Consider the following 72,089-nt stretch of genomic DNA (forward strand, 5'->3'; position numbering starts at 1 on the left):
GCTAGGTTTTGAAACAATTGGGGATTTTACTGTTTATGTTAAAATTATATTAAATTGATAATTCTATTGTTTATTATATTATTTTATGAATGTTATTATATTATTTAATAAGAATTGATGATTTAAATGTGAATTGCTTGAGGGATGTGTAAATCCTTATTTTGTTAGACTTATCTGTTGTGTATGTGATATGGAATTGTGTATGTGATATGGAATCGTGATATGAGATGAGATGTTGTATGGATATGATTAAGAATGTGATTGCGATGTGTTTCCTCACATTAATGACTAGGGATGGCACGACCCCTGGGTAAGTGGTGCTACAGGGAGGGCGTGACCCTAGCATGGTGTGGGATGAGTAAGACAGTTAACACACATCACTTATGTCGATTATGGCAGCCCTGACATAGGGTTAATTGCTAGAGACTGTATGGATTGTAATTTGATTGTGGTTCCTCACACTAAGGATTAAGGATGATACGAACCCTGGTAGTTGATGTTTCAGGAACGAGCGTACTCCCGGATGATCAGGGATGATACGAACCCTGGGTAGGTGATGCTTCAGGGACGAGTGTACTCCTTAATGACTAGGGATGGCACGGCCCCTGGGTAAGTGATGCTACAGGGAGGGCGTGACCCTGGTTTGGTGTGGGAGGCAATTAACCTGTATCACTTGTGTCAGATGTGGCGAGGTCTTGGCATAGTGTTAATTGTAAGATTGGTGTGAATTATGGATGTGAAAATGATATTGTTAATTGTAAGATTGACATGAATATGAAAATGATGTTGTAAATTGTATAATTGGTGTGGATTATGATGGATTGAGATATGTATGTGAAATGAGATATGTTAAATGTGAATTGAGATGTGAAGATGATGAATGATTGATATTTATACATATATATATATATATATATATATATATATATATATATATATATATATATTATTAAATAATGAATTATGATGAGATTATATTGTGATGTATTTGTATGTACTTTGCATATAGATATTCTCTTTTCTCACCGTATAAACTGTGGATATTTTAGGTGAAGAAGATCCGACTACGAGTAGCATCTAGAATGCCAACAGTTAAATTATGGGAATGCTCTGATAGTGTGACATCAGGGCAGAGGATTTCTAGGACAGAATATTTATATGGATTTGGTATTGTAATAAATGATTTTAAAATTGTAAACTCTTAAATTTTACCTTTCAAGTTTTATTTTTCAGTCATTTTCTTATATTGAAGAAAGAACAGTTTTGAAGTTTATGTGAACCCTTTTACGAACCCTTTGAAAGTTTATTCTTCTTTATTAAATTATATTATATATGTGTTGGGGTAGTAAGGGTGTCACATTTATGCTGAGAGGGTTCTTCCCCCAACTAAGATCCATTTTCATCTCATTCTACTCACAGAAACCCTAACAAATTCATCTTATATATATGTATATATTATAGAGATTATGATATCAATTTCATCTTTCACCTTTTTCTTTTCTTGACGTCTGTTATAAAAAAATTACCACTTAAAAGTTGAAATTCCAAGCATTTTTTTGTGTTATATAAAGGAACAAATTCAACTACATAGAATAAAATAAAGCAAGTCAATTAAAGAGAACGAACAGAAAAATAGAGCAAGTCAATGACACTATCATTTACATATCGGAGTTTCACAAAATAGGGAAATGGGATGAGAACATTATTACAATATTATATATGAGCAATGAACAATAGTGCAGTATTATTAGCAGAGAAAAAATGGAGATGACAAAAGAATATAAAAAATGAAAAACTCACTTGAAAATTCTTGAAAAGTCACTTCAAACAATCCTTCAAAATTCGATGGGTTTGGATGGGATTGTTTTATGAATTTGGTATTTATAGATAACACTAGAAAGTCCTTCAAAATCCCTCTCACACAACAATCCTTTAAAATCCTTATATTTTTGAATACCAATAAATTGTTTTTAAGTTGTAAAAAATCTCAAATGAATACCAATGAATTTTAATGGACTCTTTAAAAAATCTTGAAAATCCATATTGAATACCACTGGATTGTTTTTAAGTGACTTAAAATCCTGATTGAATACCAATTGACTTTTTTACTCAAAAAAAATCTTTTAAAATCCTACGAAATCCTAAACCAATACAACCCCACTATAGAGTCGATTCTAGCATCAATCTAGTTTCTCCAAAGGGTTTTCCACCAATTATTCTCCACTATAGGGTCGATTCTAGCATTTCATGGACCCTAGGTAAAACAATAAATATAAGCCCTTATATATAAGTATTTATAACATAAAATAGATACATTACTTATTTAAGATTTAATATATTATTTGGTATTTAAACTTTTTTTGAGAATTTTTAATTAGATCTATAAACTAAAAAACAATAAAATTAAATTATTTATTTTTTTATATTTATGTAATTTAGTCCCTAAAATTAGAAATTCATTTATAATCTGTGAAATTTGCCGGAATATTCTTTATACCTTCATACTCAAATAATCATATCATATTACTATTCAATGTTATCATCCACATGTATTAGATTTTAATTTCCATATGATAAAATCTCCTTTTATTTTAGAAATCTTATAATTAAGGACATTACATTTTACGAGTAAATTAAAATTTACAACGATAATAAATGAAATAATATTTTAATATCACAATGTAATATGAATTATTATCCGTGAACTATTGAGTAGATCCCTCTCATGATCATATATATGAATTAGAAAAAACTAGAATTCAGGTCCAAATTAATCATCTTAGTTTTTCTTTTTTCTCCCAAATCGATTGAAAGAGGAATTGTGCTTGGACCCATTGTGTGGAGGTTGTGCTAATAGGTGTCATCAATACTCATAATCTTCATTTGGGATAGATTCAGAGTGACCAAGCCGTTGAAGATGGGCTTGAATTTTAAAATTTTGTGGAATGCAAACATTGGAATTATTTAATTAATGATGATGTAGGGAAATAGTAATTCGCAGCGCGGATTACAAGCTAGAGTTTAGAGAATGAAATTTCAGCCATGAAAAGGAGAAAATTGAGGAGCATTGATGACGTTGTTAATTTGTTATAGGAACAAAGATCCAATGATGGATGTGGTTGATTGTCATGAAAACGGAGGAAATTGTATGGGCTTAGGGGAAGACAAGAATGGACCTTTATGAACCATAAGGCCCAATGATAGATCTTGACGTGGGCTTAGAAAAGAATCTGCAACGTACTATATCAGTCTCTCTCTCTTTTTAAATCAATTTACTTAAAATAATTCTTATATATTAAATATGAACTTTTATTTGTGTAAAAATATTTTTAGAAACTTTTTCATAATATTTTTTATAAAATAAATTTCAATTTTATACAATTTAATATTTATTTATCATATTTATCTGCAATTTAAATTTAATAATTTTAAATAAATTTGACAAATTTATTTATAAAAATTATTTTAAATTCTTACATAATTATATTTTTATTTATCATAATTATTTATAAATTAAATTTTAATAATTTTAAAATAAAATATCAATAATTAAAAAAAAATTTATGTCAAAATATAAGTTATTATAAATCTAAAATATAATTTATATTTTTTAAAAATTTATTTATACAAAATTTAAATATAATTTATATATTTAAATATAATATATATATATATATATATATATATATATATAATTTATTATTATAAATGTTTAGCATGTGCATTGTACATATTAAAGTATTAGTTTTCTTCTCTTTTCAAATATTATCTTATGCCTCACACACTTTTCCCTTTACAACACATTTCTTCATTCATCAAAATTGTCATTTTTATCCAGAATACTCCTAGACGATTAAATTTGGATTTATGATATATTAAAGTCCTAATCAATCAATTTTGATTGATTTGATTAGGATTGGATTTATTATAAAAAAATTATCCACATCAAACTAAACCAATCTGTAAAGCAGTTGGTAGATTAAAACGGAGCGTTCCAAACATAGTTATTGTAAGTTAAGTTCAACTCTAGAACGGGCCGTTCTGGTTTAAGAACGGATCGTTCTAGACGTGCTAGAACGAGCTGTTCTGGTTTCAGAACGGGGTCGTTCTACATATGAATTTTACACATGACGAAGGAGCCTAGAATGGGCCGTTCCGGATTTGAAACAGGTCGTTCTGGTCACTCCTGACCTCTATAAATAGGCATTGAGAAGGGGGAGAAAGGGGAGAGAGAAGTTTTAAAGAGAAGGACACTAGGCCAGAAAGCTTGCTTTTGGAAGATTAAGGTTCTCAGGTTGAGCTTTGGAAGGAAATTTCGCTTCTTCTTAGCTCTTGGCAATGCTGAGCCAATCTTCAGGTTAGGGAAGCTTCATACATTGTTTTCCTTGAAATGGTTGAGTTGTTGGGTGCGGATTGAGTTAAAAAGTTGGGGTTTGTTGTTTGAAAGAAAAATAGATGATTGATTTTAAATTAGTGGTTGCATATAGTTGTTCTTGTGTTTTAGAAGTTGTTTATAACGTGGTTAAGTTGCTAAGTTGCCTGATAAAGATGAGTTGAGTAGTTGCTGACTTACGTTGTTTATATGTTGTGTGTTGATTAGGGATGGCAAAGTGGGTCGTGGCCCGCGGGCCAGCCCGATTGCAGCCAAAAAGTTGTCTATTGTTGTAAAGTTGAAAAGTTGGGGATATATGGTGAAGATATATGTCCTATGTTGAGATACATAGTACTAAGGTGATAAGTTGAAAGTTGTTTTAAAGTTGAATCCCTTAGTACTGTGTGGACAACATGGAAGTAGTCGATCCATGTCATGGTTGAATGACCAAATTGAGTAAGGTATCTAGTTAGAGATGTAGTCTTTGACTAGGTACTGGAGGGTGTGTGGTACTTGGAGGGTAGTGGGTGGACTAACCCTATATGTGGATTGGTTATGCAGACCAAGGCTGTGGTAGGTTCATACCTAAACCCTTCTGCCCTGACAGTAGTACTGGACCTCCGAGTCTAAGTGGCACACTTGAGCAATCACCTATTGTTGTCTATACCTGGTTCTCTTAGGAGTTCCTAACAATGTCCTATACCTGACCTGGTTAAGATAGGTCAATCGCTGGATTTGGTAGGGTTTATGCCACCTAGACTGCTCAACCTCAGTTGTTGGAGATCTCCTAGTTGTATATGTGTGACGATGCATTAGTTGATGTTGCATGGGTTGTTGCATTCAAGTTGTATATAATGTTGTATGAATGAGTTGATAGTTGAGCTATTGTGATAAATACTATGTGATTGTGTTGTGATGAGTTGTTGATCACTAGGACTAGAGGAGAAGTTTTCAAAGTTGCTTATTCCATTGTGCGAATTGAGATAGTTGTGGTGCTCTAAGAGCCTAATTTGTTTAAAAACCCTCCTTGGAAAGTTGTCCCTTGGAGAGGATGATTTTTTGTTCTCTTCTAGGACTTGGTTGGTTCTGTGTGTGGGCAAGGCTGAGGCACACGTGTATGAAGCGACCACGGTATAGGGGTCAGGCCGAGCTATACCGATTACAAGCGGCCAATTTGAGTAAAGTGCGATGTGTTGAAAGTGTTGTTGATGTTGTATATCTATTGTTGTAGGTGTTGTGTTGCTTTAAGTTGCAAGTTGAAAGTAGAATTCTATTGCTGTTTATTACACGTTGATCCTATTTTTTTATGATTATTGTTGTGAGCTTACCCTAGCATGTTTTCCCTTGTAGTTGGGACTGCAATGACCATACCTTGGTATGCGAGCAGATCAGGATTAGGTGCACTACTGGACTGGGTGAGCTTCTTTTTGGTTGGGACTCAGGAGGAGGACTGACGTTGTATTTATTTGATTGGTAGCATTTGACTACCTAGTTGTTCTATAGGGTTTTATTCCCTATTTTCAGTTATATATATTATGGGACTTTTTAGTTGTGTATTTTCATTATATATATAATTGTTTAGTAGTGAGATTTTATTTTATACTTGTATCTGGACGCTATATACAGTGTGACACCTGGCGGGTCGTTACACAATCAACAATGATTTGATGTGGTTCAAATTAATTGATATTCTAAAAAATGATAAATATTATTTTTTTTAAATGTGAAAAATAAATTATCTTATTCCAACAGTTAAATAAAAATATATTATTAAAATAGTGTAAATAATATTTAAGTGTAAACAAAAAATAATATAAGAAATATAAAATTAAAGTAGTTAAGTATAGTCTAATATTTTAAATTAAATTATTCAAACATTTAAAACTAAGATAATCCGTAAAAGATAGCTAAATATTCTAACAGACAATCATTATTCAAGTAATTTTCGTGCACTCTAATAAAATCATTGTGTTACTAATAAAATCTCAATATTATAAAATAATATTAAAAAATTATAATAAAATAATAATAATAATAATAATAATAATAATAATAACAATAACGACAATAATAATAATAATAGTTGATTTGGTTCTCAGATCATTGAATTTGTAAAATGTAAATCTTTGATTTGAATTAATTAAGATTGAATTCAATTTGTTTAGATTATATTTTATCAAGAAAAAAAAATTAAACTAACTTAATTGGTTTGGTTAAAATCATCAATTTATAGGATTATCGAAACAATCAACACCCTTTTTTTCTTTCATCAAACTCCTCCCTCTTTTTCACCACACTCCCTCTATTCTTCTTTTACATCAAACTTTAAGGAATATTTAATAATTTTTTTTTTACTTTTTCAAAAATCTTGGAAAAGTTAGTTTCTTACACTTTATTTGCTAATTAAAAAAATAATATTATTGAAAAATATTATTTTGTGAGAATAGTTTTTCCCATATTTCCCACAAAATTATTCTAACATTTAGTTTCTACAAATATTTTCTATTTTTATTTTCTGTTTTCATTTTCAAATTCTTAAATTTAGAAAATATGTTTGTTGTAACTATTTTCAATAAATATGTTATAAATACTTTACATATAAAGGTTAAAATAAATTTTAAATTATAAAAATAAACCTATATATTTATTAATAAATAATTTTAAAATAAGTTTATTATATATATATATATATGTCCCGAAGCGGATCTAGGGGGAAAAAGGGGAAAGAAGGAAAGTGCAGACGAGCATGCAACAATAAACCAGATTTACACGGCGGTAGTCCGCACAATACTGGGTATCAAGGGCACACCTGACTAGTCAGGCTTACAAATCCCAGGTTTTCGCAAAAATTTTATGATGCAAAAAATAAGCGAAGAGCAAGTAATACAAAATTGTTGTATTGATTGAACAAGAAGATACAAAGGCAAGAGGGAAGGGGGAGGTTCTCACTCTAGACTCTCTTCACGCTTACCGGTGCCCCTCTATTGTGGGCAGGATACAAATTTATAGAAAACTTAAAGATACTATTACAACAGTGATTACTATTACAACAGTAAAATGAGTTTTCCGCTACAGTGAACAGTACACTTCCGCTTCCACTACAGTGAACAGTACACTTCCGCAAAATGAGCAGTAATTGTTGACTCTGGGTTGTTGACTTACTTCGTCAGGATGACATCAGGATGTCGTCAATATTCAGAACCGGAATAGTGCTTTAACAGCGATTGGAGGAACTCAGTCTTCTTCAGATGCTTCATCAAGGTTGATTCCAAAGCAATCATCTTCATTATGGAAATACGACCCGGATGAAGAGGATGGAGAAGAGACTTTCTTCTTGGCTTTTCCTTTCGACGAACTGGACTCTGAGTCTGTCTGTAGGAGCTCAAGAATTTGATGAAGATTTGTCGCTAAGGCTTCATCGTTTGTGGATGCTGCAAGGGCTGCTGCGATCTTAGCCTTTCGATTAAGAAACTGGCAAGTTTCTGGATCAGCGGCCTTGAGGCTCTTTGGATTCTTTTGGAACCAAAGCGCTACTCCCTGTGTATTGGCTCGGGATGCATCAAACTGATCCCACCATTTGACAGAGGCTTGCTTGCCTAAGATTGGAAGGAGCTTGGAGGTCTTCTTGAACTGGTGTTGCCAGGCAAAGATCCAAGCTAAAGAGAACTTTGAGAAGAAATGAAGAGATGTATGGAACTGGTTGGTCCCCTCTTCAAACCTTGATTTGAACTGATTATATCCTTCTTTGATGTCTGGGGGAAGGATACTCAGGATAGGTCCAAAATACTCCCACCACTCGGCGAACCATTGTGGAAAGAAATACCGAATATTTTGTTTAAAATAAATAAGCCAGGAGTGCCTGTGGTGTTTGTTTTGAAACCAAAAAACATTTGTCCAGGCATTAAGATAATCCCAGTAATTGTACCCAATTGGGTCAAATGGCTGAGAAAATTTTCTGACTTGATTGGGTTTATTGTCAAAATCTTTGAAAGTCAAAATTTTGAGGATTTGAATTGTTGAGTGCGTGATAAGCTGGTTATCATTTTTGTCAAAATTGTGTTTAATTGAAACAGATTTAGAATCCACCAGTATGAATTCGTAAAATCTCCTTGTCTTGATAAGACTAGGGGGTTTGAAAAGAAAACCTGGTGTAAAGATTTTTTCGCAAATCTTGTTTGGGTTTGGGTCCCAAAATTCGGGTTCCATTTGGATTGTAGGATAAAACCTTCCTTCTTTTGGTAAATAGGAAGATGGTTGTTTTTGGGCAACTGGCTGAGGCTGCTCAACCAATTCTTCTGATTTGGAAATTTTTGAAATAATTGATTTCAGATATGGGTCAGGTTCTTCTGCAAGAATCTGTTTCCAAGCTTTGGGAGGTTGTTTTTGGGTAATTGGTTGAGGCTGCTCGACCAATTCTTTTGGGTGTAAGGTTACCTTTGATTTGGAAATTTCTGAAATAATTGATTTCAGGTTTTGATCCCAGAAGAGGTCATTAGGTTCTTCTGAAAAAATTTGTTTCCATGATTTGGAAGGGAGGTCGGATAACCCACAATCCTGAAGGGCTAGAAGGGTTGGAAGTGCCATGGCATAGTCCGATGGCTTGGTTTGATGGGTAGATGACCCTGCTTTGGTTTGCTGAATAGATGACCCAGCGATTGGTTTGTTTTGCTGAGATGACCCAGCTTGGGTTAATGACCCTTTGTCTAAGGTTTCTAAGGAAACCTTGATTGATTTGTCATCCTCAATTGAGGATACTGATTTTGCTGGGCGATTTGGTTTACCCAGAACGATTCCCTTTCCCCTTCCCCTAGAAGAGGATGATCGCGGCCTTAATTTAGGCGTCATTGCATTCTGTTTTTCCCTGTAGAAATTCACGGGTAAGATAGTCAGGTAAAGTGTTTGAGGTGCCTTTGATATATTCAATGTCAAAATCAAAAACACTTAAAATTGCTTGCCAGCGGGCAAAGATTTGTTTTGATGCTAAATTTTTAACATCTTTTTGCAAAATATCTTTGGCTGATTTACAATCAACACGGACTAAAAATTTTTGATTCAACAAATCAGATTGAAATTTTGAAATACATAGTACAATGGCCAAAACTTCTTTTTTAACAGTAGAATAATTTTGTTGGGCCTTGTTCCAATGTTTTGATGTGAAAGCAATGCAATTTTCAGAATCATGCATGGCTTGTTTGAGAACACCTCCATAACCAATATCAGAGGCATCAGTTTCGACAATCTTTGGGAGATTGGGGTTGGGTAGGTATAGACAGGGTAAAACTTTAACCTGCTGTTTGATCTGTCTGACCACATTGGTATGGACAGTAGTCCACGGAGGGGGAGATTTCTTGAGCCTTTCATGAAGAGGTTTAATTATGTTACTGAGTTGAGGAAAGAAATAAGAAACATAGTTTAAACAACCAAGAAATCTTTGAAGTTGTGTCTTCTCAAGAATCTGATTGGGAAACTTATCAGCAAACTCTATGACTCTACATATTGGCCGGATAGTTCCCTGAAAGATTTCATGACCAAGAAACTTGATCTTTGTCTGAAAAAGACAGATTTTGGTTTTAGAAACAGCAAGGCCATTTCGTTTAATTACCTTGAAAAATATTTCAAGATGTTTGAAGTGTTGATCAATAGATGTGGAGAAGATAAGAACATCATCAATATAGACAATGCAGAAATTTGAGTATGGATTGAAAATGTCATTCATGATATTTTGGAACTCCGAAGGAGCATTCTTAAGACCAAAGGGCATCACGTTCCATTCGTATTGTCCAAACGGGACAGTGAAGGCTGTCTTGTAGCGATCACTAGGATTGATTTGGATTTGCCAAAATCCAGATTTCATGTCGAATTTAGAAAAGATCTTTGCCGAATGTAATCAGGAAAGAAGATCTTTCTTGTTGGGAATTGGATATCTAATCCATTGAAGGGCTTGATTAAGTGGTTTATAGTTGATGACCAACCTAGGAGCACCACGCTCGATTTCAGAACATAAAAGGCTGCACAAGACCAGGGACTCTTGCTCTTCCGGATTAAACCTTTGGAAATAAGATCGTTGATCTCCTTTTGACAGTGGATGACAAGTTCATGACTCATCTGGATTGGCCTAGCTTTGGTTGGGATTTGCCTATCAGTAAAATCCTTTTCATAAGGAAGGCTGACCATATGTTTCTTTCTATCCCAAAAAGCATTAGGAAGATCGGAGCAAACATGACATTGAAATCGATCATGAAGACTCATAATCTTTTGTTTGATATGGGATTGAGAAAGCTGACTTTCGATATGTTTGAAAGAGACTTCCTCCTTAAGGAAATTGATTTGATTAAGCTTTCTATCAATCTGATTGATGTTACGAAAGAGGGGTTTATTCAGAAATTTGAACATGATTGTTTTTCCTAGATATTGGGTAGATATACCTTCATCAGATATCTTAATAGGGAAAATGGATTTGATGAATGGTGTTCCAAGGATAACATCATTCTTAAGATTTTTTACCAGGAGAAATGGAGTTTCAACCTGGAGATTATCATTTTGAATGATTGCAGATGGGAGCTTATACTGGATTTCTAGTCGTGAACCACTAGCAGTCCTAAGCTTCTCGGAGGTTTTGTGGAAGTATTTGGTTGGAATGAGTCCTTCCATAATACAGTTAGAATCAGCTCCGGTGTCAAACAAAGCGATTGTTTTTAAGACAAAATCTTCGACTGAGATAGTAACATCAATATAGAATTTTTGAATGCTACAATGATTGATCAGAGCGTTGAAGAGGGTATCATCATCATCAGTGGAGACATGGTCAGATTCATGATCATCACTGGGATTGTCATGGTCATGCCGAACCATGTTATCGGAAAAAGCTTCAGTTATTTGAGATATGAAAGTCTCATGTAGCTGTTGCTTCTTTTTGAGGTCACGAACCTCAGATTTAAGAGAACTGATTTCAACCTGCAGGTCTTGAATTGTAACAGGCTTAGCTGCAGATTTTTCAAGGCGTTTGAGGGTTTGAGTAAGATCAAACTTATTGTTAACAAACCTATTATCAAGCTGTGACTTGTTAGGTTTATGGAGGATTGTCTTGAGCTTTTCAAGATATTCATTTCTTTCATGAGGATCTTGAATAGACTTTAAGGCATCAAGAAGAAGATTTTGCTCATCATTGTGGATAACATTGATGAGAGGAGAGTCAGAATTTTCATCACTAGAGGAGGAAAGGTCATCATCAGCTTGAATATCCTCGGAGGAGGACATTGGTGTATCAACATCTTCATTGCTACTATCAGAGGAATTGATTAGAAGGTTGTTAAGTTGATCCTGGATGGTAGAGTCAAGATTAAGTTCTCTAACTTTAGAGGAGATTCTGCAGAATTTTGCTAAGTGACCTTTACGGCCACATTTGAAACAAGTCCTAGTTTCCCTAGGGTTTGTGGTAGGATTGAAGCCCCGAGGGGTGGGTTTAACCGTAGGAGGCCTACTGGTTGTGTTAGTGATTTGTCTAGACTTAAATCTGGGGGTTCTTTTACCAGGCTTGTGAGAATTCCTCAACTGGAGCCTAGATGATTTTCTGTGTTTGGTGGGTTTACCAGAATCCTTAGAACAAGGAAGACCAAATTGCTGGCAAAAATTTCCCAAATCTTTGCGGTTCTAGGCCTTCTCTTTGGCTAATTGTTTCTAGATTTTGTCATCTTGGCAGATTTTGAGGGCTACCTTTTGGACGTAAGCTATGAGGTTACCATAACTTAACTGGCCATAAGGGATGTCACCATTAAACTGGGATCTGATCTTCTCCCTAACTTTATCTCCTAAAGATTTTGGGAGACCAGCTAAGAATTTTTCTTTCCAGAATGGTTGATTACTATCATCCCGGGTGTAGACTCTTGTGAGGAAGGTATCCTATACCACCTAAAGTCTCCTAAGGTTCTACACTTAAGATTGGACAGGAGTTCACCAGATCAGTCCTTCCAAATACTGGGATCTCCGATAAAATGTTTGATAATGGCCATGATAAGGGTATTTACAGCATCGGGGATAGATTCACCTTTAACTGTGGTAATGATGTTACCCTCGGCATCAGTTTTGACGGCAGTGAGAATTTCATGTTTTTCTTCTTCAGAAACATAGTTATCCCACCATCCTTTGAGTTGTCCAGAAAAACCAGACGTCAGGATTTCAACAATAGCATCATCAGTACTATCAAGAGCAGTTTGATATGCTGTAGAAACCATTGTCATATGTTGGAGAGTACTAAGGATATTATACTCGGTTAAACCATCTATATTCCATTCATAGATGTTTGTGGCACTGAACGATCGAAAACTTTGATCATTCTTTTCCTCAAGAAGGAGATCAGGGGCAGTGGCCCGATTATAGTAAAGTTTGGATTGCTGCTTCCAATTTACAGCCTTGGTGATTACAGGATTTACCTGGAGAATAGATTTATTACTGGGTTCAGTAACTTCAGAATCAGAACCTATAGAAGAGGTTCCTAGCTTGTTAATCCTAAGGGATTGGTCTTTTTGGGAGGTACTCCTAGTGACGGGTCCTGTCTTGACAGATCCGACCTGAGACGAACTAGGGGTATCAGGGATAATAATAGAGCTTTTTTTGGCTTCTTTAGATTCTTCTAAAGACTTAGTCCAGTTAAGATGGATGGCTCTAAATTTGTTTTTAGTCTGACTAGTAAGACTGAAAGGTTTGAACAAAGGTTTGATAACCGAATCATCATCCTTAGTCCAAGAGGATGAAGGTGTTGTTACAAGTTTTTCTCCTAGGACTTGGAGGTACTTGTTGGTGTAGTTGTTTTGTTCCATAAGGGCTTTAATATCCTGAGCACCTATGGTTTCATCAGATTTATACTTAAAGGGCGAAGCTAGGTATTTGTCCTCTAAGTTTGGGATAAAATAACTACTGTTAGGCGGAAGGTCAGATTTGACCAAATTACCGTCCTTACGGTGCCAAACAGTAAGTGTATTGACAGAATGGTCTTCTGTGATGGTAATAACCCAAGGTGGATGGATATTATTCCTTCGAAGGTAGACATTTAACCAATCGAAGAAACAAACATGGGTTTGGACATTATTGAGGAAGGTATAGAATGAATCTATGATATCTGACCTACGGTCACCCTTAAAATTACTAAGGAACCACTTCCTCTGAGTTGTCCAAACATCAGAGTAAAATTCCTTATGAAGGGATGGTTTATCTATGGTGTAACTATTCATAGATGACCATATTGCATTTCAGATTGAGTAGGGGAATGGATTTCAGTTGTGGTTTCTTCTTCGGCCCTACTATAGATTGATCTAGGGATAGACGAAGAATTGTCTAAACCCTGAAGGTTGGTTTCAGGAATGATGATTCTAGGATTCCTAAGAGATTGGGATGCTACCGAAAAAGATCTTCTAGCACTATTGTACTCAGATCTAGTAGCTTCAGATCTAGTGGAAAAAGAATTTCTCCGATCAAAAATGATCTCTACCTTACCAGCCTCAGATTGCCTAATCTCTTGGAATTCAGGGGTTTGTCTGGGCAAAGTTGGGGTTGCTCTATCGATTTGCCAGGATGTGGGTAATTCAACCTCATCCCATTTTATAAGTTTGGGAATAGCCACGTTGGCCTTTGCCATGTTAGTGACAAACAAAGTGAAACAGGATGATTTTCATAGATTATACGAAGACTTAAAGCCCAATAAGGATGATTTAGTCGCCTAGAACAGGTCGTTCCCAAACTGGAACAGGTCGTTCCAAACTACTAAAAATACCTATTTTTGGTAGCCCAAAACAGGTCGTTCCTAAACTAGAACGGGCTATTTCAAACTACTAAAAAGGCCTATAACCCTAGTTGGGAACGGGCCGTTTTGGTTTAAGAACGAGCATTTCTAAACATGGTCGTTATGTGTTAAAACGCAACCCTAGAATGGGCCGCTCTAGTTTAAGAACGGGTCGTTCTAGATGTGAATTTTACACATGACGAATGAGTCTAGAACGGGCTATTCCAGATCCGAAACGGGCCATTCCGGATTCGAAACAGGCCATTCTGGCCACTCTTGACATCTATAAATAGCAGACTCTAGCACTACTTCTAGACACACTCTCTGAAGGCCAAGGAGAACCAAGAGAAGGAGAAACCTCACTCTAGGTGTGAGAATGTATGTTGGGTAGTGGGATTGGCCCCCAATCCTATGTTTGTTGTATGCTCATGTATGAGGGGTTTTTCCCAATTGTATCTGTTTCATCTATGTTTCTTCTTAAATGTTCTAATTGATGTCATTAGTATGTATGTATGAGTAGTGTTTGTGTTAGATTATAATTGCAGACTTTGGTGTTCCTATGGGAGACCCTAAGGGAATGCATTGGTGATTGTAAGAGGAAATTGTTTAAAGAGGCAATTATATGAGTAAATTGTATAATTTGTATTGTTTTAAATGTTTAATGTATGAATTAGAGTACTCTGTGGGTTCTTGAGAGAACCCTATGAGAAATAGGCAAAATATGAATGTTTTTTGTTTTGTTTTCTGATTGTTCTGTTGCATTCCTTATTAGATGAGATGTACGAATATGTGTTTAATTTTGCAAACAGACATGTTTTGATATGAATTAAAGTGCTCTGTGGAGACTATGTGAATATGATGAGATAATGTGAAATGTGAATATGAGACATGAGATATGAGGATATGTGATAATGTTATAAGATAATGAGACATGATAATGTGATATGAGAATGCATAGAGTCTTGATTGACATGCATTATTTGCATAAATGTTTTTAAGGGTACAGTATGGAATACACCGCTAGGGAAGGCCCCCTTGTGTAAAATCTTGGGGATTAGTCCTTCGGGATAACTCAATTTGTAAGTCCCAGTCTCGCCCATTGTGTGCATGGGATGTATCTTGCGCGGCTTAGCTATCCCAACGAGACCCTAGTAGTATGTCCTTCTAGTAAGAGTGCGTAGAGGGTGTGACTCGGCATATACTCCTAGACTACTCTCGTGTATTGCTAGCGGCAATACATCATGTGATATGTGTTACTAGCGCCACATGCATGATAATATGTAGTCTGTGTCCATTACATGTGCATTTTAATGTTATATATACTAAAGTGATTTTTATGTCTTTGATGAGTGAAATGTGATATTGTTGTACATATACATGTCTTGCTTGTGTTTGGCTATCCAGTGTGTATTCCTACACCGTGAGTCAGAGTGAGATGTTTCTCAATCCCTTTTTTTTGTGTTGTTTTCCTTTGACTGTTATACAGGTGATTATCAGCATGAGGCTGAGAATGTTGGTGATGAAGCTTAGGCTTCTATGTTAGACTTTGCTATGATAAGACATGTGACATCGGGGCATAGATAGGATTAGATTAGGATGTTGTTCTTATTAAATTATTTTGGAAACCTTAGTATTATTTCTTTGTAATTTTCACTAATTAAGTTATTTGTTTAAGTCATGGATGTAGTACTCTCTCAATAAATTTTTTCTATTTTCATTTTCAACAAAAATAGAAAATAGGTAAACAAAACAACCCCCAAGAGTTTCAAATTACATAAAAAGTTTTATTATAATAAAATGTTATATTACTTTTATTTTTCTATTTAATATGAAAAATTTATTGATTCTCAAATTATATATATATATATATATATATATTTTCATAAACATTTATGACTGACTAAATACATTTTAATCATTTATAGAAATTATGATTCTTGAAATTAATAATTCCTAAGAATCATGTTTTCTGGACATGAAAAAAAAATTCCTTCTACCAAATATTGTTTAATATAAATGTATTTTTTTGCTTTGTCTTTTTATACTTAACTAATTTATTGAATATGCTATTTTATTTAACATAAAAATACGAATAAAACATAGCAATTTAGAGAAGAAAAAAAAAAGTTAGCTTAAACCACCTTACAATTTGAATTTGTTGGAAAGAAATTATACTCGATTATAGTTTTTTGATAAAAGTTCATAAGGAGAGTTTTCTCCAAGAGAGAGAACAAATATGAATTTTATTCTCAAATGCATCAAAAGTGGCATGTTATATGGAGGAGGAAGATATATATAGAGTTTGGTAACTTGTAGTATAAGGTATGGTTACACGTAATTTAGGTTAGGTTAAATTGTACTCAAGACTACTAACTCTAATTACAATTTCAAATTTGAATTTATCTCCTAAAAATGTTACTATCCTAGATCTAGAAGAGCCAATATAAGCTTGCTACATGTCAAGGTATCAAAAATGTGAGTAGGTGTGACACATGTGACTTGTTGGAGTTTGAATTAACCATGGAGCACCTTGTCCACTGAATTGAACATCCAAATGCTTGGACCTCACATCCAAGATGCTTCCATTCAAGCCCAATAAGTTCATATCTCATTTTTTAGTTATACCCCCCTAAAAAACTATATACGGCCCTAAAACTAAAAATTACAAAGAAATAAAGTCCTATATTATTTAACCCAAAAGTATAAGGAAAAATATACAAATAAGAGAAAGAAAATTACTGAAAGGGACTTAAAGCTCAATAAAAGCTTAGACCTTCTTCCTTTAAGCCTAACCCTCTCCTCTTAGCTCCTTTAGGACTTGGCCCTATAACATGATGTCATCATGAAGTAACCTTGTGAGAGATGCTTAAGGATTTGCGATAATCATCTTCATGAAGAACCTATATAAAGATGCTTAAAGACTTGGAAGAAGAAGAAAAAACTTATCGTATAAAAATAACATTCATTCTTTTTGTAAAAAAACATTGCACTTAATTTGGTTGTATCAGGTCGTGATAGTAAGACAAAATAACAACTGATTTTCATCTTTAACTTTATATTATTGCTTGAAGCCTGAAGAGTCTTTGCTGTAAAAAATACTTGATTGCTTAAAGCATAAAGAAACTTTGTTGTAAAGAATACTTGGTTGTTGAAGCCTAGAGAGACTTCATTGTTCAAAGAATACTTGGATAGTTGCTTGAAGATGGAAGTTAAAGAATACTTAAGTTGAGCCAAATGTAGCTTGTGAAAAAATACTTGTATCTATGTAAAAGATAGTGGAACTTGATCAGGTTGATTAAGAACTAGACGTAGTCTTCATGATTAAAACACACTAATATAAAAATAAATGTGTTTTTTGCTCTTAACTCTTTATCTTCACTCTTACTATTTTTGATACTACTTCACTATTTCATAAAAGCGTTGAGTTTTTTATTGATACTATTCAATTTCCCTTTTAGTATCCTTCTTTTCTCCATATGTTGTAACTAGGCTTTACTAAGCTTGAGTTTGACCTTGTGATGGAAAACCCTTTGGAGAGACTAGATTGATGTATTTTTCCTCCAAGTTCCTTTGCACAGATCTTTTCCTCTTGGTCTCCTCCAAGATTTTCCAAAGGCTTCCAAAGGTGTTAGAAGCCTTCTTCAAACACACATGAAAGGGTAGAGACTTGGTGACGCCACACTCAATGGAGTGATAAGTCCTACCAAATCTCACCACACTTAAGAGAGGATAAGAAAAATGAAGTTTCAAGGAGAGAAACAAGCTTTCAGAGAGAGAATTAGGAAAAATGCATCTAATTCATTAAACTCCAAAGTGAATTTTACCTAAAACAAGGAAATCCTATATATAGGAGTTTGGTTGGCTTATGATGCAAGCTATACTAACCATGGTCAAGTGTAACCATGGTTAGCTATCTTGTACTTATGCTAACCAACCCTAGTTAACCTTCAAGAAACTTATGGAGCAAGCTAAGCTAATCCTAGTTTGGAAGTAACCTAGGTTAGTTTAAGTTAGCTCCAACTATCTAACCTAATCATGAAAACTAGCTAACTAATGATTACTTTCTAACAAGTTTGTTGAGATGTCATTATCAAAGCCATATGACTTATTTAACAACTTGGATGGCCTTGTTGACTAGGTTTGGACGTCCAAACCACTTTCTTAGGCAAGTGGACGTCTAACCCTAGTGACTTAGGAAGAGTTTGGGCCATCCAAGCCCAAATAAGTCTATGGCTTAAGCTAGTTACACCTCCTCTAAATTACTAATTGCACCCTTAAAGAAAAATTATACAAGGACAAAAATTCCTATACTACTTGACCCAAAATACAAGGTCAAAAATAACCTATTCAATCACTACTAAGAAAAATGTAAAACAACAATAAGAGTCCTTTAAGACCTTCAAAGGTAGGTTACCTTACAAAATAAAGGTAAATTCCCTACAATTCTTCAAACCATCTTCATCATACTTCACCCTTCTTAGTTTTATTTCTTTTAAAGGGATCCTTGGAAAATAGGTTTCCATTATCCCCTCCCTCTTCAAAAGGATTTGTCCTCAAACAAAGTGGTTCTTCCACATAAACAACATCACCTACAAGAAAAACATGAGACAAGTCATTAGACATAATATATTCATATAATATATGTGGAAAGTGCACCCTATGAGAAATTCCTTCTATAGTCCTAACAAGGGTCCCTAGTCTTGGAAGGATAAACTCTCTAAGAATAAGGATAGGATCCTCAATATTGTGTAGTATATATGTAAAACTAAATCCTAAAAATGTGAAGTTACTAAAACTATAAATAAATAAATAAAAACTAAGGAAGTACTTCTATATACTAAGGTATCTTGCCTAAGGTACCATATGTAGTAACCTAGGCGCCTACAAGAAAATAAAGTGAACATAACAAGGAAACTATCTAGACAATCTTTGATAATATTATTTGTTTGATAAAAAATGGAAGAGGGTGTAATGAAGAATCTAGGGGGCTCATATAATCTAATTTTGTCTTGAAGGGAAGTAGTCAAGTTCAAAGAAGTTTGAACTTCCCTTAAGATCAAAAATAAAAAATAAGGCACCATAAGATATATCTAATAAACAATATAAACCAAAGGTTGGGTGCTTTATTAAAAATTAATAAATTAGAATGAGTCTTAAATAGACAATGACTGTCTACTTTGGGCACCACCAAAGTAGTAGCAAAAGAAGTATAACTAGGTGAAGTCTACTCCTTCTTCACTAGACTAAGAACTTGAGATCCTTTCTTTTCAAATATATTTTAGTTTTGGATCTTAAGTTCTAAGTCCATGGTGGTAGTAGAAGAAGAGTTAAAATCATTGCGAAGAAGAAAAGTCTTTCTATAATCATTTTTAATATAAAAAAGTGACTTTTCTTTAACACGATTTTTGAAGAAGACACCATCCTCCTTACCCTTCTCTAAGAGTAGTGTCTTTTTTTCTTTTTTTTCTTTTCTTTGTCATTATGAGTTGATCCTCTAAGACTTGTGAAGGTAATAAAGGAGTCAACACATATTTCTTGCCCAAATGAGTGAGACTTATTTTGTTAGTAAGGCCATCATGAATAGCCTTCCTATCATATTACCAAGCTCTTCCAAGTAAGACATGACTTGCCTCCATGGGTATGATATCACATAAAACTTCGTCCTTGTACTTCCCAATAAAGAAAGAAATCTTTACTTGTTCCTTGACTTCTAATGGTCCATCCTCATTTAACCGTTGTAATTTATAAGCTTTAGGATGGGCAATAGGAGTCAAGTTAAGCTTGTTAACAAACCTTGAGCTACAAAAGTTATTACATGATCTATTATCCACAATGAGAGAACAAATGTTTTCCAAAATCTTACATCTAGAATGAAATAAGTTCTCTCTTTGGGATTGATTTTGCTCATGGGGTTGGCTAGCAAGTAACCTTATAGCAACCAACAAGTCTCCTTCACATGGAGAGATTTCTTCACTAGAGTATATGATATCTTCTTCTTCACTAAAAGATGAAGAAGATGGTGAATTACTGTCACTACTATAAATGTCATTACCCCTCAAAATCATAGTTTTCTTAGTAGCACATTAGGAGGCTATGTGTCCTCTCCCTAGACATTTAAAGCATTTAATACTACTTGTCTTAGACTCCATTGAAATTTTCTCCTTTGGTTTTTCTTTTTCTTTTTTCTTTTTCTAGTGACCTTTCTACCTTAGATTGAGAGGAGTACCCCTTCTTCTTGAAGTCCTTTATAGGGTATGAAGTGGTAGATTCTTTCCTAAGACTAGACTTTCTCCTTAATTGATTTTCTACCCTTACACAAAGTTGAACTAGTTCATTAAAGTCTTTATAGGGTAGTAGTTCAATTTTATCCCTTATTTCAAGGATAAGACCACCTTGGAACCTAGTAATGGTGGTTCTCTCTTCTTCCCTAATCCTAGCTCTTAACATGAGCAACTCTATTTGTTGCCTATATTCCTCCACACTTTGATTTCTTTCTTGGAGTCTTTGGAGCTTGTCCATTAATTCTCTCTCATAATAGGGAGGAATATACCTTCTCCTTAAGGCACTCCTAAGTTAATTCCAATATTTAATGGATAGCTCTCTCATAATTTGTTTTTCTCTTACTAAGGAAGTCCACCAATGCATGGCACTCCCTTGAAAGGGTGGCCAAAGGTACTTTTTTTTCTTCACTCATATTGTAGCAAGTGAAGATTTATTCTATTTTCTTCTCCCAATCTAAAAAAGTCTTCTACATTATCTTTACCATGGAAGGGAGGAAGGTCCACTCTAGTTTCTCTATGGGAAGGTTGTTCTTGCCCAGACCTATGTTGCCTAGGGGGTCTTTGATAATAGTTATCATCATGATGACTACTATAAAACCTTTCATTAGAAGTGATGTGAGTTGTGTGTGTTGGATTTTAGGCCTAGAAGTTCCTTTTATATGTTTTCCTCTAAAAGGTCTTTCACCATCATGGTGTCTAGATTTAGAAGGCCCACTTTCATTTAAGCCCTTGGGCTTGCTAGTTTCATCATTCCTATTAGGATGGTTAACCATAAGTCTAGCCAACATTTCCTTTAACTCCTCATTACCCTTTCTAATTTCCTCATCTCTTTTCTATTTTCCTCTTCTTTTTTTTTATATTTTCCTCTTCCTTTTTCCTAATATATTCTTTTAATTTCCTAAATTCTTCTTTAGTAGTACTCCTATCATTATGGGAATTATAACCATGCACACTACTATACCTTGAATGATCACTCATCTTTGCCTTGAAAATTTTTTCACAAAATTTGCAAGTAAAAGCAAAGATTTGAAGTGATAAAAATTTTCACAAAAGTTTTCAAGTGTGTGTGCATGAAACCCCTAGTAGGCAAAAATTATCCTTCTAAACGAGTAACTTAAAGAAAAATAGTGCTAACAATTATATTAACGTAAATTAAGTAAAAGGAAAGCAATTAAAGCATATACTAGTTGTTTTTCCCTAGGGTGAAAGTCCAAGTGACACTTAAATCCCCTTAGAACACTTTCACAAGTACTAAACAAATTATTAGGTTTTACTAAAACTATTTAGGAGAGGCAGGAGCACTCAAAAGGCTTCTCAAAAATCACTCCTAAATGTGAGTACAAGCTTAGGAATACAAGAAATTAATCCAAAAATAGTACTAAAATGAGTTACAACTAAAATGAAATGAATTAGAATTTAGTTACAAAAATTCGCAATTGAAACAGAATTTTGAGACTAATTTAGTGACTGATTTTCTTCACTACAACTTTTCCATTGCAAAATTGGTCGTTAATTTCGTCTCTAGGTGTATCAGGTTTCTTCGCTGGAACAGTGCATCTCAAAATCTGTTGCTAAGCCGTCGCAAATGATTCCTGATTTTATTGTTGCTGAAATCCGTCTCTAAGTCTTCCTTCCTTCAAAAAGAATAATTTGCTGCAAAATGAACACCCAAGTTAGCCTCACTAAAGGTGTTTCTCTCAAGTTTAGATGTACCTTAATCCCTCCAAGTTGTTGCCGTCTTTGAAGTTGGTCCACTATGTCTCAAATTATCCAATCTTTTCAAGTGGTGATTCCTTGAAAGTGTACCTACACCCCAAGAATGTACAAAACCAAGAGAGACAAAAAGCCAACAACCAAAACTAAAAAGGCACAATTAGGAAAGGCTAAACTCAAATAGGAAGTGACAAACTCAAAGAGTAATTTAAAAGACACAAAACAACAAATAAAAGTTCAATTTCAACACTAGCTTTCAAAAGAATAGTCCTAGGAATGACACAAGAGTTGATTACAAAATGAAACAAAAATTTGTGCAATTAATTTGAACAATTAAGATATATATCTAGCCACCAAAAACAGAGTAAAGTCAAGAAACAAGTTCCAAAATATAAGACCAAGTGCTCTAAAATTTGTTTTGTTTTATTTTCAATTTTCACAAACTTTTGTATATATATTATTGTTCTTTTTCTCTTTGATTTCCTTCTTGGATCTTTCTTTTCTTTCTTTCTTCTTTTTAAAAGAAAAACTGAACGTGAGCACTAAAACCGAAGTATATGATAGGAACAAATGGCTTATTAGTGGTGGAAGAAATATTATAGAAAGTGTGAATGAACTAGATAAACTTTAATGAAATTTAAGACTAGTTTTGTTTCTAGTTTTCTTTAGGTTTTAAAACTTCTTTTAATTGTTTTTCTCACACTTTCTATTCAGTTTTTTTTGTTCAATTAAAGCACAAATGACTCAAATAAATTTTTGGCCTTAAATTGCTAGGCAAGAATTAGCAAATGAAGTTCACAAAAATATGACATTAGAACATGCTAGATCTAATAACATGCATAGGATTCATATGATGAACACTTCTAAGATTTGTATTATGTGCATCCAACAATGTTTAAGACACAAAACAGAGAATATTGTTCAAAGATTCAAAACAGAAAAGGCACACAATGGAAGTAATGACATATAAGGACTAAACTAGAGAAAACTACATGGATTAAAAAATTGAAAAAGCATATTGTCATACATTTTTCTTTTAGAATTATTTTGACCAAATTTTAAAGGGTTCCGAACAAGATAAAAGCAAGCCTAAAACATTAAAAATGCAAGACAAGATTAACCTAAAGGCACACAAAAGGATTGATTCATATGAATTGATGCATGAATCAAAAATTACAAATAAAGTTGAATTGTTCTATAGATTTATAGATGTGACACAAGAACAATTCTAAACATGCAAACACAAGACAATCAAGAACAACACGTATTGATCAAATCAAAAGACACGAAAAGCTATGAAAAGAGATTACCAAGAAGACATTGCTCTTGATACCAAATGATGGAAAATCTATTGGAGAGACTAGATTGTTGTAGTTCTCCTCCAAGTTCCTTTGCACAGACCATTTCCTCTTGGCCTCCTCCTAGATTTTCCAAAGGTGTTAGAAGTCTTCTTCAAATACACATGAAAGGATAGAGAACCCCCTTAGTGACGCTACACTCAATGGAGTGATAAGTCCCTCTAAATCTCACCACACACAAAAAAGGATAAGAGAAATGGAGTAAGTTTCAAGGAGAGAAACAAGCTTTGAGAGAGAGAATTAGGAAAAATGCATCTAATTCATTAAACTCCAAAGTGAATTTCATCCAATGCAAGAAAATCCTATATATAGGAGTTTGGTTGACTTATGGTGCAAGCTAGACTACCATGGTCAAGTGTAACCATGGTTAGCTATCTTATACTTAAGCTAACAAACCCTTGTTAACCTTCTAGAAATTTATGAAGCAAGCTAAGCTAATCCTAGTTTGGAAGTAACCTAGGTTAGTTTAAGTTAACTCCAACTACCTAACCTATAATCATGACAACTAGCTAACCTATAATCATGACAACTAGCTAACTAATGATTACTTTCTAACAAGTTTGTTGAGATGTCACTATCAAAGCCATGTAACTTATTTAACAACTTGGATGGCCTTGTTGACTAGGTTTGGACGTCCAAATCACTTGCTTAGGCAAGTGGACGTCTAATCCTAGTGGGTTAGGAAGAGTTTGGGTCATCCAAACCCAAATAAGTCTACGACTTAAGTTAGTTACACCCTCCCCCCCTAAACTACTAATTACATCCTTAAAAAAATTTATATAAGGACAAAAATTCATATGCTACTTGACCCAAAATACAAGATAAAAAATAACCTATTCAGTCACTACTAAGAAAAATGTAAAATAATAATAGGAGTCCTTTAAGGTAGGATAAACCTCCAAAGGTAGGATACCCTACAAAATAGGAATAAATGCCCTACAATTCTTTAAACCATCTTCATCATCCTTCACCCTTCTTGGTTTTATTTCTTCCAAAGGGATCCTTGGAAAGTAGGTCTCCATCACCTTAGTTGAAAATGCATGATTTAAGCATGACTTGTCATAAGCTTTTTTAATGGCTTGACCTAGCTTACACAAAAAATTATGATTTTCTCTATAATTCTACTTTATAGTTTATTTTGTAATAATTTAACACTAAGATAGTAGTGAAAATAAATATGATAGATTTTATAAAAAAATTGAGTCTAACTTGTTTATAAGATATAATTATATTTTTAAAGTCTAAAATGAAATGATGACTTTTTAAATAAGATGTAGATTTAACTTTCAATAAAATTATAAATTTTATTTTTATATAAGTTAAGATGCTTAATATTTTAAAATATATATAATTTTAATAAATTATAATAAAAAATTAATATAATAATAAATATTGATACCTAATAAACTTTTTAAATGTTTTTCTAACTCCGTGACATGAGTAAACATTTATAGCGAAATGTGATCATGTTGTACCTTGAGTCAACATCCCATGACTAAAACAGACTGGCCTCTTACAACAAATTCGGTGTTCTAGCTCATCCTCTTGAATATAAAATAAAAATATTCAGTTGGAATAAAAGCTTACGCCACTCAAGTCCACACAACATAATAGAAACAAATGCTCTAATTATGCTTTTGACCTCAATAAATGTTTTTACTAGCTCCTTGACATATCCAAAGGATGGAGAGTTTTATTCTGAAACTACAAGAGATAATATTCTAGTTAATGATCTTCCAATCTTCGTACACGTTTTCTAGGCCTACATTTCAAATGTTAAATTTGGGCAATATAAAGTAAATTTTCAAGAGTCCTTTATGTAAAAATTATCGTTTAGGGTGATAGATATGAATTATCCATAAACCATCGCGGTTTAAGATTTTAAAATGTTAATAGCATATTATCAATCAGAACCTTTATAATCAAATAGTTAATAGTTCATGTTATGCTTTAAATTTTTTTGTTAGTTAAAGTCTGTAATAACGATGACCAAGTGTAATTTAACCTTTCAAGAAAAAATAGTAACTTGACACTTGATTTCCTCCTTTAATTTGTTTCAGAATTATGACTCTATATCATAAAATGAAATTTCATTGGACGGGACCATTATTGAAAATCGTGACACCACAGAAAATTCCACGTCCGATGCATGATTAGAAATCCTACTATAATATAGTAACAAAAGTTGCACAAGGATTGTACCCGTGACTCCACATGCTGCCAATTCTTGTTCACGGGTCCAAAACATGTGGTTAAGTTTAGAGTTCTTCTCTTATATATAATCAAGTGACAAAACCATGGATCCACAACTCCAATAGGCAACAACTAACAAGAAGTCATCAAACGTTCACTGAGTTTGAGTGGTACATTGTGGTGATCAAGGATGGAACAGACGAAGTGGGTGGCACTTAAGTTTTTGGTGGTGGTGGTGATGGCTTCTTGTATGTGGAAAGGGTCCAAAGGTCTTGATCTGTGTAAGATGAATGAAGATGGTTTGGAAGCTTGCAAGCCAGCAGTGACTCAACCACCAGTTGATCCATCACCTGAGTGCTGCAAGGCTCTTGCTGCTGCTGACTTGAAATGCCTTTGCTCTTACAAGAACTCTTCTGAGTTGCCTTTTCTTGGAATTGATCCAACTCTTGCCACTTCACTTCCTGCAAAGTGCAATCTCACTCCTCCACCTAATTGCTAAGCTATGAATAATGCTCTCTTTGTAGCAGTGTTGTAATCTCTTTTCTGGTAATGGACTTGATGGGAAAAAAGAAAATAATTGTACTCCATTTTTTTTTTTCACTTTTTTCTTATGTTACAATATAAATTACCTATGTTTTATTTTGGCTGTATACATTATTATTATAGGAGTCTCTTTCCATACATGATTAGAAACATTTTTTAAAATTTTTCTACTAAAAAATGTTCTTTCATTATAAATTTTTTTATAAATATACTTTTTACTTGTATTTAAACAGACATTAAGTTTGCATACTTAAACCTTTGATGCCGAGTTTGTCAATATGAGTAACACTAATTAAGTATGACATCCAATTCATTTAATGTCAAGAATCATGATTTTACAAGCCAATATAATTTTCCATGTTTAATGATATCTTGTGCTTTATGTTATTTATCTACTTGAAATAGCTGACTCTAATTAATCTTATAATAGATATATGACAATCTCAGCTTATGTATAAAAGTTCGGCGCAATGTTCAGTTTTCATTGATCAATTTGGTCTTAACTATGCAAGAGAATAACAGAAAAATACAAATATATATACGATGCAAAAAAATGTGACAGAATAACAGAAAAGTACAAATATGTATACGATGCAAAGAAAGTAAGAGACTAGAAAGTAACAAAATTCAGTTTCTCAAAATTAAGTATAACTGACCAACCAAAGCCTTTCCTTAATATTCTCCCTCAATCTGAGTGTGGAGTAAGAGCACAGTTTGGAGGGACTTTGTTTAGCAAGTCTACAATTTGGAACTTGGAAGGAATGTGCCAAATTTGATCATGAGCTACCTTCTCTGGACAAATTAGAGATCAATTTCAAAATGCTTACAGTTTGTTTGTTTATGCTTCTTCATAATTTTTTCCCACGTCCACAAGAAGCAAGAAGCTATAGCTTCTGTTTATTCCACTCAATTTGATGCAGTTCTCACTGTATACATGTATGTTAGGTGAGTGCCCAAATACACACTTAGTGTTGGAGAAACTAATATAATAAAACTTTTATAAAATAACATGTATAAATTAATTTTAACTTACGAAAAAACATATTTCATGTTTTTTTCTCTTAGAATTATCAAAAAGTTTATGCAAACATACCTTTAATTTTGAAATAAAGAAATGAATGTGAGTTGAAGAATATCACACCTTTACACCAAATTAAAGGTGGTTTGGTGCCTGAAAACATGTTATTTCTTAGTTAGCCAGGAACCTAGTTTGAAGCCTAATAAGTCGTTTTGCAGCTTTTGATGTCTTCATTGAGACTCCAAGGATACACAATTTGTTCACCACTGAGTTGTATAAGGAAGGATTTGGAGCCTCGTTAGTGCCGTTAGTTAGAGTCAAGTTTTAAGGAAGTTGGCATAGAGTTTTAATTATCCTTGCTATTTGCAAATTTACTATGCCAAGGAGTTCTGAGATCGATTCGCACTTGGACTGAGATGAGTCCGACTTTGTTTTACTTTCAATGAAATAGTAGAGTTTGACAAGATCCTTGAGGACAAAGATTGAATGGAGTTTAGTGATTAAGTTCTCAATTGCTTCTTATCAATGTGTCATCCACATAGACAAAGATGAATATAGATAATCCAGAGGAAAACAACACAAACATAAAGTTTTCAAACCAAAAGCATACAGCGCTTGTTTAAAGCCATACAATGCTTTCTTGAATCTGCACACCATGTGGCTATTTCCGGTCTCAATCTTCAACATGCTTTATGAAGACTTCTTTTGGATCCCAATTTAAGAAAAGCATTATTTACTTCAATTTAATGAACTGAGCAACCTGTGGAAAGAGCAATAGTCACAACAATCCGAATAGTAACAGGCTTAATTCTTGGACCATATTTAATTACTTCAGGATTCCTTTTTCAGTCAGAAGCAAAAAAGGTATTAGATTCCAAATGGAATTTCTCAACAAGGTTGAATACTGATCAACATCCATTGCAACTTTCCATTTAAAACATGTTTAATACAAGTTAGAAGCGATTTTGACTTTTGAGAGTTCCTTTGCATAAAATAAGGAGTATTTTTTGATAAAAATACTCTCAAAAGCACTTCTAAGCTGATATTTAAATAAGTTCTTAGTAATTGAAAAGCTTAGCTACCTGAAGCTGGTCCAATAGTTGTAGAAAAGACTTAGTCTGAAGATATCAGCTTTAGTTTGGGTTGTCATTTGAAAAGCCTTTCCAGTATTTTGAGGCACTACACCACTCACAGGAAAAAGGCAACCTTAATTAGAATGAGGCGTCACTCATATATTGTAATGAACTGCTAGGTAATACTTAACCTTTACTGAAAAAGAAGGAAAAATAACTGAATTTTCTTATCGAACTACAATGCAACTACTGACTTGAACTTTAGAAAAATAAACAACGCTCCAGTTATATTATGCATAAAGTAAATTTGGAGCTGGAATAAGCATCCAAAAAATGAATTTAGTATCTCCAATCATCCCTAGATGGAGTTGGACATGGACCGTGCAAATGTTAGAGGAAAGGAGTTCCAAAAGCTCAGGAAAAGTTACACTAATTCAGAATTTGCAAAGGGAAGTCTCGCATACATGAACAAGGTTGTATTATTGCTATAAATTGGAATTTTAGAGGAATTCATGACATGCATAGCTTTAATAGAAGCATAGTTCCTTAAGCTTGGCTTAACGGTGAGGGGCTTTAGGTAGTTTGTATGAGATTTTACATTCAAATCTCATTGCCGTAAGAAAACAAAGAAGATAGCTTAGCCTAGAGTTCAACAAATTAAAGTTATTGAATCTAAGTACAAATTTGAAAATAGAAGGTCGCACAGAAATATATACTAGAAGTTAGCGGAAGAAGCTTGAGATTCTCACTTGGGCCATTAATTAAATGATTTGAAATGAGAATCTTAAGCCATTAAGAAACTTAACTACAAGAGCCACTAATTATTAACATAATTTTACAATCTCTCACTTAACTCATGACTTTAAGATTTAACATTAAACAATAAGTATACGCTATATTTTAAGTCAACTCAATTAACTTAATTTTGTAATAAAGTCTTTAATGTCATTTAAAAGATTTGTCATGTTATTTTACTAAAGGCACATCTTATTTTACTAAAGACAATAACAAACACCATATAACATGAATGACAAAATAACCAAAAATATAATTATAATTAAATTCACAAGGCTCAATGTTATTTTAAGAGCACTTATTTTTGTCCGTTGAATTATAATACCTTCTTTATAAAACTCATACCCATATTTTCCCAAAATTTTATTTATTTAATTAAAAGTACATTATATTATTTAATTATAAAAATTGGGGTGTTAGTACTTTCCATCCTTAACCCTTTGTTTGCCTAATAAGAAAAAGAATAGAAATGAGAACGAGAAAATAGAAATAAGATAGGTGGTTTGGTCAATAAGTATGGAGAATAGATAAATACTAAACGAGGAGTTGAATAGTGTATATAAAAAAAACTCGTATGTCTTCAACAGTGAGATAGTAGTGGTAGTTAGATGAAGCAAAAGGAGTAGTCAGATGAAATACCGAGTATTTTTATATTGATTTGCCTCAACCATCGAGACTACATCTAGTTCTCAATCCAACTATATTGAGTTCTAATATCTTTAAACAAAGATACAAGTATTCTTTTAACAAGTCACTTTTGACTCAACTCTAAGTATTATTTGACTTGACTCTTCAAACAACTATCCAAGTATTCTTTTAACAACAAGCCTCTTCAAGGCTAACAACCAAGTATTCTTTTGTAGTCAAGCCTATCCGAGCTCAAGAACAATTATTCTTTTTTAGACAAACCTCTCCAGACCCAACCTTATAACAATGGTTATAAAGAATTTGTGTTTGTCTCACTAAGATATTACACAACCAATTACAGACTAACAAATGTTTATAAGAAAGAATAGATTTACAAATAGATTTTTTGTACAAAGTATAAGTATCTATGTTTATTTCCATTTTCTCTTCTTTCTTGTACTTTTAATCTTCTTATATAGTAGCCCAAAGAAGATGACTATCGCAACACTTTGAGCAGCCCAACTCACAAGTTTGCTTCTTCTATCTTCATCATCTTCCCTGTGGTGGCAGGTAATCATTTGACACATTTAATATCAACATTAAATGCATTTCACCAAATAATATCTCTTATCTGATCAAGGAAACTACTTATCAATTTTCCATACAAAATGGAGCTTGTAGAAGCAATGTCAACGCACAACAACTGTGGTAGTGACTTTATTTACTTTTCTCTGTGATTTCAGGGATTTGGTTCTAATGGAAAGTAAAGTTTTTCTCTTTAACAGATTTGTGAGTTCCAAGATGGTCTTTTAATATGATCTATCAAGGAATGAAACATTCAAAGCAAACTTTATCATTAGTCTCAATAAATGTTAAATATTTAATATATATGAGACCAAATGTATACTTCATCTGATTGAAAATGTCTTATAGATGATCTATGTCTTAGACTTCATTTGATAAGTTTTTTCAAAGATACATTTCAAAGACATTTTTTGCATACATTTTTTCTATATAAAAACACTTTGTTTGTTAGTATTAAAACTCTAAGTTTAGGGAATCATCTTTTGACTTAACAATAAGAAATGTGGGGTGAGAAATTAAAAAAAATGATGGACCTAACCACCTTTTTTATTTCCACACAAAACAAGGCAAAAAGTCATGGAGAATGGCCAATGTGTTGCACTTTGCAATTGTGTTTTTTTGGGTTCTAAATCGCCTTAATTCATCAAGATGGTGCAATTCCTTCATGTAAAAAAATGTAAAGAAACTTGTAGAGAAAATAACTCTAAAATCTAAAAATTGAGTATTAAGTGTACATAATAAGTCTCACAACATCTATTAATAGAGCCATATAGTAGGCATAATTTGAATATTTACAAGATCTGACCTGCTAAATCAATTGATTATATCATTAAACAAATCCTAACATTACATTCTAAAAAGAAAAAAAAATAGTGTACATTGTTGCAACTTTACAATACATTTTTGGGTCACTTAATGTTTAAATTGACCTTTTCTCCCAACAGGGAATTTGTAAAACGCTCTCTTATCTTTCCAAAGACACCAAGAACATCAAAATCTGATGTTGGGAACTCCAAAAATGTCCTACACATTAGAGTGTAAAAGTGGGTCATGTGACACCCTCTACCCCAACATACATATACAGTAATTATAAAAAAATATAAAAAAATTTCATCATTAAAAATCAAATTTCCGGCCACGTAAAGGTAAAGAGTTCACATTCATAAACTTAATCCAAATAACATGCCGGTAAAATTACAAAGAAATAAAACTGAATTTTCTAAAATAATTTAATAAGAACATCTTTAAACTAATTCTATCTATGTCCCGATGTCACATGTCCTATCAGAGCAAAACCCAACATAGAAGCCTAAGCTTCATCACCAACATCCTCAGCCTCACGCTGATGATCACCTGTATAACAATCAAAACAGAACAACACGAGAAAAGGGAGTGAAAAACATCTCACTTTGGCTCACAGTGTAGAAATATACGCCGAATAGCCAAACACAAACAAAATAAGTATAACATAGATAAATTAATAATAACATCACACTCATCCAAGACATAAACCATCACTTTATCATATAACATTAAGAATGCATATGCATGGACACGGACTACATATTATCATGCATGTGGCGCCAGTAAAACATCACATGGCATATTACCGCTAGCAATACACGAAGAGTAGTCTAGGAGTACATGCCGGGTCACACCCTCTGCGCACTCTCACTAGAAGGATATACTACCAGAGTCTCGTCGGGATAGCTAAGCCGCGCAAGATACATCCCATGCACACAATGGGCGAAACTGGGACTTCCAAACCGAGCTATCCCCAAGGACTAATCCCCAAAGCTTTTACACTAGGGGGCCTTCTCTGGCGGTGTATTCCATATCGTACCCTTAAAACACTTATGCAAATGATGCATGTCATTCAAGACTCTATGCATTCTCATATCTCATTATCATTTCTCATTCCCATATCACATTATCATGTCTCATTATCACTTTTCACATCATCTCATCATATTCACATAGTCATCACTTTTCACATCATCTCATCATATTCACATAATGTCTACAGAGCACTCAAAATCATATCAAAACTGATCTATTTTCAAAAATAAACACATATTTATACATCTCATTCAACAAGAAATACATCAGAACAATCAGAAAGAAAAACAGAAAATATTCATATTTTGCCTGTTTCTCACAGGGTTCCCACAAGAACCCACAGAGCACTATAATTCATATCAAAACTTGTTTATTTTCAAGATTATATACATATTTACACTCAGCAAATATCAAGAAACACAACAGAAAACTCAGAAGGTAAAACAGAAAACATTTAAAATTTGCGTCTTACAATTATCAATGCATTCCCTTAGGGTTTCCCATAGGAACCCATAGAAATCTAAATTCATACGATTAATTACATATAAGAAACAATAGGCAAAACAGATACAAATGGGAAAAACCCCTCATACATAAGCATACAAAAAATGCAACAAACACAAGATTGGGGGCCAATCCCACTACCCAGCATATAATCCCACACCCAGAGCGAGATTTCTCACTCCCCCCCTTACCTGGATGAGCAGAAGACGGATGGTCTTGGTGTGATCTAAGATCGTTCCTGAGTACTCTTCCTTAGAGCTCTTTGTTTCTCCTTTTTCTTTTCCAACCCTTCAGAACGCAAATGAGGTAGATAGGGTTAACGCTACCTGACTCCTTAAAATTAATCCATTGGGCTGGGTCAACCCAACCCATTTTCCTTCTCTTCTAACCCACTTCTCTTTTTCCTCAAAATAATTAAATAAAATAAATACATGTATATTATAAAATATTTTTCCTCTATAATAATAATATATTTCTGACCCAAAATATAATAATATAATTTCAATAACAAAATATCATATAAAATCAACCTTCTCTTAAAACATATAAATATTTATTTAAATATGCTAATAAAAAATACTTATTTAATACGTACAAAATAATTGTCCAAAACAATAATTATTTAAAACGTACAAAATAATATTCTTCTATAATTATTAAAATAATTATGACCAAATACCATATAATAATAATTATTATTATTATAATAATAATAATAACTTTATTGAAAACTGGGGTGTTACAGGTCAAATTGCAAAAATTAATAAAACTTAATAATCATCACCATCTAAACCTACTAATACAAATTACATTTAATATATCAATTATTCACACTATTAAATGTCAAATCATTCCAAATTAACACTAGTGGAAAAAAGGCTTTTAAAATCGGCTATTTCTAACTTTTAAAATCGGTTCCGTAATCGATTTTGAAAGAGCCGATTTTAAAAGTTAGACTTTTAAAATCGGTTAAACAACCGATTTTAAAAGTTAACTTTCAAGATTGGTTGTTTTATAACTGATCTTAAAAGTCTGGGCAGTGAAAAAAATTAAACTGGAACGGGCCGTTCCAAGCTATTCAAAAGGCCAAAAAGTTTACTTTCAATACGGGCCTGGAGAACGGCCCGTTCTCCATGGAGAACGGCTCGTTCTCCTTGTAGAACGGGTCGTTCCAGGTTCGAAATTTACCCAAACTGAACCTACAACGAAAATAGAGACGAGAAGAGCATGAGAAAAATGAAAAGAGACATAAGAAGAACATGAGAAGACGAAAATGAAAACGAAAATGACAACGAAATTTACCTTATTAGAGACTTTAGAAAATGAAAGCGTCAGAGAGTAAAGAAAGGAATGGAGGGAAAGATTAAAGAGAATGAGAACGGAGGGGAATATAACATATTTCTGACGATACTTTTAAAATTGGTTGTTTAAGAACCGATTTTGTATATATACTACATACAAAATCGGTTCTGAAATAGCTGATTTTAAAAGTAGCACTTTTAAGATCGGCTCTTAAAGAACCGATTTTAAAAGTAGCACTTTTAAGATCGGTCATAAAATAACCAATCTTAAAAGTACTTTTAAGATCGGTTATTTTATGACCGATCTTAAAAAAGCCACTTTTAAGATCGGTTCTTTTGTAACCGATCTTAAAAGTTGTGTCAGACATACCTTTTAAGATCGGTCATAAAATAACTGATCTTAAAAGTACTTTTAAGATCGGTTAAATTTTAACCGATCTTAAAAGTGTTCATGTTATTTATAAAATTACCACCACGTCACTTTTAAGATCGGTTACCTTGTAACCGATCTTAAAACTTCGATTTTAAATCCAATTTTTGCATTAGTGTAATGCATTGAAATATGTGTCCCAAATGTACTATCAAATATTCCTACACTTAGTCTTTTACATTTCAAGGCAAAACTCAATTTTCGTCATAGAACTAACAATGAATCTATGAACAAAAATTTTTCAACACTTTTCAATGAGTCAAAAATGTATAGAAAAGGAAAGAAATACAAACATTCAAAGCATCAAGGTTAACAATAATCTATGAACACATTTTTCACATTTAAAGCAAGCAAGATGACAAGTTAAATTAAAGAATGATCCAAAAATGATAGAACCCTCTCAAGATAGTATTTACTCTCAATTTTCTAGTGTTTAGGTTTGTGTTTACTCTCAAGCACATCATTCAATACTAGCACTACCAAGTTTTGACAAGCCTCCAATTTTAACAACTTGAAATACATGTAATTAAAGATTTAAAGGACTTTTATTAAGCTTATAATGCGGCCAAGGTAAAAATGGGATAAGAAAAAGAGTTTTAAGTTATAAACCAAAAAGAAAACAGGAATAATGGGAAAGAAATTCAATAAGCTTGAAATCTACCCCAAATAAGATCCTTTTGTTTTCTTTGTTTTCCCACTTATTTCCATCACAATTTCTCTCTCTCTTTTTTTCAATATATTTTTTTTCTTTTCTATATATAATTTGTTATCCCCTTTTTTTTAACCTAATAATAAAAATAAAATAATTATACAATTTTCATAAGATGTAGTATTCTTACAATTATTTTAAAATTTATAAATTATAAAACCGTGTTGTTAATTTCTTATTACAATTTTTAACTTCTAAATTTAACAAATTATTTAAGAAAAATAATGATATATATTTTCTTTATTCTTTATTGTTTTCAAGTTTACTTGTATTTTTATTTTAATTGTTATTTTGATTTTTAATTTAAAATTTTTTTACTATAATAAACCATGGAAATTATATTTTACACTATGATTTAATATGTATTTTGCATATAGTTTAATCATATGTAAATTTTTTATTTGTTATTTTGAGCTAAATAGATTGTTTTATTATAATAGATAAGAAGAAAGCCATTCTTTTGTAAAGGATACTTTTGTAAAAAAATATTTATATAACTAGAAAAGTTATATTGTAACTAAACGTAATTTTTATTTTTGAAGAAACCTATATAAATATTTTTTAAAAATTTTATGAGTAACCATAGGAATTTTAGTTATTCCTAGAAATCATTATTTTTAAGTATGAAAAAAAATTCCTACCAAATGCTCCTTTAAGAATTTCTTAACCCTTAAAACTTTTTGAAATAACAAACAATACAACATAACAACTCAATACATCATAAAATATCACAAATCACTACAACATCATTAAAGCAAAAACATATGTTACATGTACTCCTTGTCATATCTTTATTTTAAAAATAAATCAAAGTCTTTAATATTATAATATTCAATAATTTTTTAATTTTTTTCAAAAACTAATACAATACATTCTTTTAAGAAATTATCTTTGTTCAAAATTTTCAATGTTTAGGATTCAAATAAAAAATTTAAACATGATTTTATATTCTTAAAATTGTTCAAATAAACTTATAATAATAAATTGAACTAATATATATATGCAAAACAATGAATACAAAGCCTAAACCTGGTCTATTATTTATTATTGATTTAAAATATATAGGTCAAGTCTATTTTATAAAATTGAAGTCTAAGTCTGACCTATTATTTATATATCATCTTTTTTTTTTATATGTCAAGTCTTTTTAAAGTCTAGTACCAATTAGCCCATTTAAAAAACCTATTTGTATTTACCCTATTTTAGAATAACAATATTAAATAAGTCAATAATTTTAAAATTTTAAATAGGCTAGCAGTTATATTTTTAAATACACATGCAAGTCTTTGTTTAATTTGTATGATAAGTCTTTTTAAATTTGCATAATAAAAAAATAGTTTATTATGTTATTATTATTATTAAAATTTAGAATTTAAAATTTAAAATTAAAAAGCTAATTGAGAAACAACTTATATATACCCATATACACTAAGATGCACTCATGTACAGGCTTTAATGAAGAAAATAATCTTATTAAAAAAAATTAAATATTTCATATATATATCACATTTAAAATATTCTAAATAATCAACTATGAAAAATTGAAGATGAAGGAAAAAAGTAGACAAATATGTAACTATTAGAATTTCTAATTTTGATATTTGATTTCATACAAATAAGGAATGTAAAACATTTAACTGTAGTAGAAATGTAAAAAATATTGATAATTTAAATTTTTATTACAAATTTATTTATTTAATTATATTGTTAATAATATTATATATATATATATTATTTTATTATTATATTATAGATAAGTATATTAGTATACTTTTTTTATAAATTTAAATTTAATTTTTTAAAATTAAATAGATTTTTTTAAAAAAATGTAAATATGAATTAAATAAATTAGGCTATGACAGATTTTAAATAGAGAAAATAACAAATTGTTATTTAAGGTATGATACATTTTTAAATTTTGTTGGATTATATGTTGACAGATTGTTGAGAGATTTTTTATTAGTGTTGTTATAATCACTACTACAAGATGCATATTTTACATCGGTTCTCTATAGTCATCTACATCGGTTCTAAAACCGATGTAGAATAGAGCGACGTAAAAAATATATACTTTTTTACATCGGTTCTCTGGAGAACCGATGTAAATTGCATTTTTTTTTTAAAAAAAATCATGCTTGTTTTCTGGTGTCTTACGAATGTTGTTCAGACTGCAGAAGAGCATTACAACACGCTCCAAGCCTACTCCAAAGCCACCATGTGGCGGTGCACCATATCTGGAAATGGTCAAAATCAAGCAATTAGTTTTTCATAGACAATTTTTTACATTGAAAAAACTAAGTAGGAGGAGGCACAAACACATAACATAAGCAAGAGGAAGAGGAGAAAACTAATACCTAAAAGAACCAATGTCATCAGTCACATCTACTACATGTTCAAGCCCCATTACCTTTGCTACTTGTAATAGATCAGCTTCAAGAATCTAAATTCATTCAACAAGAAAATAGTGGTCATTAAAAAAAAGTATCAAGAAAATATTTGGGCAATTTGTTCTTTCATGTATGAAATCTGTGCAACATGGAAAATGAGACAATTATAAAGCTCCTGAATCCTGATAAAGTGCCCAATTACTCAAGACTTTACCCACTACATGCAACCTTAAATAATTTACCTTATAAGTATAAACTTGCATCGGTGAAGCTCCTTATAAGTTTTATCCTACTAGTTTCTCTAAAATCTTATTTTTAATTATGTATAAACTAGTTTAAATTTATGAAGAGCTTATTCAATATTTCTTTCTACTTTTTCCTCCTGTAAGTACTTGAAGAAGTTTATCCAAATAGTCCCTTTGAATATAAACTAAACTCAAGGACTTTACTTACTTCATCTCCAGGGGAGCAAACTGTAAGCACTGCATGAGCAAGACTCTGTTTAGCTCCATTACTAACCACAACCTGGTCCGGAGTATAAGTAATTCCATTCTCCTCTGCAACACCAAGTCAAAAATCAAAACTAACATCTCTTATAATCATCCAAACGAAGAATACAACAGAATCAAATTGAAACAAACCTTTGAGCTTCCTACAAATGGCTTGGCACAATTCCCTGGTTCCGGCATTGGGCGTATACCTAGTGTAACCTTCGCGAATTGCATTAATCTGAGCCTACAGATAGGCAATTTGACGATCAAAGAAAAAAATAGAGAGTTAAGAAGGAAAAGGGGGGAATGCAGAGGGAAAACCTCGGCTATGGGAGCGGGGGTGTCAAAATCGAGCTCGCCGGTGGTGAGGCGAATGACGGGAACGCCGGCCTGGACGAGAGCGGTCGCGAGGTCGCTGATGGTGACGGTTTTGGAAGGCTTGACGGCAGAAACCAAATCATTTGGTGAAGTCTTCTTACAGAGCCATGAGCCTCCTATCCGCAGCTTCCTCAACTGAAGCAGGCTCGCTGCGCGCGATGAATCTCCAAAGTCTTCTTATAGAGCTCCTCCGCTTTATCAAACTGCATCGCTTTCACATTCGCCTCCGCCAAGCACCTATAACACACAGCACCGATTTAGACCCTAAATTATAGAATTACAACAAGAACAATACCTAGATGCAGCGTCAGGGACTTGGATGGCGCGTTCGAGGACGGGGACGGCTTCTTCGAAGCGGGAGAGACCAAATCATTTGGTCCATTTGTTCCCCTCCCTCCGAGAAAAGTAGGAAGTCAACGCGGTGGTCTCTATTGGAGGCGAAGATGAATATCGGAAGAGTTTGGGTGTGGTTGGAGGCTGACAGAGTGGGAAGAGTTTGGGTGATTGTTGGCGGCTGGGAACGTTGATGAGGAGTCTTTGAGGGCGAGAATATTAGGGTTTATTTCTACATCGGTCATAAAAAACCGATGTAGAATAACTCCCAGATTTCATTTTTACATCGTTTCTCCTCCCAACCGATGTAAATCTATTTGGTTTTTAATATTTATTTACAAGTTTGCCACCGCGTTTATGATTTACATCGATTTTTCTAGAACCGATGTAAATATGGCGATGTAAAATAATATTTTTGTAGTAGTGAATTTTTACTTATAAAAAATAGTTGCCTAACAGAACACAAAATCTACATGATATATAACCTTTTTCGGTATGTGTAAGTTAACTAAACAACTTCTAAGTAACCTTTCTCTCTTTCCCCAATTATTTTATTTTGAGTTCCCAGACCATGTCTTGTTTCTACTTCTACTTTGCTAGTGTTCATAACATACAATTTGATGGTCCCAAACATTGTTTTGTGTCCATTAGATTATCTCCATAAATTGACAAGTGACTTTTGGGTTTTAAAGGTTTTTAAGGACTTCTAGTATTACTCACATGAAATATTTTTACGGTTTTGTCTAAAAGAAATGCAATCAAATCCTATATTAGTAATTCTTGAGTAGGGGTGAGTAACGGGCGAGTTCGGTCGGGTTTGGGTGAAAAATGTTCAATCCATTGTAAACTGTAAGATTCGTGCCTTTCTTGTCATTCCTCCCACTCATCTCCTTCTCTATTTCCCTTTCCACTCACTCTTTTCAGTTGTGGAACCTCAAATTCAAGGATTCACATAGGTGTTGGATAGTAGAGAAGGTAGAAAAGCTTGAAGCCCGGAGTTGGTTCGCATCACCATTTCTCTTCTTCTTCTTTTCCTCCCCGTGAGCTCGAAATCGGAATTCTTCTCCCTCCGAGGTAAGGGAAGCTAGAATCTTTGGTTGTTGTTTGAATCGAAACATAATATTAGTTGGATTCTTGGAAAATTTGAGTTTTTAGGGGTGGATTTAAGGTTGGTTGAATGTTGAAAGCTGAAACCTTGTGGTTGTTCTTGATGATCTCTTGAAATCTTGGTGCATGCATGTGGTGTTTCTTGGGTTTTCTGAGTTGTATAAACAAAATGAGTGAAGATTATGAAGGTAAATCATGTTTTGGGGTAAAGATTGATGGATTTTGAGTGAAAATCAAAGGTGAAACCATGGACTTTCAGAAAATTCTAAGACTCACAGCCATGACCGTGGGGATAAAATGAAGTGGCAGAAACTTGCAGCCATGGCCGTGGATTCACAGCCATGGTCGTGGATTCACAACCAAGGTAGTCAAAATCGAGATCTTACTCAAGATCGAAAAGGGAAGTATGAATCGTAAAACGGAAGATCGTAACATGGATCGTAAGATCCTACAAAACTTATGAAACTCATATATACGAACACATAAATTTTGTAGTAAAAAAAATAGCTTCATCCTAGTAAAAAAACAGTAAAAATTCAACTAGATAAGCAAAAAACAATAATATTTATATAATATAAATTAGTAAGCCAAATTACTAATATATATTAAAGTAAAAACCCCATCCTAGTTACAAAACTGTAACTCTTTCTAATTGTTTCCAATTACAAAATAATAGCCCCATCCTAGTTATCAAATAGAGATTCTATCTTAGTTACAAAAAAAAATCCATCTAAACTCTAAAGCAAATAATCTTGCAAGTTAAAATCATAATCGCTTAAGATATCTTCTCCATCATTTTCAATTCCATCTCATTCACCATTCAAATCAGCAATTTCCATATCATCTAGAAGTGTAGTTTCATCCTCCCCAACTTGTATTGGAGTCAAGTTCTCATCCGAATCCAAGTTGTTTACATTCAAATCCAATCCTTCATTCTCCCCATGCTCATCTTCCATAATCCATTCATCATCGAATGAGAAATCATCAAAATTAATTTGAACTGGTTTCCTTGTTTGCTTCTTCTTAGCTAATTTTGAATTAGCCATAACATATACAACATCATTCATTGTGCTTTGGTTTAGCCTATTCCTTCTCTTTGTGTGGACCTAAACAAATCAAATATGATAAGAAGCTAGCTAATATGAGTAGACTAGTAATTCTATTTATAGATATATAATATATTTTAATTCTACTTAACTTACCATTTCAAAGAAACTTCAATTTCTTTCACATCCAGATGAGCTACATGTCAAGTTTAATACATGTATTGCAAATTTTTGGAGTTCTGGATGCTCATCACCATAAGACTCCCACCAATCTGCTGGAGTCTTTAAATTAATTGACCTAGTAGCCAAGGGACAACCAAAATATTTAGCTCGTTTTTTGAAATCATCAATTTGAACATCAATTAAAGTTTGTTCATCCTCATCCTTCACCATCCTTGTTAGACAGTCCATTAGACCTCGTTTCACTTCCAAATTAATCAGCCTTAAATCCTGAACGATAATGCATTTGAGGGTTAAGGAAATAGCCTGCAGCATGTAAGGGCCTATGAAGTTGCTTGTCCCACCTTTCATCAATGATGCTCCACAAAGGCAAATAACTAAACCAAAATATATTGAGTTATTTTCTGTTTTCAGTTTCAAATAATTAAATAAATAAGTATATACTTAGTTACCTTTTTTTGATAACATTGAAAGCCATTTGTATCTTCTCCTTAGCTTGGTCCATTGCTTCATAGATGAACCCCATGGCTGGTTTTTGATCCGAATCAACCAATCGAAGCACTTCAATTAGAGGCAACGCACCCTTTAAACAGATTATGATATTACTCCAAAAACCCTTATCCAGAACCACATTCTCAACTATTTTTCCATCCTTTGTTTTTGCATACCTACTAGACTTCCATTCATTACTAGTAAACATTCTAATTAGAGCACCTTTGTTCTCATGAAGACAACCTAATGTTAAATAAGATGTGGCAAAGCAAGTAATACCTGGCCTCACCAAGTCTCTTCCTTTTGTGAAATGTTATAGTAGAGAGATTAGAGAAGTTCTTGAATAGATAAAGGTTGTAATTCTTTTACCTTTTGGAATTGTCTCTTCATGAACTGGGATTTTCTTCTCATAATCCTCCAACATTAAGTCAACACAATGTGCTGCACATGGTGTCCAAAATAGCCTTTTTCTCTTTTCCATCAACATTTGACCAGCAGCTTTATAGTTTGCTGCATTATCTAGTACAACTTGAACAACATTGTCTTCCCCCACCTCTTCAACAATGCTATCCATCATCTCAAAATCTTTTTCAGCGGTTTTGGATATTGCAGAAGCATCTATGGACTTTAAAAACAGAGTTCCCTTTGGGCTGTTCACTAGGAAGTTGATTATTGTCCTTCTTTTCTTGTCAGACCAGCCATCTGTCATAATTGTGCATCCAATTTTCTCCCATTCCTCCTTATATGATTGCAAAGTAATTTATGTATTTTTCACTTCCTCCTTCAAAAGTTTGAATCTAATCTCATGATATGATGGAGGCTTAAATCCAAGGCCATGCTTTGAAACCAAATCAAACATAGCAAAGAATTCCTCACTTTTTGCCACGTTGAAAGGTATTGCGTTGTTGTAGAAAAATCTAGCAATTGCTTGACATGCTTTCTCTCTCACACCTTTCTTAAACATGGTATTGATGGTGGCTTGTGTACTAATTACTCTCTTCTTAAAAATATTTATGGGATTGCCCGTGTCAATTGCTTCATTGCCTTTTCTTTTATCACCAGCTTATAGACTTTCCTCCTCCTTATTAAGGCTTGATTTCTTGATCAAATTTTGTTGCAAACCAACAACAATTTTCCACATTTCCTTCTTCACTTCATCAGTAACAACCTTGCAAGCACCAACATCCTTTTGAGTACCATCCAAGTGATGCTTCAACCTATAAACTCCCCCTGTTATTATCTTCTAGCAATATTTACATTGAAGCTTCCTTGTATCCCCACCAACTGAAATACAATGCTTCCAAGCTACATCACTCCTATTTCCAGGAGCATTTTTGGGAGGCACAAGGGTAGAGGAATTTGGAGTTGGATTTGAAGTCATTTTAATGATTTTCTAGAAGATCAAAAATAGTAGAAGAGTTAATAATTTATGTAATAGTCTTTTAAAAAAAATAAAAGAATTAGATGGCACAAATAAGAGAAGGTGTAGGCTTACGGTTACTGATGTTGTGTATTTTACTCGTATTTTAGCACTTTAATTCACAAGAATTCATAGCATAATCATGCATATCTTTCATGTTTTTAATAAATTTTTATATCATTTTCCTATTTTATGCTTTTCTTGGTATGTGTTGTGTTTTCTCTAAGCAGGATCAAGATGTAAGAATTAAAGAGGAAATGCTGAGCTACAGGGACAATCACGGCCGTGATTCTAAATCACGCCCGTGATTCACCAGAGAAAATCACGGTCGTGATTCCCAATCACACCCGTGAACGCCACTGACCCTTCATAGATGTGCTCCAGAGAATATCACGGTCGTGATTCTCAGTCACGGCCGTGATTCACTTCGCGTCCCAGCTGTTTAAGTTTTATGTTTTTATTTTTATTTTATCTTTGTAATTTTTATCTTGGTAGTTTTACCTTTTTACCCTTTTAGGTTATAAATTAGATTAGGTTAGCCTAGAACGGGGTTCGTTTCCGGAGACAGTCTTTTAGTTTTCGACACTTGGAGAAGGTTGGGTGCCTGTGCCATCGACTCTAAGGTTTACTTTTCTTTTATTCTTTTCTTCTTGGAGAACTACTATGAACTCCTGTGAGTAGTTTCCCTTTTTCTGGGATCAGGGCTTAGCCTCTGAGAACCTCTTTATTAATGCATTATTCAGTTTCTTAATTTTATTCCAATTCTTGATCTGTTCTTTTATATTTTATATATGAACTTTAATATTATTGTTTTCATAATAACATTAATTAAGGATGAACTGAGAGGAGAACTTGATTATAATTATGATAAACAATTAATCTTAATTTTCATAATCATAGATAATTAGGGATGAACTGAGAGGAGAACCTAATTATCGGAACCTAAAGGAATAGACTTGAGTGTTAAATCACGAGAGTAGATTTAAGCTTTCGAGGAGCAATAGATTAACAAAGATCTTAACGGGTTTAATTGAACGCAATTACCACGAGAGTAGGGATTAATTTTAATTAAACACGTCCTCGTAGCCTGAGAAGGTGCAAGGATTAAATTAGGTTAAGACTACCTTCAAGATGGAATAGAATTAATTAATGAAAATAATAATTCAATAATGTTGGAACTCTTTGTGCGAACCCTAGATTCCCGGAAATCTCCTTATCTTATCTTAAAGTTTTATCTTATTCATTAATTGCATTACTATCTCTTTTACCTTCAAATCTGATCTTATCATCTCAAAACAGAAATTCCATCTGTTTTAAAATTCAAATTAAAATACTAGTAATTCTAGGTCAAACACGTAGTCCCTGTGATTCGATATTTATTACTTGACGACAACCGTACACTTGCGGTTTTTCACACATCAAGTTTTTGGCGCCGTTGCCGGGGACTACGTCTCTTGATTTAAATTACAATTATTTTAATTCGAATTTAATTTAAAAAAAAATTAAATTAAATTAAATTAAATTAAATAAATAAATAATTTATTTTTTTTAGTGTTTACTTCTCCAATTCAGATTTCACGGGTCACTTTCTTTTTTTTTGCAGTGCCTCAGGGTTAATGCAAAAGAGATCTCTACGTCTTGGGAAACCAACACCACTTGATCCTGAGATTGAAAGAACTTTCCTGAGAAGGAAAAGAAACCTTTCTAGAGAATTTGACATGGCTGCACAACGAGATAATTTACCGCTTCGGGATTACTCTGCACCCATAGCTCGTGGGATACCTGGAGGGGAGATGCAAACTGGAGCTACTGTACCAGCTTCTCTGGTGAATATGCTCAAACAAAACACCTTTGGAGGACTACCATCAGAAGATCCTAATGACCACTTAGAGGGGTTCTTGGAAATCTGTGAGACCCAGCAATTTGATGATGAAGTTTCTGATGGAATGCGACTCCGCTTATTCTCACTCACCTTGAGAGATAAGGCAAAGGTGTGGCTAAGAACAGTGCCTAGAGAAAAGATAGCAACTTGGGAATTATGTGAAAGAGCTTTTCTAGAGAAATTCTTTCCTCCTTCTAAAACTAAAGAATTGAGGAAGAAAATCACTAATTTCCAACAAGGCACTGGAGAGACTATTTATGAAGCATGGGAGCGGTTCAAGGGATATCTTCAAGCATGCCCACAACATGGCTTCAACCGTTGGCTTACCATCCAATTTTTCTTTGAAGGATTGGACCAACAAAGCACCATGATATTAGACTCAGCAGCTGGAGGATCTTTCATGGGGAAACCTATTAATGACTGCATGATTATTTTGGAAAATGTAGCCTCAAATCACAGCCAATACAGTGAAAGAGGAGTCACAGCAAGGAAAGGAACTCCGGGGCGATATGAAGTGAACAATATTGAGTTACTCTTAGCAAAATTTGATACTCTTAATCAAAGGTTAGACAAGATGGAAAAAGCTAAGGTTAATTCAGTGGCTACAAATCAAGTATGTGACCTTTGTAGGGAACAAGGGCACACTGCAGTAGATTGTACCTCAATTTTTACTGGAGAAGAAGAAGATACTACTGAACAAGTGGCAGCTTCTCATAATTTCTATGACACTCCTCGAAGAGAGAAGAGTAATCCATATTCCAACACATACAACCCTGGTTGGAAGAATCATCCTAACTTTTCTTGGAAGAATAACCCAGTTCAAGGAAGTAGCAGTCAGCAACCTAATTTTCGTCCGTCCAATCACTTCATTAATGGGCAAGGAAATCCAGTACAGACACCCTCAATTCAACAAAGTGTTTCAAGATTAGAAAGCCTTATGGAGAATTTTGTCACTAATCAAAAACAGACCAATGATTCAATGGCAAATTCTATTCAAAACCTTGCTGTCAAGGTTGAGAATATTACTCTCCACAACAAGATGCTGGAAAATCAAATTGCACAGTTGATGCCTAGTTCAAGCAATTCTCCAGGTAAGTTCCCAGGTAAAACAGTTGCAAACCCAGCTGAAAATGTTAATGCTGTGACTTTAAGGAGTGGGAAGAATTTAGACGGACCTGTGTCTAATCAAAATGATAATATTGAGATTGATGAAGACGCTTCTCCTATGGTTGAAAAACCTGAAAAAGAGAGATTAGAAAAAGAAAAAGTATCTTCATCAAAGCCTCAAACTGTTTATCACCCTCCAATTCCTTTTCCTCAAAGGTTAGCAAGGACTAAACTTGATAGACAATTTGAAAAATTTTTAAATATGATCAAACAAGTGTATGTAAACATTCCATTTGTAGAAGCTCTACAACAGATGCCTACATATGCTAAATTTCTTAAGGATCTTTTAGCTAACCGAAGGAAATTGGATGATAGAGAGACTGTTACATTGATCCATCATAATTTGCCCAAAAAACTTAAGGATCCTGGTAGTTTCTCTATACCTTGTCTCATTGGAAATCTAAGGTTTGAAAAAGCCTTATGTGACCTTGGGGCAAGTATCAGTTTAATGCCTTTATCAATTTGCAAGAAATTAGATATGGGAGAATTAAAGCCTACAGCAATGTCAATCCAGTTAGCAGATAGATCTATAAAATATCCCATAGGAATTTTAGAAGATGTTCCAGTTAAGATAGGTAAATTTTTAATTCCGGGAGATTTTGTTGTTTTAGAAATGGAAGAGGACAAACAAATACCAATCATACTAGGTAGACCATTTTTGGCTACAGCAGGCGTGATAGTAGATGTCAAACATGGAAAATTGTCCTTATCCATTAATGATGAAACAATGGAATTTAATATTGCTAAATCTGTTAGACAACCTTCTCTTGAAAATATTTGCTGCAGGGTTGATATATTGCCTAAAGACATGGAGGAAGAAGTCATGAGATCTATTTTGAGGGATCCCTTGGAGAATTTTCTAGTTGGAGGAAAGCACATAGATCTTGAGGGGATTCAACCTAATTATGCTTGCTTGATCGATTCAAGTCCCCCGTGTAAAGAAAAAGATCCTCTAGTTGAAAGTCTTCTTGAGTCTTCAACAGATTGGCAAGAAGAAAACTCTCCAAAGTTAGAACTTAAACCACTTCCTTCATCTTTAAGGTATGAGTTTTTGGGGGCTAATTCCACTTATCCAGTCATAGTAAATTCAGCTTTAAATGAAAAAGAAACTGAAAAACTTCTCAATGAGTTGAGAAAATTTAGAAAAGTTATTGGATATACTATGGCTGATATAAAGGGAATTAGTTCTTCATTTTGTATGCATCGCATCTTCTTGGAGGAAGGATCCAAACCTTCTGTTGAAGCTCAAAGAAGACTAAATCCCAAGATGAAAGAAGAGGTAAAGAAAGAAATTTTGAAATTATTGGATGCTAAGGTAATTTATGCTATATCTGATAGTCCTTGGGTAAGTCCAGTTCATGTGGTTCCTAAGAAAGGTGGGATGACAGTAGTTAAAAATGATAATAATGAATTAATTCCCACAAGAACTGTGACTGGGTGGCGTATGTGTGTTGATTATAGAAAATTAAATAATGCCACTAGAAAGGATCACTTTCCCTTACCTTTTATTGATCAAATGCTTGAAAGGTTAGCAATGCATTCATACTTTTGTTATTTGGACGGATACTCTGGTTTTCATCAAATCCCTATTCATCCATTAGACCAAGAGAAAACTACTTTTACATGTCCCTATGGTACTTTTGCTTATAGGAGAATGCCTTTTGGCTTATGTAATGCACCTGCTACCTTTCAAAGATGTATGACTGCAATCTTTAGTGATTTATTAGAAAAAGAGATGGAAGTTTTCATGGATGACTTTTCAGTTTATGGTATTTCCTTTGATGACTGTCTATTAAATCTAACTAAAGTATTGCAGCGTTGCTCTGAAGTGAATTTAGTCTTAAATTGGGAAAAATGTCATTTTATGGTACAAGAAGGAATTGTCTTAGGACACCTAATATCTGGGAGAGGAATTGAGGTAGATAGAGCAAAAATAGAAGTAATTGATAAATTGCCTCTTCCAATTGATGTTAAAGGTGTTAGAAGTTTCTTAGGGCATGCCGGTTTCTACCGAAGGTTTATTAAAGATTTTTCAAAAATCTCTAAACCATTATCTAATCTACTTGTGAAAGAGGTACCTTTTAACTTTGATGTTTCTTGTAAGAATGCATTCTACAGGTTGAAAGAAGCTCTCACTACAGCTCCTATTCTGCAAACTCCTGACTGGAGCCTCCCTTTTGAAATCATGTGTGATGCAAGTGACTATGCTATAGGAGCTGTATTGGGACAAAGAAAGGACAAGAAGGTTCATGCTATATACTATGCCAGCAAGACTCTTGATGAAGCCCAAGCCAATTATGCAACAACAGAAAAAGAATTGTTAGCAGTCGTCTATGCTTTTGAAAAGTTCAGATCTTATCTTGTGGGGTCTAAGGTTATTGTTTACACAGATCACTCTGCCCTAAAGTATCTTTTTAATAAAAAGGATGCTAAACCTAGGCTCCTCAGATGGATTCTCCTTTTACAAGAATTTGATTTAGAGATTGTGGACAGAAAGGGAGTAGAAAATGTAGTAGCTGATCATCTCTCTCGACTTCCACAAGACCAAGCAACAAAGGAGGAACTCCCTATTAATGACAGCTTCCCAGACGAATAGCTTTTAGCAGTTGTTGTGAAAAACAGTCCCTGGTATGCAGATTATGCGAATTACTTAGCATGTGGAGTCCTTCCTGAAGACTTTAATTATCAACAAAAGAAGAAATTCTTTAGTGACCTTAACAGCTTTATTTGGGATGAACCTTACCTATATAAGAGGTGTAGAGATGGTATCTACAGAAGGTGTATCTCAGAAGTGTCGCCACCGGCCCGAAACGGGGCTTTCGGCATTCGCGAGGGATGGTTGGACTCGTTTATTTGTTTAAAAATATGGATTGCTAGAATGACTTATTCTCAAACTGAGACCTTGTCAAACGAGCAATTTTATTAAAAGGCTCACCAATCCATGTTAATCCCAAGTGGGACCCTCCATGGATTAGCGGTTTTCATAAAAAGGTAGGGTTCATGGAGTCGCCACCAATGTTTTACTCAAAACATTGGAAAAAGAAGTTTAAGGCAATCGATTCAAAAATCGACTTCGGCCATTACAACCAGAGTCGGGTAAGGGAGTCGGTTACGCGTGGGGAAGGTGTTAGCACCCCACAGCGCCCCTTTCGGGTTCCCTATGACAGATTATTTCTAAAATAACAGTGTAAAATTACTAAATTACCCCTATTTATTATAAGCGATTATACTTTAAATATCTACATGATGACAATTTTAAATATGCACACAGAAAGCAGTAAAAGGAAGGATTTAAGAAGAAACCTTTGAAGCGTGCTTTTATATATTTCGTAAAACTGGGAAGCTTTTTGGCGTTCCCTCGCTCTACAAGCCCGCTCGCTCCCTCCTATAAAATTTTAACTATGGAAATCCGGAGGATTTCCCTTCGACTAGGTTCGATCCTCAAGCAAAATGGCTCGGGGCTCAAGAACTTCGTCGGATCAACTCTCCGAGTGATTTCTAGGGCAGAACACTGCTCAAAAACCCCAGAATACTCAAGGAGAGGGTTAAAACTATGTTCAAAAGTGTGGAATGACGTCCAATTGACGTCATATTTATAGGGAATAGGCGCAATACGGGCTACGGAATCAATACGGCCGTATTGAAATTTTTGAACTTCAATACGGCCGTATTGAGTTCAATACGGCCGTATTGAAATTCAGAAATTTCAATACGCCCGTATTAAGTTCACTGCGGCTGCATTGAAGCTTCAATACGGCCGTATTGATTTCAGTACGGCCATATTGAAGTTTCAGAAACTTCAATACGGCCGTATTGAGTTCACTGCGGCCGTATTGAAGCTTCAATACGGCCGTATTAAGTTCAGTACGGCCGTATTGGGCTTCATTCCCTCCACTTCCTTATTTTGAGCTATTCTAAGACCTCTAGACCTACAGAGAACCCTCCTAGGGCCTTCCAGGAGTCCTTCTGGCTGATCTTCCTTCAGTCTTCGAGAGTCTTCAAGCTTTATTTCCGACCCGGAAAATTTTAGGGGTCTACAGCTGCCCCCCCTTTACTTAGTCAAACGGTCCTTTGGTGTACCGGCTGACAAGTAAAGGAGTTGACCCAATTGTCCGGGTGATGTGCCAACCTTCTGACTTGTAGCGTCTTCCGGTGGAAAATTGTCGAGTAGCCTCTCCAGGTTTTGCTTTGCTTGCTGCCCAAGCTGGAAGCTGTGAGTACCGCCTCTCCAGGCTTAGCTTCGCTCTTTGTTCGAGCCGGAAGCTAAGTACCTTTGTGACGACGGTGGCAGTGTGAGTTTCGCCTCTCCAGGCTTAGCTTCGCTCTTTGTTCGAGACGAAAACTAAGCACCTTTGTGACGACGGTGAGCATTGTGAGTTTCGCCTCTCCGGGCTTAGCTTCGCTCTTTGTTCGAGCCGGAAACTAAGCACCTTTGTGACGACGGTGAGCAGTGTGAGTTTCGCCTCTCCAGGCTTAGCTTCGCTCTTTGTTCGAGCCGGAAGCTGCATACCTCCGTGTTTGTGACGACGGGGTAGCGTGAGTATCTCCTTTCCAGGGATAGCTTCGCTCGTTGCTCGAGCCGGAAGCCGCATTCCTCCGTGTTTGTGACGACGGGGTAGCATGAGCATCTCCTTTCCAGGGATTTGTGATGATTTTGTCTCCACAGTCCACGATGCTGCTTCGACGGTTGTTTTTTTGATTTTGGTGCCGCTGAGGGCTAGATAACGCAGGGATCCGTCTAGGGGATGTGCAGTTACTCATAGGTTCTTGTGTCCCAACTTTCCATTGCGTAGTTGGTACCCACTGGGGAATTTCTGGTTCCTTGGGGGTGCAGACACGAAGATGCTCTTTTTGAGGTGAGCGGTGCCTTATGATTGGCTGACGTCCTTTCGACGTTGGTGGAGTATCCCGGTTATCCTTATTCGGGTATCTCTTTTGGTTTTCTGATTTTGCTGCCTCTGTGTAGGCTGTTATCCACTGGGAGATTTTGTCGTTGATTTTGATTAGCCTCTTCTGTTAGGCATATCATCTTGATGTTCAATGATTGGCTGAGAGCCGGATTCCACTTGGGGAATGGTTATTGATCTTTTTTGATTTTTTCTCTTTTTGAAGGAGTGCCTCTTGAGTAGGCGACTGGAGATTTGGGGATCTTATGTATCCCAGAGTATTATTTAGGAAGCCTCTGCAGGCTTAGCCTCACTCAACGCTTGAGCTGGAGAGCTATCTTCACTGAGGAAGTTTAAGTCCTTTGACTTGGATATTCTGCTTGGGAGATCGTACTTCCATTGGGGATTTTGACGATTTTGCTTTGATAGCTCTCGCTGGGGATTTGTTCCGTGAGCTTGAGTTGAGGTTTCTCTGGGGAGTATTATTTCGGCGAGCCTCTCCAGGCTCAATTATTCTGAGAGAGTATTATTTCGGCGAGCCTCTCCAGGCTCAATTATTCTGTGGGAGTATTGTTTCGGCAAGCCTCTCCAGGCTCAGTTATTCTGCATGAGTATTGTTTTTTGTTCAGCCCGAGAATGCGAGCTGAGACGTCTTTTGGAGAGTATTATTTCGGCAAGCCTCTCCAGGCTTAATTATTTTGTGGGAGTATTTTTTCAGTAAGCCTCTCCAGGCTCAATTATTCTGAGAGAGTATTATTTCGGCAAGCCTCTCCAGGCTCAGTTATTCTGAGAGTATTATTTCGGCAAGCCTCTCCAGGCTCAGTTATTCTGTACGTTTTATTGATTTTCTGAATTTCTGCATTTTATTTGCTGCTGTCATACACAAGCAATTTTTCTATTTTTTCTATTTTATGCGACTGCCTCATGATGAGGTCTTTGAATATTTCTTTGTGGCCAATACGGCCATATCTATTTCAGTACGCCCGTACTGAGTTGAAAATTTGTTCATAACCCTGTTTTTAGTACGGGTGTACTGAACATGATACGGGCGCATTGTTTTTTCTGAAGTTTATATTTTTTGTTTTTTTTCAATAAACAGAGAATAAGTGATCTTCCATTACACCTATCATCTGTATGCATGTATGCAGTATGATGCACCTAATTCTATTTGATTTACTTTTCAAAAGAATTAACCGATGCGTTTCTCTGTTTGGATTTTTGCCACTCCTCTAGACGGGCTGTGTGCTGCCGATTTCTGTAACCGAGGAATGATGCATGTTATATTGAGATTTGGTGTCATCAACCAAATGATTTTCCTTTCCTTTAGAAGATGTGTCAACCCTCCTATTGACTACTATATCTCCATGTTTCCACTAGATTATTCAAAAATCGTTTGGGACAAGAGAGAAAAGAAGGAAAGGATATTTTTTTTCGAAAGTTTGTGTTTTAGAGGGGATTATTTATTTTTTGAAAAATGGATTTTGTAAGAATGGCTTGGCCAATGGTAGGCTTAAGTGTTTAGGCTTGTTTGATTAAACACTTATGAAGTTAAGCACGTCTTGGTTATTAACATTTGTGATTTGACAACTTGGATAGCTTTTCTTGAGCCCCTTCAGTTGGTGGTACCATCATGGATTTATTCTGTTTTTCGATTGCCCTAACTTTTGCCTAAAACACCCATTTGTGGAGTTTTAGCGGGCTTTTGCTTTTGTTCATTATTTTGTAACCCTAATTTTTGCCTAGGTCACCCTTTTGTGGGATTCCTAGCGGATCTTTTGCTCTTATTTTTGCGCAGTCCCCTTTTTGGGTTTCTTGCCGAGCTTTTTGTTTTTTAGGATTTTTGTCCTGAATGGATTTCTTTTATCCATGACGGCACTTATTGAGGCCAAGAAAAGGTGCTCCAAATTGTCGTGCACACTTCCACACAAAATGATGTGGGTTTATTGATTATTAAGACGATTTTAACCTCATTCATGCTTATTCAAACAAGGTTAAAATAATGTGGTCTAGAGATTTATTGCGAGCAAGAAAAGAAGCAATAAGAAATAATAAAGAATGATTTTATTATAATCATAGTGGAAACATGTGCCCTATCGAGGCTCGGGGGTCGGGCTGTCCCCGAGGAGTAATCTCTAATAGTCACTGAATTTACACATCCCTATTAGAAGGAAAAGGACACTTGATGACGACAGCTGGCCTTGACGATTGTGAACCAGCCTTCCTAAAGATCTGGCTTAAAGAACGTCGAGAAGGATCTTGATTCCTCTTCGTTCTTTGATCTTTAACGGGGTTGTATCCTAACCCTTGTTTCCCCGGATTGTCCTTGATAATGGGTAGCTCCGGGATTCCTTGGGAGTCCTTGCCTAATCCTTGTCCTGGCAAGTATCCGTTCTTAGTGAGCATATGAGCTACCTTCTTCATTTCTCGGGGAAACGTCTCAACATTGGCAATTTCCAATGCTTGGAAGGCGGTTTCCAAAGCTTCCTCTGCTGCATCCACATAAGGTATGTTGGATGGCTTGCTGATGAGTATGTCATCTTCAGCTTGAACAGTCACCAGTTTGTCACCCACTATGAACTTGACTTTCTGGTGGAGCGTAGAGGGAACAGCTTTCGCATCATGAATCCAAGGTCGACTGAGGAGACAGCTGTATGCGGGAGTAATGTCCATCACTTGAAATTCGACGTTGAAGATGGTGGGCCCAATTTGGATTGGGAGATTGATCTCTCCCACCACTTCTCTTTTAGAACCGTCGAAAGCTCGGACGATCATATTGCTCGGGTGCATTTGGACTCCCTTGATTGCCATTTGATCAAAAGTTCTTTTAGGCATCACGTTCAAGGAAGATCCATTGTCTACCAAGACTTTTGCGATGTGATATTCCTTGCACTTTACGGAGATGTGCAAGGGCTTGTTGTGATTAGGTCCCTCGGCGGGGATCTCTTCATCGGTGAAAGTGAGGTGATCATTAGCCGTGATGTGACTAACAATCCCCTCAAACTTGTCTTGGGAGATGGTATGCGACACATACGCCTCATTCAAGACTTTCAACAGAGCTTGCCGATGCGGTTCGGAGCTTAGGATCAATGACAACAGCGTAATCTTTGCTGGTGTCTTGTGAAGTTGATCCACAATGGAATACTCGCTCTGTCGGATAAATTTTAGCAGCTCTTCAGTCTCCTCCTCGGATTCTTTATTTTCCTCGACTTTATCTTTTTCTTTTTCTTTTCCTTTATTCTTGGGGACTTTATCATGAAGATCTTCGGGAGTGTAGATCCTGCCACTCCTAGTCATGCCCCCAAGCCCAGCGATGTCAGAGATATCGCTGTCGGCAGAAAAATGGATGTCGTATATCCACGGCACAGCCTTATTCGATTCGTAGGGGAAAGGTTTTGGAGCAGTGATCCTTAATGGTGTTGGACCTTCCCCTTTATTCGTCTTGATTACCAACAACGGAGTTGATGTGCGCTCGCTTGGCGCGGTTGTTGGCTTACAGTTAATAACAAATGGCGTGCGATCCATCTTGAACATACGCATCGATTATTTCTTTCTTTTTATTAATGTTTATTAATGATTTATTGGGAGGGATGTATGAAATGCAAACCTAGATGCCTCCATGATCTTTGATAAGAATGCATGATATGAGATGATGACGATGAATATGCATGCATTGTGTTTATTCAACTAAGCATTATCATGTTTTTAGGATGTCCCTAAGATGATGCATGATATTGCTTGGTTTGGATAAATAACCCTTTTTTCCTTTTTTTTGGGTATTTTGTTTTTTTGTATTTTTTTTGGGTGAAAAGGGAAACTACCTACATGAATGTGATGAAGGTAGATGTTAACACCATGCAATGGAAGATTCTTATTCCTATTTATTTTTATTTTAAAAGAATAGGAATGTTGTATGTTTAAAGAAATGCAATGTATGCTCAAACAATTTCACATAAACAATGCACAAACAATTCACTCATCCACGAACAGTCACGAGCGAATCACGAGGTAGGGGTATCCTGCAGAAATGGTGCATATTCAAGGTGGTTCTAACTGTTCTCACCAGTCCAAGGCCCCCAAGGTGCCCCCATTATAGGGACCCAATTCCTCTCATCGTAGGTCGATGGAAAGCTCCAACGCACCGTCGGACTCAAGTTCATGGTTATCACCTTGAGTGATGTTTTCCGACAACGGTCTACGGGCACCTATAGACCCATTCGACAACCGGCCGTACTAACATCCACTCCCTATGGTTAATCACTCATGCCCCCGGGTATAGAGGGAACTGTTGTGTGCAAAGGTTTGTGTGCAGTTTTTATTTCAAACAATTGCGTAAATTTAAAAATACAACAGTTATTAAAGCCAAATAGATAAACATGTTATCATACAAGTGAGGGGTAATAAAGTAATTTTAACTATTATTTGTTAAAAATAATCTGTCACTAAATGGGACTGACTCTCGAAGCTTCCCCAGTGGAGTCGCCATCTGTCGCCACCGGCCCGAAACGGGCTTTCGGCATTCGCGAAGGATGGTTTGGACTCTTTTATTTGTTTGAAAATATGGATTGCTAGAATGACTTATTCTCAAACTGAGACCTTGTCAAACGAGCAATTTTATTAAAAGGCTCACCAATCCATGTTAATCCCAAGCGGGACCCTCCATGGATTAGCGGTTTTCATAAAAAGGTAGGGTTCATGGAGTCGCCACCAATGTTTTACTCAAAACATTGGAAAAAGAAGTTTAAGGCAATCGATTCAAAAATTGACTTCGGCCATTACAACCAGAGTCGGGTAAGGGAGTCGGTTACGCGTGGGGAAGGTGTTAGCACCCCACAGCGCCCCTTTCGGGTTCCCTATGACAGATTATTTCTAAAATAACAGTGTAAAATTACTAAATTACCCCTATTTATTATAAGCGATTATACTTTAAATATCTACATGATGACAATTTTAAATATGCACACAGAAAGCAGTAAAAGGAAGGATTTAAGAAGAAACCTTTGAAGCGTGCTTTTATATATTTCGTAAAACTGGGAAGCTTTTTGGCGTTCCCTCGCTCTACAAGCCCGCTCGCTCCCTCCTATAAAATTTTAACTATGGAAATCCGGAGGATTTCCCTTCGACTAGGTTCGATCCTCAAGCAAAATGGCTCGGGGCTCAAGAACTTCGTCGGATTAACTCTCCGAGTGATTTCTAGGGCAGAACACTGCTCAAAAACCCCAGAATACTCAAGGAGAGGGTTAAAACTATGTTCAAAAGTGTGGAATGACGTCCAATTGACGTCATATTTATAGGGAATAGGCGCAATACGGGCTACGGAATCAATACGGCCGTATTGAAATTTTTGAACTTCAATACGGCCGTATTGAGTTCAATACGGCCGTATTGAAATTCAGAAATTTCAATACGCCCGTATTAAGTTCACTGCGGCTGCATTGAAGCTTCAATACGGCCGTATTGATTTCAGTACGGCCGTATTGAAGTTTCAGAAACTTCAATACGGCCGTATTGAGTTCACTACGGCCGTATTGAAGCTTCAATACGGCCGTATTAAGTTCAGTACGGCCGTATTGGGCTTCATTCCCTCCACTTCCTTATTTTGAGCTATTCTAAGACCTCTAGACCTACAGAGAACCCTCCTAGGGCCTTCCAGGAGTCCTTCTGGCTGATCTTCCTTCAGTCTTCGAGAGTCTTCAAGCTTTATTTCCGACCCGGACAATTTTAGGGGTCTACAAGAAGAAACAGCTCCTCACATCATTCACTCATGTCATTCTTCCGCATATGGAGGGCATGCTAGTACGTCAAAAACTGCAGCTAAAATTCTACAATCTGGTTTTTACTGGCCAAACTTATTTAAGGATACTTGGAAGATGGTAAATTCTTGTGACCAATGCCAAAGATCAGGGAATATATCCAGGAAACATGAAATGCCATTAAATGGGATTTTAAAAGTAGAAATTTTTTATGTATGGGGAGTAGATTACATGGGACCATTCCCAAGTTCTCAAGGTTACAAGTTCATATTAGTTGCAGTTGATTATGTGTCCAAGTGGGTAGAAGCGATTCCCGCTCAAACGAGTGATTCAAATACTGTCATTAAACTCTTCAAAAGAATTATATTTCCAAGATTTGGGGTCCCAAGAGCTGTGATCAGTGATGGAGGCTCACATTTTATTGAAAGAAAGTTTGAATCTCTCTTAAAAAAGTATGGAGTCACTCACAAGGTTGGTACACCTTATCACCCTCAAACAAGTGGACAGGTAGAAATATCCAACAGAGAAATCAAAAAGATTCTTGAGAAGACTGTATCTACAACAAGAAAGGACTGGTCTTTAAGATTAGATGAAGCTCTTTGGGCCTACAGGACTGCTTACAAAACACCTATTGGCATGTCTCCATTTAGGCTGATTTATGGCAAATCTTGCCATCTTCCTGTAGAGCTAGAACACAAGGCTTTGTGGGCAATAAAATACTTCAACTATGACCTAAAGGATGCTGGAGAAAAAAGGAAATTGGAACTCAATGAGCTTGATGAAATCAGATTAGACTCATATGAAAATGCTAAGATTTACAAAGAAAGAACAAAGAGGTGGCATGACAAGCATATACATAGAAGAGAATTCAAGCAAGGGGACTCGGTGCTATTATTTAATTCCAGACTCAGATTGTTTCCTGGAAAATTGAAGTCAAGGTGGTCAGGGCCTTTTACAGTTCAAAAAGTATATCCCTATGGAGCTGTAGAAATCAGAAACGATAAAGGCGACATATTCAAGGTCAATGCACAGAGATTGAAGTTATATTTCCATGGGGAACACTTAGAAAAATTATACTCTATGGTTCTTCAGGAACCTACTCAAGCATCATGAAAATAAAAAAAAATAAAAAAAATAATAATAATAATAATAATAATAAAATATATATATATATATATTTCAGAGTTTCAGAGAGAATCACGACCGTGATTCTAAATCACGGGCGTGATCTTCTCTGGAAAATTTTTGGAAAAATTTTTGGTAAAACCCCAGAAAGAATCACGACCGTGATTCTAAATCACGGGCGTGATCTTCTCTGGAAAATTTTTGGAAAAATTTTTGGTAAAACCCCAGAAAGAATCACGACCGTGATTCTAAATCACGGGCGTGATCTTCTCTGGAAAATTTTTGGAAAAATTTTTGGTAAAACCCCAGAAAGAATCACGACCGTGATTCTAAATCACGGGCGTGATCTTCTCTGGAAAATTTTTGGAAAACCCCAGAGAGAATCACGGCCGTGATTATAAATCACGGGCGTGATCTCCTACAGATACAGGCCGTGATTTTTGAAATTCCCCTTTCCCTTATATATTCTTCCCCCTCCTTTTACATTCTCACGACCCATTCTCTCTTTTCTTCCCTCCCAAACCCTAGCTTCTCACTTCTTCTTCCTCTTCTTCCCTCTTCCTCCCACATTCACTCCTTCCGTTCATCCATGGCTCCCAAGCACACCCGTACCGTTGGTTCGTCCTCCACCGCTTCCGATACCCACAGTTACGAGGAAGAAGCAAGTGAAGTTCCGCACCTTCCTCCGAGGTTCTATCGGAACGATGAACAGCGTGAGCGGAACGAGGTATTACGCTTCCGCACTATCCATCCTACCAGGTATCTCGACTTCCCATTTATTCGTAAGTTGGGTTTACGTGCTGATATCAATTTCATGTTAACTAACATTGGGTGGACAACCTTTGCTACCATGCATAATGATGTTGTTTATCCTCGACTAGTTCTTGAGTTCTTGAGCTCTCTCCACACGGAAATATTATCTGGGCCAAATTGTTCTGAAGGTTTGATTTCTTTCCGTATGTTTAACCAAGAACACGAATTAACCCTAGCTCAGTTCAATAATATTTTTGGATTTCCCACTGGAGGGAGCACGAGAACCCCAAGTTCTTTCAACCCTGGTTCTTTTTGGTATAGTTTGACAGGTACAAGTAATTGGGTCGCTGGAAAATGTAATTCCTCTGCTTTCCGCCATCCCACCATCCGTATTATGCACCGCTTTATTGCCTCTACTGTTTTGGCCCGAGGTGATTCTGAAGGAAAGGTTCGTTTGAGCGACCTTTTACTTTTATGGGCTATGATGGAAAACAGACAGGAGCCTATTGATTCTGGCAGTCATTTGGCACGACAGTTCCAGAGTATTTCCAATACCAGCCACGGTGCGATTGTGAATGGCGGCCTCATTACCACTATAGCCAAACACCTTGGCTATCACGCTTGGCTGGACCAGTTAGAACCACTCCCTGGAAGCCGTACTATTAATTTTGCTACCTGCTCTTCTATGAACTGCATTGCGAAAGATGAAGATGATAAATACTACTTTGTAGTAACCCAGTCGGGAGTGCACCACCAGTTACCAAATCCAACATACACCGTGAAGAACCGGGCTACCTGGCAGTTTCCACTGGAGCCATTAGAGGACCGACCTCCAGCAGCTGAGGAAGCGGCTCCTGCAGATGAGGAAGCAGCTCCTGAACAACCCCCTCTACATCCTGGACCTGAGGTGGACAATGCTGCTATCCTAGCAGCTATTCAATCAATGGATAACCGGCTGCAACAAATGGATGAACGCCAGCAGCATTATAATTACATGGTTGATCAAATGTATAAATGGCACATTCAACGGTATCCAGATGATTTTCCACCACAGTGAGACCTTTCTTATTCCTTATTTTACTCTGATGCTTAGGGACAAGCATTCCTTTCTGTTGCGGGTTGGTTGCATATTCATGCATTTTATAATTTTGTCAAAATAATCTATCATGCATTCATTAGCTCTTTGCTTCGGGACAAGCAAATCTTTAAGTTTGGGGTTAGGAGGATGTACGCATTTCATTCATTAATTCAAAAAAATAAATAAATAAATAAATAAATAAATAAATAAATAAAATCATGCATATATACATATTCAGTTAATCCCAGCTTGAATTTGTGTTTGAAAAGTAAATATTTTTAATGAAATTGTTCGTCTTTGAAAACACTGAAAGTGATGAATTGAATCTTGAAGTCTCAGAACAAAAGGTTGAAAAATTAGCTGGTTTTGTGGCTAGCACTTGGTTCTTAGTATTAAGGCTTGAAATGATCGAGAATTATAAAAATAGTCTCTTGAAGATAAATTCTTTTTAATTCGTGCTTAAAAGCTTTTGGGGGGTAAATAAAAAAAAAAAAAAAAATATCACCTAGCACCCCTTTGAGGTCATAGGTTAGAAGGAGAATATTCTTAACCTTAGAAAACTAAGGGAACTAATTAGCTACTGGGGAATTGTTTAGTAAAATAGCTAACCCCCTTTGAGGCTACATGTTCTTGAAATAATCATCCTCTCTACACTGATTGGCTACTGGGGAAATGTTTTAGGTGAGACAAAAACAAAAAAATAAAAATATTACCCCCATTTGTGTCACAAGCATTGAAAAATTATTTATGTTAAATTATCTTCATTTGACTAATGAGCTTTACAAGATTTGACATCATGAAACCCTTAGAAACTAAGAGTTGGTGCTAGTAATGAAAGATTAAGATTCTAATTGGACCTTGTGAGACTAAGAGTGAAGATTTTAAATGCTCAGTTAATTCTTGATGAATTTTTTTTTTCAAAGTGCTAATTATTGTTTGAGGACAAACAAAAGTTCAAGTTTGGGGTTATTTGATGTTGTGTATTTTACTCGTATTTTAGCACTTTAATTCACAAGAATTCATAGCATAATCATGCATATCTTTCATGTTTTTAATAAATTTTTATATCATTTTCCTATTTTATGCTTTTCTTGGTATGTGTTGTGTTTTCTCTAAGCAGGATCAAGATTTAAGAATTAAAGAGGAAATGTTGGGCTACAGGGACAATCACGGCCGTGATTCTAAATCACGCCCGTGATTCACCAGAGAAAATCACGGTCGTGATTCCCAATCACACCCGTGAACGCCACTGACCCTTCATAGATGTGCTCCAGAGAATATCACGGTCGTGATTCTCAGTCACGGCCGTGATTCACTTCGCGTCCCAGCTGTTTAAGTTTTATGTTTTTATTTTTATTTTATCTTTGTAATTTTTATCTTGGTAGTTTTACCTTTTTACCCTTTTAGGTTATAAATTAGATTAGGTTAGCCTAGAACGGGGTTCGTTTCCGGAGACAGTCTTTTAGTTTTCGACACTTGGAGAAGGTTGGGCGCCTGTGCCATCGACTCTAAGGTTTACTTTTCTTTTATTCTTTTCTTCTTGGAGAACTACTATGAACTCCTGTGAGTAGTTTCCCTTTTTCTGGGATCAGGGCTTAGCCTCTGAGAACCTCTTTATTAATGCATTATTCAGTTTCTTAATTTTATTCCAATTCTTGATCTGTTCTTTTATATTTTATATATGAACTTTAATATTATTGTTTTCATAATAACATTAATTAAGGATGAACTGAGAGGAGAACTTGATTATAATTATGATAAACAATTAATCTTAATTTTCATAATCATAGATAATTAGGGATGAACTGAGAGGAGAACCTAATTATCGGAACCTAAAGGAATAGACTTGAGTGTTAAATCACGAGAGTAGATTTAAGCTTTCGAGGAGCAATAGATTAACAAAGATCTTAACGGGTTTAATTGAACGCAATTACCACGAGAGTAGGGATTAATTTTAATTAAACACGTCCTCGTAGCCTGAGAAGGTGCAAGGATTAAATTAGGTTAAGACTACCTTCAAGATGGAATAGAATTAATTAATGAAAATAATAATTCAATAATGTTGGAACTCTTTGTGCGAACCCTAGATTCCCGGAAATCTCCTTATCTTATCTTAAAGTTTTATCTTATTCATTAATTGCATTACTATCTCTTTTACCTTCAAATCTGATCTTATCATCTCAAAACAGAAATTCCATCTGTTTTAAAATTCAAATTAAAATACTAGTAATTCTAGGTCAAACACGTAGTCCCTGTGATTCGATATTTATTACTTGACGACAACCGTACACTTGCGGTTTTTCACACATCAGTTACAACAGGCTTATAGTAAACAAAATCCAATTTTGAATCAGTTTGTAACTTCTAGGGCAAGAGAGAACAAAAGCAAGGGAAGGAAATTAGCATTTCACCACCCACACAAAGATAAAATAAGAAAGATGGAATGAAATAAAAGTGATTGGAACTTATTAAATAGGTTTAGAAGAATAGAAGTGGCGGTAGTTTATTTTTTCACGAAAGAAGAGCGGGAGTCTCTACTTTCTTAAAGGGAAGAAGATTTAATTTTTGTTCATGGAAGAAGAGGAGTCGTCTCTCTTTTCGTAAAGAGAAGAACCAAGAAGAGTAGCAGTCAAGGGAGTGGCGGCTTCTAGTTCTCTGTTTTCGTAAAGGGGGAGTGGAAAGGTTTTTATTTTTTTTAATCTATGTGGGCAGAGGACCCCTTTCAATGTTTCTTAAGTTATTGGGCTTTTGGGGGAAAATAAATATGGGCTTACGTTAGGGTCTTTTTGGGCTGAAATGTATTTTGACTTCTGGGCTATAAAATCGGGTCACAAGTCCGACCCACAAATTAACCTAAAATTAGGCTGCAAAAGAGCGTCGTTTCTGTGCGAGTTTCGTTCTTCCTTGTCGATCCACTACGATCCGCAGAACTTGCGATCCAGAACAGGCGCGAACACGAAATTGGTGAAGAAGATCATGAACGCATCCGATCTTACGCGGTAAACTGCGATTTTGACTACCATGTTCATAGCCATGGCCATGGGGGAAAAATGAAGTGGCAGAAACTTGCAGTCATGGTCGTGGATTCACAACTATGGTCGTGGAAAGGAAACTGAACTAGCATAAATCCAGCATTAAAGCTCTGATTTAAGCTATGCATCTATGAGGGTATATGACCTAATTTGGCCTTTAAGTCTGCATGAAAGTTGTAGCCTTTGATGTTAGCTTTCCAATGGAACCAAAATCACCCAAAAAAGAGGTCTATAACTCTAGTTATGACCTTTTTAGTGAGCAAAGGTTAAGCTGTCAGGATTTAGGCTATTTGTTGCGGTTTTTACAATTTTTAGTAAGGTAGATGATAGAATTAGCACTTGATTTCTTCATGAGAGTTGTAGTAAATCTTCTTATCTTTCATTTGAGCTAAGGATGAGAACTATAGGAGTAGTATAACTTCATTTATTCTATTTTATTTAAAGGCTTCCATTTCACAATAAGTGATTTGGTTAGGTTGAAAGTTGTTTTGAGTGCTTAGGTTGATTTATGTTGCCTATGTGTGTAAGTTGGCATGATAGATGGATTTTAAACATGTAGTATGAGTTGTATTGTATGATGAAAATGTTGTGTGTTGATAATTGTTGATAAAATATTGAATAATGATGTTGTGGGTGATGCTTTTGTGATGAAGATGAGATGTAAACGAGATGTATGAGTAGCTATGATGTGTTTTGAATGTTGTAAGTAGTTAGAGATGATTGCATAGCATGGGTTGATGTGTGTTGTGTTGAAAGATGATGTTTTGTAGCATGATGAGGATACTTAGTAGTGAGATGTGAGTTGTATGTTGTAGTTGAGTTGTGAAGTTGTGTAGTTGTATATAGGTGCTAAATGAGTTGAAAAGTTATATGTTGAGTGAGTTGTTGTGCTAAATAGAAATGCGTTGAACATGTGGTATGTTGTTAAAGTTTCTTTATGTTATGTGTGCATTATTTATATGTTGTGAAATATGATGAGATGATAATGTTGTGAGTTGTGAGAAGCATAATGTGATCGTGTAGACGTGTTGAGATTTATACAAAAGTTATTATCAGACTGTGTTGCAAAGTTGTTATATGAGAGTTGTATGTTATTATAAAGTTGTATGTTGTACTACGTGTTGAAAAGATATTACCTTGTGATGGTTGAGTTGTAAATTGTGAGTTAAGCTATTGAGTTATTGAGTTGACTGTGTTGTTTAAAGTTGAAATGAGTTGATAGTTGAGCTGATGAGATGATAACTATGTTGTTGTGTTGTGATGATAAGTTGTTGATCACTAGGACTAGGGGAGATGTTTTCGAAGTTGTTCATCTCATTGTGCGGATTGAGATAGTTGTGGTGCTCTAAAAGCCCAATTTGTTGAAAACCCTCCTTGAGAAGTTTTCCCTTGGAGTGGATGATGTGTTGTTCTCCTCTAGGACTTAGTTGGTCTCGTGTGTAGGCAAGGTCGAGGCACACGTGTATGAACCAACCACGGTATACGGGCCATGTCGAGCTATACAGATTACAAGCGGCCAATTCGAGTAAAGTACGAAGTCGAGAACTTAGTTCCTAACCAAGTATCGGAGGGTTGTAGTATTTGGAGGATAGTCAGTAGGTTAATCCCATAGGTGGTTTAGTTGAGCTAGCTAATATTGTGGTAGGCCTAGACCCAACTATCCTATCTTGACGTAGTACTATACTTTCTTGTTTAAGTGGCAAAGTCTGAGAAATCATTATCGTGTTGTAGATTTTAATCCAAATTTGTTGTTTACCTTGCAAGCCCAAAAAGATTCTATGTTGTCGGTTTGGTAGGACCTAGCCACTTAGACTGCTCACCCTGTGATGTAGGAGATCTCTAAGTTGAAATGCATGATGACATAGATATGTTGATGAGTTGATATTGTGATGATATGAGTTGCACGTGTTGATGAGTTGATATTGTGATGGTATGAGTTGTATGTGTTGGTGTGTTGTGAAAGTGTTGTTGAGATGTATGTTGTCTATGTGTTGTGTGTCGCCTGATGAATAAGCTATTATTGTTGGTAGTGACATTGTGTTGTAGGTTACTTTTATATTCATATGTTGTTTTAGTATTATGTGTTGTATGTTAAACAAGTATAATGATGATGATAGCGTTGCTAGATTACCTATGTTGTAAGTTGCTTTTAAATATATGTGTAGTTGAGAGGTATGTAATACATGTGTTGTTTGTTGTTATGTTGAATATGGGGACTATTATGATGAGTTGTATAGTGGTTTGTGTTACATGTTTTAAACATGTATTGTTGTGTTGATAATGTGTTGATCAGCGCTTAATGTGTTAGAATTTAGTCGAAATGATGTTGAGATGTGTGGTATATGTGTTGTTTGTTACTTGTGGTGGAGGTGAAGACGATTATATAATTGTTGTGTTGCATATTTAATTATTATGAGTTGTTTATTTTCTTTAGCTTACCCTTTCATGTTTTCATGTAGTTTGGAATGTGATGATCATACGATGTATGGGAGTATGGAAGGGATAGGCTGGGAGGTAACTACTAGAGGCAACAGGAGATGCCTGGAGTGGATGTTTCTTTTGTAGGCTACCTGATGGTAGCATGTTTTGTTGTTTATAATTGGATTTTTTTTGTTGTTTGCTTAGCAACTTGTGTTGTAAATATTTTCATTATACTATTTTAGTATATATTTTAATAATGTGTTGTGTTGTTCTGCAGTGTGACGGTCAAAGCAAGTCGTTACATAAACTAACTTTGGAAAAATGTGACCAATATCTAACCGATTGAGCTTTCAACTTGAGACGATTCGGGTTGAAACAGATTCAGATTTGAGCGGGTGTGTACAATCGGGTTTGGGGTTTTTTGTAGACCAAATTATCTTAACAAAGGTAAAACTTAAAACGGTAAAAAAAAAACATTTTCAAAATAGTGTACAAAAATAGAATGAAAGTGACAATAGATGATCTAGGTAGATTTGTAAATGAAACATTCACAAACTAGAGAAGCAAAAACAAAAGATAATAAAATTCATAGTTGTTACATGCAAAAGAAATATAAAGTTAGAGAACAAAACCCATAAGAAATCACGACCACACAAGTTGTACTCAAAATGGAGGTAGGAAGATGGAAAAGAAACATAAAGAAGGAAACAAAAGGAAAACTCTAAAAATGAACTATGTGTTGAGAAGTTGAATGAAGAAGGAGAAGACAAAAGAAGTATCTAAGTTATGAGAAAAAGGAAAAAAAAATAAGTTACAAATTGATGGTTGTATTATATTTGAAATAAAAAAAAAACTTTTGAGTTTGAGTTATTATTGTTTAATTAAACAAAAGTAATAAAAATTTAAAACTTATCTCATTTTTTACCGGGTTCGATTTTTAATAGGTTTAAAAATTCAAAACATAAAATCAAAATTTTAACTCATTTTATCCATAAGACCCGCCCAAACTACCTAAAAATAATATATTTTTATCGAGTTTGATGCACGGCCCTACTCTTGAGGGCATGTTTTTGGATGTATATTTGTCAAAATTGAATCAATGTGTAGGATTCAATTTATCTTTAAAGCAAAAAGTTGTTCATCCCAACTACTTCCATCAGATGAAACAATTTTATTCTCATAACCTTAAAACCAACTCAAATCTAAATGTATGAAAATTGTCCTACGTAAATTAAGAAATATATGAATAATGTGTTTGGATTTATTTTACACCGCAAAATAATTGATTATTTTTTGTTAAAATATAATTTTAGTCCCGTATAATATGTAATTTGTAATTTTCATTACTTAATTTTTAATTTTATAATCTTAACTTATCAATTTTAAAAAATCTATAATTTTAATTCTCTTATTAAATTTTTATACATTAATCTTCAAAATTGTGTCATTAATTATGAAATGATATTAAATAAACACACGAGAATTTTGTTCTTAAATTATAATTAATATTATAATTTTAAGATAAAATTTTAGAAAAAGAATAAGATTACAAATTTTATAAAATTAAAAAATAAAAATTACATAATTAAAAATTAAAAAACAAAAATACATACCACAAATTTTAAAAAAAAATTAAAGTACAATTATTACTTTCACTAATAAAAAAAAAAGAAAAAAAAAAAGAGAGACATTACATAACTCTTAAATTTTTGAAATATAAAAATAAAATGTATAGATGATATCATTACGATTTTAAAGTAAAGAGTACCATAGAATTTGAGCATGCTAGACGACAACTTTGACACAAACAGGAATCTGGCACAGAAGCGAAGCATAAAGCGTTGTTTCTGGGCTCAAGACAACCGTGCTTTGCTAGGATCAAAGTGTAATTAATTTCCACAAATTTTACAAAGAAACTTGTCTAGTAGCAGGTTGTTATCATAAATCAAAACAATTAATGTAAATTCCAGTTTTGGGCTCAAGACAACCTTAGCTTTTCTAGCAATTGAACTGAAAAATAAATGGTTGGTTCCACATTTTATGCTTGAAAAGAATACTCCGTTTGCTTCACTATAATGGGATTTCCAAACACACCTTAAGGAAAGGGAGAGGAACCTGGATTGGTCATTTGTTGTGTTGTTGACCTATTAATTGACCTCTGCAATATTTAACTCAATGTTGGGTCAGTGTGTCTAGAAGAGTACTAGCAAAGAGTCACGAGCATTCACACACGCACTGATAATGCACGAAGCACCAAGTTCACTGCGCTTACGCGTGTGGGGAAGTAAAGCTAAACTCATCACTGCCAAGGAGCCTTTGGATGCCACAAAAAGAAGTGAGTTACACCTTCGCTCCTTTCCTCGTGCATTGGACCATGCATTTGTACATAGACTAAGCAAATGATAGATAAAGGTAAAAGCTTATATTTTAATTCATACTTTCTTGTATCCAAAAAAGTTATATTTAAATTGTGTTTATTTATATATTTTAATCTTTGAATAACGAATCACAATCTTGTTTTCGTATGTATATTTATGATTTAAATGTGTTTTAAATATCTTAAATTAATAGATAGATTTTTGTGTAATAATATTTAAGAAAGTTTTTTAAAAAATTGAGTATAAAAATAAAAATATATAATTTTTTAATTACAAAGATTAAAAAATTAATTTTAAATTTAAGAGATTAAAAATAAATTTATTTTAAATTTAAAATATACTTAAATCAATTATTATTTACAATAATGTTCACTTTCTCCTTTATTTAACAGACAAAAAATTTATCTTTGAAATATGTAAAATATTCACTGTAGCCATCTGTATTGGTCGTCAAATTACGAAAAAACAACTAAAACTGACTGAAATTATATATACTAAATAGTATATTATCAACAATGTAAATAAAACTACAATCATCTAATAGTAGTGACTCAACAGGCTATAAAATATATACAATGTCAACCAAAAATGTTACTCCAACTAAGGTAGTCTACAAAAATAAAATAGAATCATCTACTCCAGCTCCTGCCATTTAAGTGACTTCCACAAAAGACACTAACATATCCCTACTCTGCTCTCATACATCATATGATTATCTCAATCCAAATTACATGAAAACATGAAAGGCTAAACTAATGAAAATAAACAACTCATACATATGAAACATACAACACAAACAACTTAGCATCACTATCATCATTTTCATCAACTTGTTCAACATACAACACATAATATTTAAACAACATATGAATATAAAAACAACCTGTAATACAATATCACTATCAATAATAACAACTTATTCATCATGCAACACACAACTTTACAACATCTTTAAAACATATCAACACATACAATTTATCAACACATGCGTTGTCACGCATTTTAACTCGGAGATCTCCAACAACACAGGGTGAGTAGCTTAAGTGGCTAGGTCTTACCAAATCGACAACACAGAACCATTTTTGGTCTTGCTAGGTAAACAACAAGTTTAGATAAAAATCCACAACATGATAACAGTTTCTCAAACTTTGCCACATAAACAAGGAAGTATATTAATATGTTAAGATAAGACAACTAGGTTTAGGCCTACCACGACATTAGCTAGCTCAACTAAGTCACATATGGGATTAGCCTACTGACTATCCTTCAAATACTACAACCCTCTGATACTCGGTTAGGAACTAAGTTTCCGACTTCGTACTTTACTCGAATTGGCCGCTTGTAATTGGTATAGCTCAACCTGACTCCTATACTGTGGTCGCTTCATACACGTGTGTCTGGACCTTGCCCACACATGGGATCAACTAAGTCCTAGAGGAGAACAACACATCATCTACAATAAGGGACAACTTTCCAAGGATATTTTTTTAACAAATTAGGCTTTTAGAGCACCACAACTATCTTAATCCACACAATAGGATGAGCAACTTCAAAAACATCTCCATTAGTCTTAGTGATCAACAACTCATCATCACAGCACAACAACTTAATTATCATTTTATCAACTCAACTATCAACATGCATGCATCAAACTTCATGATCACCCATTTTTACCCAATTTATTCAAGAACACCACAATCCCAAACAACATGTAACCTACCCAACTCAACTACTCAGCCCCAAATCACATCCTAGATGATGATCCAACTACATACAACCCAAAATATACAACAATTCGAGTTCTAGTTCCCCTTATCTCGTATTGGATTGAAAATCTAAGCTCCGAGCCTACAGGAATAAATAAGAAGAAGAAAATGAAAATGCTTTGAGGAAGAAGACTCTAACAATAACATTGTTGCTTTCCTCACTTCTCACCAACTCAACCTTCCAAATCAAACACCAACACCTATGATTCAGCCGAGAAAGGGAATGAGAATAAAATAATAGAAGAAAAAATGAAAGGGAGGGCTCACGGTTGCGAGTCTTACATCCACCTATTGAAATAATAATAGACACATAAAATTTGAGGACTTTATAAACTATTTTTATATAAAAATATTTGCAAAAAATTAAATTTATATAATATAAAAATTTATATTTTTTTATAAATAAATTAAAATAATTTATAAATTATAAATTCTTAAGTTTTTTTTTCTCTTTTGTTTTTTTATCTTCCTTAATTCACTTTATTTTTTTTTTTACTATTTACAATTTAGAAAAATTTCTTTACATCTCTTATTCTCTATATCAAATAAATAAATATGTTATTTTATGTTAATAAATTAGCTTATTATGTCAAATATTTTTAATTTATTTAGTTAATGTATAAATTTTTTAATTTCAAACTTAGAATTTGTAAATGTCAAACTAAATTATAAATTAATTTCATCAAATATATATAATTCATTACATACATTAAAAATGATAGTCTGATTTGATATACATATTTTTAAATAATTTATTTTTGAACTTTTAAATAATATTAAAAATTAATATTCTTATAAACATAATATTTAAATTTCAAATCTTGAAATTTGAGAACCAAACTAACCCCACTTAATCTAATGAATATTAGTAACTTTTAACAAATATAAAACAATTATATAGTTAGTTATTTATGATTGCGAGTCTAATCTAATACTGTAGGATGCGCATTTAGAAAATAAACTGCAAGGATCTTTATCATTAATAAGTCGAGTTTTATAATGTTAGTATAAAAAAGTAAAGACAAATTTATAAAAGATAACATTTTAATACTGAGACAGAAACTGACAAACAGGTTATGTCCTCTAGACATATTCCCCTTCACACGTGTATATACAGACAAAAAGATTAAAAAAAAAACTCATAATTTATTTAGTCTTGCAAAATTGCATACATTGTAATATTTGAATAATATTAAATTAATGGTTCAAGGATTTTATCATCAGTTAACCTTTTGAGTATTTTATAACTAAATTGATTTAAAAGGTTTAGTTTGTCTCTATATTATTTTTTTTTAAAAAAATTCTATCAATTTAATCTTACAAAAGATGAGAGTAAATCTTCAAGAATATTTTGTGCATGTAAAAGATATATGATACGTGATGTTTTTATGATGTAAGAGTAGGGTTAATGTAAATTATGAGATTGATTTATTTTAAATAATTGCCTAATGAGAAAAGTCACAGGTTTTGTAAAATGTCCCTTCAAGCTAATGAACTATTATACAAAGAGATATGCATTACATTTTGTTAACACGTGTGAGGATATTAGAGTGCCAATTGAATTGGTGGGAAGATAAAGGGGCATAACGTATCTTTTGTACTAGTTTTTTTTTTTTTGGAGAAAATCTTTTGTACTAGGTAGTAAATTTTATAAAATCATATTTTTATCTTGTGTGGGTTTAGTTCTGTACTCAACCTCTATCAATGACTGTGATTATTAACTATCAAGGGGTCTATACTCTATAGTAACATCCGTTATAATATAATGGATAAGAAAAATATGCTTATTAACAGACACAACTCTATAAAACAAGTTATTACTCTTTAAGAAATTAATTTAATAATACCAAAAATATCGTAAATTAAATATTTGAAACTTTAATACAAATACTTTAAAATTGTATTTTTTAATTAAAAAATTAAATTAAATATAAGACTTGTATATATTTTCATTAATAAAAATAGAAAATTATAACTAAAGATAGTTATGATATTTAACTAAACATCTAAGTTTTACATTTATCTTAAATATAAAGTTACCATGATAAAATACCCTTTTATCTTTATAGTGATTGACTCATAGCGTGTTTGAGTTAGAATCTAGACGTGAAAAATCAAGTTTCATCATAAATAAATAATATCAGTTTTTTCGTAAATGAATACATGAACGTGGAAAGAAAGGATAAAATTACGTTTGAAAATAAAAATCAAACACACACTTAGGAAGATGTTATAAAATTAAAACATTTGAAACACTGATTATAACAAGTCTTGGGGATGAAAAGTTATAGACCGATGACCTAAACAAAAAGCTGAAGAAGGAATTTAAAATGAATCATAAGGAAAAGCAACCCAACTGGCCAACTCTGCTCTCTCCTTTTCACTTTCTCGACCTCTCCTCCTCACCTTGCATCTTACCTCTCTGTCCCTCTGTCTGATACTGTGAAACTTCGTTTTCTGGTTTCTCTTTTTTCCAATTAAAATTTACTTTATTCTGCTTTAGATCCCATACGCCATACCTCATGCCCCATCACACCAAACTTTTACCCTCTCTCTCTCTCTCTCTCTCTTTCTCTTTCACTTTCTTTCTACCTCACACACTGCCACAACTCACATGCACTCTTCTCTTTTTAAACCTCTGCCAACCAAACTCACGCTCACACACACACACACATCAAAGACCACCCCATTTTCTAGCCATTCTTTCAGACTCACTCTTCACTCTTAAACCCTTCACTATTCCCTTAATTCACCTGCAATGGAAGTAAGTCCTTTAATTTGTTATGTCTTCAACTTTCATCGTAATTCTAGCTATATGCTTTGTTATGTGAACTATATTATATAAACTGTATTATATATTATATACATTATGTTACACTATGGTTTCTAATTTATTTTTTC

The 72,089-nt window shown here is 34.3% G+C and overlaps 3 protein-coding genes and 1 non-coding gene across 4 annotated transcripts in view; 2 read left to right on the top strand and 2 right to left on the bottom strand.

Annotated features, from left to right (window-relative positions):
• The first annotated feature begins 25,787 nt into the window (after nt 1-25,787).
• LOC109793030 (putative lipid-transfer protein DIR1) lies at nt 25,788-26,331 on the top strand. Its single transcript, XM_020352495.3, has one exon. The coding sequence runs from the start codon at nt 25,883-25,885 to the stop codon at nt 26,189-26,191; it is 309 nt and encodes a 102-aa protein (XP_020208084.2). The 5' UTR covers nt 25,788-25,882; the 3' UTR covers nt 26,192-26,331.
• A 14,960-nt stretch (nt 26,332-41,291) lies between these two features.
• LOC109793029 (uncharacterized) lies at nt 41,292-42,239 on the bottom strand. Its single transcript, XM_083073592.1, has 3 exons — nt 41,900-42,239; nt 41,491-41,773; nt 41,292-41,382 (listed from the first exon to the last, which is right to left on the bottom strand). The coding sequence occupies exons 1-3, from the start codon at nt 42,237-42,239 to the stop codon at nt 41,292-41,294; spliced, it is 714 nt and encodes a 237-aa protein (XP_082929718.1).
• A 2,798-nt stretch (nt 42,240-45,037) lies between these two features.
• On the bottom strand, nt 45,038-45,144 carry LOC145957612 (small nucleolar RNA R71). The gene has a single exon (XR_014433655.1). It is a non-coding gene; the product is annotated as a small nucleolar RNA R71 (small nucleolar RNA).
• A 26,417-nt stretch (nt 45,145-71,561) lies between these two features.
• The window catches only part of LOC109793670 (uncharacterized), a 2,468-nt gene continuing 1,940 nt past the window's right edge, over nt 71,562-72,089 (top strand). The window contains exon 1 of the mRNA XM_020353128.3: nt 71,562-71,952. Within this exon, the coding sequence (XP_020208717.1) occupies nt 71,947-71,952 (6 nt within the window). The 5' untranslated portion in view covers nt 71,562-71,946. The remainder of the gene's footprint in view (nt 71,953-72,089) is intronic.

The sequence above is a fragment of the Cajanus cajan genome, chromosome 4 (assembly GCF_000230855.2).
Source record: "Cajanus cajan strain Asha chromosome 4, NIPB_CcT2T_4, whole genome shotgun sequence".
NCBI classification, from domain to species: domain Eukaryota; kingdom Viridiplantae; phylum Streptophyta; class Magnoliopsida; order Fabales; family Fabaceae; genus Cajanus; species Cajanus cajan.

Coding starts and splice junctions, on each gene's coding strand:
- LOC109793029 (XM_083073592.1), bottom strand. CDS start 42,239: ATGACAGATGGCTGGTCTGACAAGAAAAGAAGGACAATAATCAACTTC. Junction 41,774..41,899: donor TGAAGAGACAATTCCAAAAG/GTAAAAGAATTA, acceptor ATTTAACATTAG/GTTGTCTTCATGAGAACAAA. Junction 41,383..41,490: donor TTCAATGTTATCAAAAAAAG/GTAACTAAGTAT, acceptor CATTGATGAAAG/GTGGGACAAGCAACTTCATA.
- LOC109793030 (XM_020352495.3), top strand. CDS start 25,883: ATGGAACAGACGAAGTGGGTGGCACTTAAGTTTTTGGTGGTGGTGGTG.